Source organism: Lactuca serriola, chromosome 9, assembly GCF_051521515.1.
Source record: "Lactuca serriola cultivar US96UC23 chromosome 9, Lser_US96UC23_V15, whole genome shotgun sequence".
Taxonomy (NCBI): Eukaryota; Viridiplantae; Streptophyta; class Magnoliopsida; order Asterales; family Asteraceae; genus Lactuca; species Lactuca serriola.
In genome coordinates, this window is record NC_136416.1 from 153,042,209 (window position 1) to 153,114,297 (window position 72,089).

The 72,089-nt window shown below is 37.7% G+C and overlaps 1 protein-coding gene across 1 annotated transcript; it reads left to right on the top strand.

The window, feature by feature from the left end:
- The first annotated feature begins 33,460 nt into the window (after positions 1 to 33,460).
- Positions 33,461 to 34,891, top strand: LOC145074564 (uncharacterized). The gene is made up of 3 exons (XM_079020918.1): positions 33,461 to 33,615; positions 33,714 to 33,789; positions 33,873 to 34,891. Exons 1-3 carry the CDS (start codon positions 33,478 to 33,480, stop codon positions 34,793 to 34,795), a joined length of 1,137 nt encoding a protein of 378 aa, XP_078877044.1. The 5' UTR covers positions 33,461 to 33,477; the 3' UTR covers positions 34,796 to 34,891.
- The last annotated feature ends 37,198 nt before the right edge of the window (positions 34,892 to 72,089 follow it).

The following is a 72,089-nucleotide window of genomic DNA, read 5'->3' on the forward strand; positions in this document are numbered from 1 at the left end:
TCACAATATAAGGGGATTCGTTTTATATTCAGACCATAGCCACGAAGTTGGCTTTGAATCCAAATGACTTGTGAAGTGCATGAGGTTACAGCTATGTACTCTACTTCAGCAGTTAAGAGGGATACATAAGTTTGCTTTTTGACTACCAACTTACGAGCTTGCCATCCAAGAATTAGCATCCTCCCGTTGTACTCTTTCTATCTAGGCCGCACCCTCCAAGATCAGCATCCAAAAATTCTTGTATGAAATAAAACTTGAGTTTGATGGATACCATATGCCAAGTGAGTAAGTTCATTTTAAATACCTGAAAACGTTCTTGACGGCTACCATCTTGGGTTCGCGAGGATTTTCTTGGAACCTAGCACAATAACAAATAGAAAACATAATGTCTGGTCGACTAGCGGTTAAATACATCAATGAACCTATCATCTGACGATAAACGGTCATATCAGCAACTGGTTTTTCCAGATATGGTGTCAATTTCATTCCAAATGCCATTGGAACCATTGTTTTTGAGTCTCTCACCATTCCAAACTTAGCGAGCAGGGTCTTCGTGTATGCCTCCTGATTTATAAATATTCTTTCTCGACTCTGTCTTATGTTTAATCTAAGGAAAAAGTTAATTGGAGCCATTGAAATCATATCAAATTTCATTTCCATTAGCTTTTGGAATTTAGCTGTAAGCTGGGGTTAGTTGATCCGAAGATAATGTCATCAACGTAGATTTGGACAATCATTAAGTGGTCACCCTCTTTCTTGCGAAAGAAGGTTGGGTCAACCGAACCTTGTTTAAATTTGCACATTTTTAAGAAACGAGTAAGAGTTTTGTACCAGGCCCTTGGAGCTTGTTTTCAGACCGTAAACTGCTTTGTCTAGAATGTAACAGTAATTAGGATGCTTATCGTTTATGAAGCCAGTTGGTTGCTCCACATACACTGTCTCTTCAATTTTGCTATTCAAGAATACACATTTGACGTCCATCTGGTATACTTCAAAATTCTTATGTGTCGCATAAGCCAGAAAGATGCGAATAGATTATAGCCTAGCAATAGGTGTGAAGGTCTCTTTGTAGTTAATGCCTTCTTCTTGACAATACCCCTACGACAGATGCATCCTTCGGAGTAGGAATCAGTCTCCAGACTTTGTTTCGTTCGAATTCATTGAGCTCCTCCTGCATCTCTTGTACCCAATCTGAATTATCCAGAGCAATATGAACATTTTTGGGTTCGACTTTGGAGATGAACGAATTAAACAAGCAATATTCTACTTTGGAGAATAAACCAGTTCGTTTCGCCTTTTGCTGTGCTCTTGTAAGAACTCCTTAAGACGATTCGCCTATAACTTGCATTTTTGGATGATCTCTCTTCCATTTAGTCAAAGGAGGATAATTAGGATCACAAGATGGATCCAATTCAACATTTATATCCTCAAATTCTGACTATATATCAGAATCATCAATCTGTACATCTAAATCATCATTCATATTATCTTTCTCCCTCTCGAATGATGTGAATGTCTCTTCTTTAGTTGTCAGATTCTCCCCCTGGAGTGGACTTTCATGAGTCTCCTGTGGAGTAGAGTGCTCCCCCTGAAAAGGTGCATTGGAAGGTGATTCAGAACTCTCCCCCTATAATGTAGCGTTTGTGTTATGTAGGACATTCACACTTGGTTTCTCTTTGTGGATATCATTACTCATTAGCAGTGTCCTCAATTATCTTCTTTAATTCATCGACCTTGTTGCTAGCTGCTTTGGATTCAGAAGAGATAGCCTTCTCTGGCTAATCAAATAGCAACATGAATTTTTTGTAGAGATTGGATAGTGGAATCGTAGCTGGGCTTGGTTTAGGAAGGATCTCTTTTGATTGACTATCATTTGTTTGTGTCCTCTTTAAGTAGTTGTCGTCGAACGTGACATAATAGGTTTCTTCGATTCGTTGTGATCATTTGTTGAGAACCCTATATGCCTTAGAGGTTAGCGAATTTCCTAATAACATACCTTCGTCAGCTTTCACATCGAATTTGTTCCTTTGTTCTTTAGAATTAAATATGAAGCACCTGGAACCAAAAACGTGGAAAACTTTACGTTAGGTTTTCATTTGTTTATGATTTCATAGGGAGTAACTGTAAGTCCCTAATCTGCCTGTGTATCAATCAGATCCATTTGATGGTGCGGAAACCCAATCAAACGGATGATGTCAGATCAAATAGAAGATAACGAGAAGAAGAATAATATGAATCTTGTATGTATTGATATGATTGAAGATCCGGATACAAGAGATTCACACACACTAACACACACTCTTCTCTCTAGACAGTGCACTCTCTTCTATTCATCAATCTATACTCCTTAACCCTAACACCTATATATATACAAGGGGGACATGGGCCGGAGAACATGCGCCGTAAATGGGTTTACAGTCGTAAACCTATTTACGGCCGTAAACACTGACCATAAACACTTATATGGCCGTAAACACTAAGCTGTTTACGGTCCAAGATACAAAAATACAATTTTCCTAGAAAAGTAAAGTGTAAACCATATTTTTGACCCAACAATCTCACCCTTGGTTTATAACTTTCTTTTCTAAATGACCCAACACGCTCCCCCTAAAAAGTAGCTGGCTTTTCTTGTCAATCTTCATCGAGATCTTGGCTTCAACATTTATCTTCAATGAATGACTTCATCTTGAGCACTTGGGCAATTCTTCAAGATTTGGAATTAAACGCACATTGGGTGAGGATGCTTGATGTACTGCTTCTTGAAAGATGACGCTTTCAGCTTGAGAATCTTCAGAGAGAACTTCAGAGAGAAATAATTTTCTGGATCACTTCAGCAGGTTCATAGATAGCAACAGATTGATTGAGGAGGCTTCAATGCAATCCATCACATAATCTTCAATTTCAGCTTCACCTTGCTTCTGGGGTTGAAAGATTGAATGTTGAAAGAATAATCTTCATTTCTTGCTCCTTCGAATGAGAATTCTTCGATGCTTACGGATGAAGCCTTGGCTTAGAAATCTTCGACACAAACTCCATGAGTCTCATCTACACCTGAATTCACTTTTCAAGACAACAAAACTAAAAGAAAACTTAGCACACAAATTAAAACAGAAACAAAAATATTTTTGAATTTTTGATTTTCCTGATTTTTGTTTGAAGTTTTTTTATTTTTTTATTTTTTATTTTTATTTATTTTATTAATTCTCCCCCTAAATTTGTGCATATAGGAAAATTATGAACAAATTTAACAAAAAACATAAATATTTGGGATCAAAGTTGTGAGACAACCCTAATCCACTTGTTAGTACCCTTATTTTCATGTCTTTGTCTGATCGATCACCAGTATTGTGGTCCATTTAAGCATGAAACATTTGTGACAAAATTTGGACAATTTACTAATGACATGACACATGTATATATATAATTTTACTTATTATTATTAGCCCTAATTCTTAAATGAATTTTTCCTATGACTATTTAACTGACTACAACTAGGGATATTGTTGTCCACCTAAATTGAGCAGCGAGATCTACAGACAACCTGTATGTGTTCATTTTAATTGTACTAAAACGTGCTTCCCACTTTGTGATATGCTCCAGCCATCAAGGACTTCCAGAATACTCCTTACACCGGGTGAGCAGACAATTATTAAGAAAGAAAATAGATTTAGAATGTATATGCTGTACATCCAGGTCGAATCTCTTCTAATCACGCAAAGGATGAAACATATAACTAACTGAAGTTTTAGAGGGTTTGAGAAGAGAATGTTGCATATACTGTGTACCAGGTCAGATTATGAGTAACACAGAGGAGAAAGTATGTGGCTAACAGATAGAAAGAATTGCATAGAGAGAAGATGCAAAGAGATAGAATTGCATATGTTACAGTCCAGGTCGGATCTCTCAATCACGCAGAGGAGGCAACATAGGACTAACAAACAGAAAGCAAGAAAATAACCTACTACAGACCTAGTTCATCGGAATTCCCCAGTCACCCCATCAAAACTGGAATTAAGGACAGAATCCGCACATCAAGGAAAAGTTAATCCATAGTTCTAGATACGGGTTCTTTAAATGTGACCAGCAGATTCTCATGTATATCTCCCTACTCAACCTATCCGAGCGTCTTAATGTCAGGCTAAACGGATCTAACTAGATCAATGTTTGTCAAGTCCTTGAATTCCTTAAGTTCAACTTTCCCTAGTCAAGTCCATTTAAAATCTTTCGTGCCTACCAGCGCATCGAGCACAGAGCGTAGACAATTCAATTTTGGTATGTTACACATATTCAGATTGCCCGTTATCACTTGATAATATCATTTCCCAATAAAAACTACTAACGAAAAACTATTAAGAAAATGAAAATTTGTCTTTAAAACGAATCATAGCAAGATAAACTCAGGAGTATATAAAAGAAAACGTAAACCGTAATTCACCGATTGAATTTGCATCCCGAAGGTCTGAGAATAGCACACATAATCTCAGAACAGATCCGAAAATTCTTCATGTCATTAAGCACTAACCCCATTTGTGATCTCTTCCTTTCGTCCTTTCTTTCCTTTCCCGCAAAGGACACATACTCTCGAACAAAGTTTTGAGTGTTGTACAGTTGAGAGATGTCCCTTATCATATGCCAGGAGCAGCCACTACAAACGAACCAAAGTCTGATGATATGCCTCCATAGCTGCTCTGACACAGAGCGGGATCAGTTGGTCTTTGGAACCCAGTTAATTTTAAAATTGGGTCGACCTTTGTCATCAACACACAATACTCTCTCCCATGACATATCCTGCTTATCACACACATAAGATGTAAAAATATTAGAATCATTACTTGATTTGGGAGATTGAACCTTTGGTACCCATTTGTAGTCGGGTTTAACCCATTTCTTGTTGGATCGGATGGGTGCCTTGACACTTGCTTTTGATCTTGATGTCGGCCGTTGAGATGACTTTGACTTAATGGTCTCTGTTTCACTGGATCATCTCTTGGATTGGGCTTCTTGGCCAACATTCCCTTCTTTCCCTTGGGATTCGGATTCTTGGCCTTGTTGGTTTGATTCTTGGCCTTCTGCGCATTCCAGTCACCATTGTCTGAACGTGACCTTGAGGAGTTTCTGTTGGAGTTTCTACCTCTTGGCGTGTTCTGCCACCCTTGTGCATAGTAGGGAACATATGCGTGATTAGGACAATTTCTGGCAATGTGTCCAGGTGTTCCACAGTGAAAACAAGTCTTTTTCTTCATTGTGAAGTTGTTTCTTCTTGCCCCTAGTGGCGTATCCTTGCCTTGTCTCTTATTGTTCCCACATGCACACTTGCAACAAGCACTTTGTTGCGCTGGAATTGGAGGCATGCATTTCTCAATAGCAGGTTTGTTAGGAGTAACATAATTTGAAGCAACAAATTCTGAGTTCAAGGAGTCATTGGTTTGTTCAGTAGTGTTCTCCTTATTCTCATCTTCTGCTACTTTACCTGCACATGAGGTAGAAACATTAGTATTTTCAACCTGAATACCTCCCGACACAAATCCAGATGGTTCACTATAGTGAAGATGTGCCTCCTTGTCAAATTCTTCCTGTGTCATAGGGATGGATGTGTAGTTATGATTGAAAGGTGGAGGAACACTATCATACCCTAGACCGTTGTTTTGATTATCTTTGAATTTTAATTGTGTTTCAAATAAGGACTCAACTATCTGACTTGATGCAATATAATTTTTGAAACTAACATCTATTTTTCCACACTTAATTTTCAAAGTGTCAACTTCTTCAGTTACAGCAACAAGTTGTCTCTTAATATAGTCATAATTTTCACACTTGTTGCTATACTCTTCCTGAAGCTTCCTAAAGTCTTTGGTTTTTGCTTCTAATTCACCCTTCAGGGGTTTCTGTTTTTTCCTAAGTTGATATCCTTAGTATTTTAGGTCCTCGACTTCCCTTTTTAGCAAATCATTATGTTCATGAAGAATTTTAATCGTATCTTCACAAGATGGAGTACATAAAGCTTCATTGACTGGGATGTTTGCAGAACTCATTGCTTCTCCACATTTCAAAGCATCAAGCTCTTCAATTACATCAACAATACTAAGACGACTGAGTTCTTTTGTCTTCTTGATGACAACTACGTTCATATCCCACGATTTCGGAAGTGAATTTAGTAGCTTTTTGTTTATGTCAGATTTGGTCAAGAAGATTCCAACTATATTCAGCTCAGTAGTGAGTGTGGTAAATCGTTGTAGCTGAGCCTCCAGGGTTTCTCCAGGGATATAATTGAACATGTTGAAGTTTTGCCTTAATATCTCCTGACGACTCTCTTTCATGTCTTTATTTCCCTTGTTGACCTTAAAAGTCATTAAAAACACAACTAGAAGCTAGAATCAAACTTAAAAATCAAACCCTTTGACTACAAACCTTAAAAGTCAACCTTAAAAGTCAAATTTAACAAGTCAAACTCAAAAGTCAAACTTGAAAAGTCAAACTTAAAAGTCAAACCGAAAAGCTAAATTTGAGAATTTTAAAATTAAACAAAAAACTCAAAGTTTAAAGTCAAAGGTCAAACTTGAAAGTCAAAGTCAATTATTGAAGATAAAAGTCAAAAATTAAAAACTATACGAAAAAGTCAAAGATTAAAGTCAAAGGTCAAACTAAAAAAAATAAAAACTAAAAGTCAAAAATGAAAAACCTTTTTTTTGGATGAAAAAGGAATTTAAAACTAAAAAAATTGAATTTTGGGCTGAAAGTGACAAATTTGCGAAATTGGAACCGAGAAAGAGCCTTTTTGAATTAAATTTGGAAGGAAGAAACCAAGAGACTACCTAGACCAACTGGTAAGGCGCGAGTGTTATCTATCAGAGGACCCAGGTTTGGTCCCCGTCACCCTCAATATCTCTTCCAATTTTTTTAAATGCGTGTGCAGATAAGAACTTGATGCTGCTGAGCCGAATTCTCTAGCCGTCTAGCCGAGCCACACACGAACTGAGCTGTAAAAAGTCGGCAACCGGCAGTAAACTGTTTCCCGCCGTAAACTCTTCGCAGATTACGTGAAAACATCATTTTTCATCCCTTTTTGCTCCAAAACTTGATCAAAAACCTGTTTTTATGAAAAACGTGAAGAACAAACCCCCCTTAATTTTCAGAGATCTATTCAAAAATGCAAAAATCTTTTGAAAATAAGATCAAATAAGCTCCAGATCTGACAAAATTGACTGATACAATCCAAGCTTTGATACCATTTGTAAGTCCTTAATCTGCATGTGTATCAATCAGATCCGTTTGATGGTGTGGAAACCCAATCAAACAGATGATGTCAAATCAAATAGAAGAGAAGGAGAAGAAGAATAATATGAATCTTTTATGTATTGATATGATTGAAGATCCGGATACAAGAGATTCACACACACTAACACACACTCTTCTCTCTAGACCGTGCACTCTCTTCTATTCATCAATCTATACTCCTCACCCCTAACACCTATATATATACAAGGGGGACATGGGCCGGAGAACATGGGCCGTAAATGGGTTTATGGCCGTAAACCTGTTTACGGCTGTAAACACTGACCGTAAACACTTATATGGCCGTAAACACTAAGTTGTTTACAGTCCAAGACACAAAAATACATTTTTCCTAGAAAAGTAACGTATAAACCATATTTTTGACCCAACAGTGACAAAAAATTGTTTATTGAGAAAGGAATGGTTTTGGGTGAAGGAGGCAGTTCCTATTGCATCTGCCTAGAAGTAGAGTGGTAGATTCGCAAATGAGAGCATGATTCTCGCAGGCTCACACAATGATCGGTTTCGCCTTTCAACGAATATGTTCTGTTGTGAAGTGTAATGAGCCGAAAAGTTATGCGAAACTCCTTTCGCAGTCAGAAATTCTTCAAACGTCTGGTTTTTGAATTCCAACCCATTGTCACTGCGAATATTGCAAACAAGCTTTCGCAGTAGTAATTCAATCTGCTTTATGAATCCTTTGACCTTGGTTGTGGCTTCAGATTTCTGCTTAAGAAAATACACCCAAGTGAAACGAGAAAAATCATCTACAATAACGAGAATATACTTATTACAATAAACACTTTTGATTACTGAAGGACCACAGAGGTCGATGTGCAAAAGTTCGAGTGGCTCAATGACTTTCGTATTCACTATAGTTGGATAACTTTTCTTGCTTTGCTGGGGATTGTGTTGCTTCCCCATTTCGCATGCAGCACAAAGATGATCCTTTTATGACTTTAGGAGTGGTAGCCCTTGCACATGGTTACCAAGAACAAGCTTGTTGATATCTTTGAAGTTAAGGTGTGAAAGTATTCTATGCCATAGCCAACTATCATCTACAGGAGCTTTCGTTAGAAGACAAATGGTTAGCTTTCCTCGTATCAGTTTTAAGTTCAATGGATACATCTTGCCTTTGCATTTAGACTTTAGAAGGACGGCTTTGGTTTTCTTTTCTATGATCTCAAAACCTTCGTCGTCAAATGAGACCTTTAATCCTGTACCAACGACCAACTGTGAAACACGAATTGAGAATTCGCCATTTGTTATCGTCCCGTAACCTTTTATCTCTCCAAGTGAGTTATTCCCAAACTTCACTCTTCCACTGTTTTTCAATTCTCTATACTCTCGCAGTTCCTCCATTCTTCCCGTCATGTGACGTGAACATCCACTGTCGATATACCATTCGGTGTCAAACTGTTCGTCATAAATTACTTGCACAAATTAAGTAGATTTAGGAACCCAAATTTGTTTGATTCCGTCTGAGCCTTTTATAGCAAGAGTGAAAGTAATTGAAAGATTAACCATATAGGTTCGTTTTATGAGAGTGGTGTTATCTTTCTTTATAATTTTAAAAACCTTAATCCTCTTATCTTTTACGTTAGTATCTTTTGAAGATGATGGATTTTGATTTTTGTTTTGCCTTAAATCTTTTTCAATTTTCTTTGTATTAGTTTCAAACTTCTTGACTGGAGCTTGATGATCCGGAACCAGCTTTCCTTTTCCCTTAACATCCTTTGATGTCTTGACAGGATATGAAGCACTTTTGGTTTGTGAGTTGTCAGGTTTTGGATTCTCCACAAGGCTTTTTTGCTTTGAAAGAATAGGTTTTTGAGAAACTTTCTGTTTAATACCCTGTGGACTGCAAAACTGACTTTGTGAAAAGCTCTTTGGATTCGCTTTTGATGCTACTTTTGCACTTTGATTGAGAGGTTTCTCAATGCGAACGTAGTTGGGATTTTTGGATTGCCAGAACTGTTTTTTTTTCCTTGAGATTTTTGTTGTATCTTGCATTCGTTTGACGTTTCTGCGCTGTGAACTGTTCTGAAGATTTGTGAACGTTAGCTTTCCCTCTTGTCTTTCTTGCTGTAGTTTTGTTTTGTACTGAAGATGTGTCATTGGGAACATTCTTATTTCCACTGGAACTTTCTTTCTCGTAGCTGGAATTAAACTTGTTTAAAGGTTCTACTACGTATCTTCCTTTTACTCTCCACAAGGTCCTTTCTGAGAGACCTACTGTTTCTTCAGCATTACCAATAGGAGTTGACCAAAAGTACTCATCACATCCATCTACGTTGTCTTGGTCAACTAAGGACATTAATTCGACCGTTTGATCCTTATTTACCCCATTGATTTTGAAAACCTGGTTAGGGATAGTTTGGACTTTTGGAAAAACAATCGCAATTTGTTTTAAGGCATTTGGATTATTTTCAGAAAGACGTGCGAATTCAACACGATTTTCAGATATTGGGACTTTCGCAACATCAAGTTCGTTTGTAACGAACTCTGAACAATCAACCTCATCCTCTACATATATTTCACTCATATCACTATCATCATCAAATTCAGATGTGTTATCAACATTAAGTTTGTTATCTGAACTCAACTTTGTACTCAATGAGTCAAACTTCTGCACAATGTCAGATTTGATTTGCTTTTTGTCATTTTCGTCCAAAAGCTGTTTTAGCATGTTCTTGTGGTCTTTTGACATAATAAATGATTCAATTTTGTCCAGACCGATCCTGTAAGCTTTCGAAGTTTCGTCAGATGAGATGATGGATTCACACGTGTAACAGTCAACATCGATCTCATCCTCCTTTAATTCAAGGAATGTCAATGTCAGCTTATGGAGTTTTTGACCAATCTCATAATCAAGATGCAATTAAGGAATATTAAGATAAGTCCTTTTTGCAATCAAACAAAAAATATTACGTTGTTTCAAAAGCATTAAGTTGTCTCGTTGTAATTAAATTAACTCATCCCTATATTTAGCTAAATCAAACTCAATCTTCTCTATCCATATGTGTCTCTCCTCACTCTTTGACGAAACCTTGCTGATTTGATCGGTTAAGTTAGAATTTGTCAAGCGAGTTTGTTTCAAACTATTACTGGTACTAGAAAATGTGAATTTTAATTCATTTAGTTCAGTTTTGTATTTTGATACAGGTATATTGAGAGATTCAAGAATAGAGTTTACATTGTTAATCATCTGATCGCAGTCACTGATTTGCTCAAAAACTGGTTTTTCATCGAAACAACTATCACTTCCATGTCTATTATCAGTGGCGTATCCTCGCATTTGTGACACATCACTTTTCACCATGAAACATCTTCCTCCAGAATGCAAATCCTCTTCTTTCGCAAAGAAACTTCTCCCATGAGTAGGCCTACGAACCTCCTCATCTTTAGAATCAGTGGACCAGACTTCCAATCTACCAAATTCATCATCAGCTACCTTTTCATGCACAATTAAAGAAGCCATTGAATTATCAGAATTCTTTTTCTTCTTTATCTCCTCAATCTTTCAGAGATGGTAAGTCTTATCGTCATCTCCTTTCTTCTTTTCATTCAACCTTAGCAGCATGGATTCTTTGGCCAAGTCATTTTTGCCATGATAATAGTTACAATCATAGCGATAGTCACCGGTTAGCTTCTTTTCGTTCTTTTCCTCTTTATTTTGTGAGCTACTCGCATTCTCCTCTTTTACCTTCTTAGAGCTGTAACTTCCCTGCCAGTTTCGGTTCTTGTTAGATGGAAACTTCTTCTTTGCAAATTGCTTCATATTTGACACCATCAATGCAAACTCTTGATTTGTAAGCTCACAATCAGAAAGATCAGATTTTGAACCATCCTCTACTAGTTTCTTGCCCTTCACAATGAGAGCCAAAGATCCCATCCCAGATACAACTTTCGGTTGTTTTGTCACCTCATTCTTATGTGACTTCAGGATTCCAATAAGCTTTGCCAAAGTATAATTCTCGAACTGCTCATGTACCTTGAAAGTTAACAACATTGTCGTCCACTCATATCTAAGCCCATTCATGAACGTAAACTTTTGTTCAGTAACTTCACGTCCAATATCGTGTTTCATCATCCTACTTAGAAGATGATAGTAATGATTGAAAGTTTGACTCAAACTTTCTTCAGGATTTTGTGTAAATGAACAAAACTCTGAAAGTAAGAGTGTTTGTGTAGAGTGCTAAAGATCTGCATATCTAGAGTAAAGTTCCTTAAGCCTATCCCAGATGGCTTTTGCTGTATCACAAGAACTGACTTGGCGAAAAATATCAGGAGGCAAAGCAAATCGAATGATTCTTATTACCTTAACATTGCTAATCAGTTATCCGTTGTCTTCAAGAGTGATGGCCTCCCCTATCGGATATCCGTTGTCTTCTAGACGAAGAACGTAATCTTCAAAGTGAAGCGTCCAAACTTCATATTCATTGGGAAAAAGAATTGGGATCTTAGTTGTCGATCCAATGCTACTTTAAAGGTTAATGGATTTGATGTGAGAATCATCGTGCTGCATGATGATATATCTTTAGAGACCTGTTAAGAATTAGAGGTGTAAACTGATGTTGATGTAGGGTAATACTGAGATCACATAATAGCTTCAAGAAAACTGTGATGACGGCTAAACCAGATCCAATATTAACGAAAACCCTATTGACTTTATAAACATAAGAGATGCGTATAGATTTCACAGTCTCCCACTCTGATACCAATTATTGGGATCTTAATCCTTGAAAGATCGATTAGATTCAAAACATATAATAAATAAGAACAAGAACAAGAACATAACAATGATTCAAAATATGCTTAATGAATATAAGCCAAAGCCTCAGAAGAACTCGATTAAGAATTGCTACTATAGAGGCGTGTTTAGGATTACAAGAATAATGCCAAAGTTAACAAAACACGATACATGCATGCACCTTAAATACTCTAACCCTAATAAATGACGGGTGGACAAGCCCAAGCCCGTTTACATAAAAGAACTATTAACAAAGACACGATGACGTGATATAATATTCCTAACGATATAAAATAAGTAAAAGCATATAAATACAACGTGAATAACATCACGACCGATTACGGGAGGCCCCCACGACAAGATTTAGACGAGACATGATTCATCAACATGCTAATAGATTTTCAGCTAGTGCCCAACCTACAATTGTTAATTCTTAAGTGAGTGAGAGAGATATGTATAGATATATACGGGATTGACACTCCCACATATGGTTGCTAGTAACAATCTGACGGCAAGCAGGTTAAGCACCACAACCATTAAGTGCTTAATACATGGCATTTCAACGACCAATCTAAGATCTGAACTCATTAAGAAGTCCTAAGGCATAAAGTTGGCAAATTTATGCCCTTGCATGCCATAAGGGACCCCAAAACATCATTCTTCACATTAGCACTTCATATAAGACCTCAAGCTCATGCATGGAAACTAGACAATCCTCAAGATGGCACCTTTATGCATCTAGTAGGCTAAAAAAACTCAGATCTGTCCATCTTATTCTCTAGAGTTGCTCAACTCACAAGAAAAAGTCCAAGAACCAAAAAGGGACTCCATGGCATGACCTTAGCTTAAACTAACAAAAGAGATGACAAGGTTATGACTTTATACCTCCAGAAATTCACCAAGATGAACTTGATGCTAGATCTAGAAACTCAAACACCTAAATCTTTTTCACCACCCTCTCTTTCTTGAATGCTCTCTAAAATGGCCACCAACACACTTTCTAAGGACTAGAATCACACTCATAAGGAAATCTGAGGTTAAATGACGAAATGAGGCTATGGAGGCTGATTAGGGTTTGCTCCAAATGACTTAAGGACGTTTATATAGGTCTCATTCCCGAATATTAGGGTTTTTGTCCATCTGCCATTTATGCCCCGCATACCAACACTGCAATGGGCTTCTCAACATAATTCAGGCTCTCATCTACCTTAATATCATCCAATGAAATAACTGTAGACTCATCTGATACACATTTCCAGAGCTGAGACACTTGGAAGGTGTTATGGATCTGACTGAGCTCATTTGGTAGATCCAACCGATAAGCAACCCTACCAACTAGGGCAGAAATCCTGAATGGTCTAATGTATCGGGACCCCAACTTGTCCCTCTTCTGAAATTGAATAGCACCCTTCCAGAGTGACACCTTTAGCAGCACAAAATCGCCTACTTGGAACTCAAGATCTGATCGACGCTAGTCAGCATAGCTCTTCTGACGGCTCTGCGTAACAATCAACCTATCACACTCCTATTGAATCAATTGTAGTTCTACACATCCGACCATACAACATCTCGAACGGGGGTCGGTCAATACTAGCATGATAACTATTTTTGTATCAAACTATGCTAGTGGAAGGTAAGTATCCCAACTCCCTCTAAAGTCTAATACACATGCCCATAGCATATCCTCGAGCATCTGAATTGTCTGCTCACTCTGTCCATCAGTCTGGGGGTGGTAAGCAATACTTAAATGCAATTCAGTACCCAACTCCTCATGAAACTTCCTCCAGAATTTGGAGTTGAAACGAACATCACGGTCCGAGACCACAGACACCGACACCTCGTGCCTGACCACCACCTCCTGCACATAAATTTCTGCTAATTTCTCGGTGGTGATACTCTCGTAGATCATATTAAAATGCACACTCTTAGTTAACTTGTCCATAATAACCCAAATGGAATCCACACCCCGCTCCGTCTTTGGTAGCTTCGTGATAAAATCCATGGTGATCTCTTCCCATTTCCACATTGGGATAGGTAGCGGCTGCATCTTCCCGTGAGGCCTCTGATGTTCGACTTTGACCTTCCTGCAGGTCAAAAACCGCTCAAAAAATCATGAAACCTCCTGCTTCATGTAGGGCCACCAATAGCTCAATCTCAGATCTTGGTACATCTTTGTGGCCCCCGGGTGAATAGAAAATTTGGACTTGTGCGCCTCCTCCAAGATTCTTTGCCTCACACCCCCGAATATTGAAACCCAAACTCTGCCACACTAAGTCAATAACCCATGACTATCTCGATCAAACAACGAAATTTTCCCCCGAATCCACTCGATCTTCCATTCCTCCCTTTTTAAACCCTCCTCCTGTGCCTCCTTAATCATATCCAATAAAGGTGAAATCACTTTCATCCTCAAGAAAACATCTCGAATCGGGGCACTTTCTGTCTTACGGCTCAAACCATCGGCCACCACATTGGCCTTCCTGAGATGGTACAAAATCTCAAAGTCATACTATTTCACCACCTTTAACCACCTCATATGATGCATCTTAAAATTATGTTGATCAATCAAATACTTCAAACTCTTGTGATCAGTGAAGATGGTACATCATACTGTTGGATTAATGTCCAAGTCCATAACTATAATTGGTGAGAGTTGACCCGACCCGTCATGGTCCATTTGGGTTGCATGGCATCATGCATTTGGATAGACTATAATGAGAGATATAACACTTAAGGTTTGTTAATATATTATAAGTTCTAATATATTAATAAGATTATTTAATTAGTATTGATCAAGAATTAATCTAGGATTAATTAAGTGATCAAAAGGAGACTAATTAAATATATGGGTTGATTGTGTAAATCATTCATTCTTATATATGTGGGCTTGTGATCCAACGATCCTTATGTTGGACTAAGTCCATGGGGTGACCCATGGATACTCCATGGAGGTTAAAATCCATGGAGCATAAGGAATGGGTAAAGTTATGAGTTACATGGTGTAACCCTAATAGCCACTGTATAAACGAATCCCATGGCTCAAGAAATCGGACTACTATGGGTGATAGAAAGGGCTAGCCGATTTTATGAAGTGTTCCAATTTCTCTCAAGTCATTCCATGTGTATTTGGTATTGTGTGAACCATTTGAGGTGTCACACTTGGGGCACTAGGCACTCAAGCTTCATGAAGACTTTCTACATCAAAGATGTATGTAATTCTAACTTGATATATTCATATGAATGATATTATTATCCTAGTTAGGATGAAGACCTTGGAAAGTTCATATTTGTATGTATAATAGAGAAAACATAGATCCAAGGTATTTAGGGTTGCATGTACACTTAGGAGTGTTAGAATGCTCAAAACCCAACACATACCCCATATAGATAATGCCTCCAAATCTTGAGGGCAAATACCATTGCCCCTAGTTCCAAATCATGAGTGGGATAATTCGCTTCATGAGGCTTTATCTGCCTCAAGGCATAAGCAATCACGTGCCCCCTCTGCAGCAGCATAACTCCTAACTCTAAAATAGAAGTGTCGCAATGCGCTACAAAATCATCCAATCCCTCAGGTAGAGCTAGAATCGGGGCCTCACATAATTTCTGTCTCAATGTCTCACAAGCCGACTGCTGATCTGGACCCTACCAAAAGGTCACACTCTTCTTGGTCAAACGGGTCAAGGGTACGTCATTTTTGGAGAAATCCTGGATGAATCGTCGATAATACCCCACTAATCCCAAGAGACTCCTGATCTCGGATGCATTTTTTGGAACCTCCCAACGCATTACCATCTCAATCTTGGCGGGATCTACCAAAATACCCTCTTGGTTGATGATGTGCCCCAAAAACTACACCTCACGCAACCAAAGCTCGCATTTGGGTAATTTTTCATAAAGCCTCTCCCTCCTCAAGGTCTCCAACACATTTCTCAAATGCTGCTCGTGCTGCTCCTTGGTCTTAGAATAGACCAAAATATCATCGATGAAAACAATCAAATACTAATCCAACATCGTTCTGCAAACCCGGTTCATGAGGTCCATGAACGCTGATGGAGCATTGGTGAGCCCAAATGGCATCACCACAAACTTGTAATGACCATAACGAGTTTTGAATGCCATCTTCGGTATGTCTTCATCTCAGATCCTCATCTGATGATACCCTGACCAAAGATTAATTATGGAAAACCACGATACACCCTGAAGCTGATCGAACAAATCATCAATCCTCAGAAGCGGATAACGACTCTTCACCGTTAGCTTGTTTAGCTCCCGATAATCAATACACATCATGTGCGAACCATCCTTTTTTTTCATGAACATGATCGATACTCCCCAGGGGGAACTGTTCAGACGAATGAATCCTTGGTCTAGCAGCTCCTGAAGCTACGCAGACAACTAATGCATCTTGGGAGGAGCTATATGATACGGTGCCTTGGCTATCAGAGCCGCACTATGCACTAAATCAATACGAAACTCCACTTGCATCTCGGGAGGCACCCCATGCAACTCCTATGGGAATACATCAGGAAAATATCGCACAATCGGTACCATGCTCATATCTGGCATGGCCTCCACCCTCGTAACCAAAACATAAGCCAAAAATCTAGAACAACCGGGCTGAAGGAGTCCCCTAACCCTCGCAGCCAAACAGAGAGATGACACATGCCGGACTCTCTCTCCATGAATAACCATTTCTCCCCCACTTGGGGTTCAAACCCTCACCAACGACGCTTGCAATCTATCATGGGCCTATTGAGCCCCAACCAATCTATCCCGATGGTCACCTTCAATCCTCACAAAGGAATTGGAACCAAGTCGATAAAAAAACCTCTCCCGAAACATATTTAGAACACTTATCCGAAATACTCTCGTTGCACTCATGGTGAGGTCATCTACAATCTCCACCTCAATTGGGGAATCCAAAGTCCCCGGAGCATCCCGAAACTTGTTGCTAAGCACAAGAGATATAAACAATCGAGTAGCCCTCGAATCAAAAAGAATATATGCCGAAAAACCATTGACCAAAAAGGTCCCTACATAAAATCATAACAACATAAGCATAACAATAACATAAACAAGACATAAATAGATCACATACCAGTCACAACGTCAGGCGCTGCTCGGGCTGCTTCGGTAGTCAGCTGAAATGCACGGCTCTTCATCGCAGGAGCTTCTGCCTTGATCGGGCAGCCATCAGCAATCCTCATCGTTGCAGGAGCAGGTGCCGCCAATGTTCCTCCTTCTTGAACCAACCTCGGACAATCGACATTTTTATGACCGGTCTGGTTACATTGGAAACAAATCAAGCCATTATTGGGGCACTCCCGACTCATGTGACCCGGATAGACACACAGATAACATGTCGAGCCCAATGCTCGACAGGCTCCACTGTGCGACTTACCACACTTGGCACAACGGCCACGACCCTGATGGCCCCTGCTGGGAGGATTAGAGGTCTTAGGCCTCTTGACCTCACCCAGTGCTGCCTGAACCTGCTCCGAATTCCACTTTGTATGGAGCTCTAACTCAATTTCCCGCTCCCAGGCCTTCTCCACCATCTCATTCAGGGTCTTGTACCCCGAAAAGCTCACAAACTCGTGGATATCATCCCTCAGTATGGAATGATACCTCGTTTTCTTTATCTCCTCATCCGCAGCGTACTGCGAGACCAATAGTGCCCTCTCCCGTAACTTGACAATGATCTCTGCCATAGTCTCGACAGTCTGCTGCAAATTTTGGAACTCTCTCACCAAACGTTTCACCTCAATGGACGGTTCAAACTCTTAATCGAACCTCCTCACAAACTCCTCCCAAGACATCTCAGCCACACCCACAGATCCCACCTCGTGGGTCACCTCCTCCCACTAATCTCGTGCTCGATCCCTCAACATACAAGATGCAAATCCCACTTTTTCTGCCTTGGGGCAAAAGCTCGTGCACTGGGCATTCTCCATGCCTGTCACCTAATATCGACTAGTGATGGGATCCTTGACCCCGAAGAACTCAGGTTCTCCACACACCTTAAACTCCCTGACGAGAGAGCTTGGGCCCTAATCTGGCCTACAATAATCTCAACTCAAAAAGACCTGAGCCACTCCTCCATGATCTCCCTGATTCCCTCCTTGACGGTACAAAAAATCACCATGATAGCTTTAAGGATACCACAAGTAACCTCAGCTGCGATAAGATCATGAAACCTTTCATTAATGGGCTCTGCACCAGAGCCTGAACCTAATCCTGATCCCAAACCTGAACCTTGCATGATCATCACCATTGTTAAGTGAAAAATATCATAATTAACACAGATAAGGAATTTGAAAGATATTCCTCCTCACCGGACTCCTAAGAACCATCAGGTCTGTCATTGATCTAGGTACATGTCCTGTGCTTTTAGTAGTATGGGCCCGATACTATCTTCCACACCTACTTGTACCCTCCTCAAGGCCATACCCGATATCCCTAAATCATCCAATCACAAATCATGACTCATAAACACAACAATATCTCAGATCCTAGACTACTCTAGGATTCTCAACCCTCACCAAACCAGAAACTTAGATTAATCATAGCAGGTTGCCATATGCATGGAAGTTATACATGAAGAGAACCACATAGACTGTCAAATAAAGTTCCTAACCTAAACCACAACCAAACAAGGAACAAGAATAAGGTAGATTCCCTCATTCTAAGGCTACGCAATCCTAAGCATGTACAACTTTGAAAGCATACACTTAACAAATAATCCATGCAACAATAATTTCCATATATACTATAGCATGGCTAAAACATTGGGAACACTTACTTGAGCTCGGCTGATTACGCACATTGCATTCTCCCATTTTTCTGACAAAATTGTTTTTAGGAAATTTAACTTTGGTTTCTTTTTGAAAAACAATTTGTTACCATTTCCTTAGTTTGAGTTCTGACACACCCAGAAGTGTGCTCGAATCCCTCAAACCAAGGCTCTGATACCAACTTGTACCAACCCAAATTTTTACAAAAAATTTTTAACTTTTAATTTCATAAATATCAACCACAAACTATGCAAAAATCCCATTACATAGCGATATTATTTTAAAATTCAGAATACGAAAACTATACATGAAAACATTTGAGAATGCACGCCATGCCATCAAGCCGAGGTGTTGCCCTTATCAATAAATGTACCTAAATAATTCAATAAAACTATAAGCACAAGCTTAGTGAGTTTCCTGAAACACACGAATCATATAATCACATAATACCATGAACACATATAAGTTTGTTACAGACTCCTTCTATGGTCTTCATTTGGAATGCCATGGGCTACCCCCATGGTCTTGTGTCCCCAGGCCATGGGCTCCTCCCATGGTCTTATCATGTGCCATGAACTCCTCCCATTGTCTTCACATAAATTCACATATAGATCAAATAGCAACATTTACGTACTCCATTACTAATCATCTCATATTAATTAATGGGCCGACCTTGGTGCCTTCGACCCATGAGTGTAGTGAGAAGACTCACCTCAATATGTTGAACATGAAAGCTGCTCACCTAACAGACCGTACCCACACGCTGAACAATGATACAATTAACCCTAAATTAGGATTATACACAACTTAATTAAAGAGTCCAATCATGTAAGCCTAATTCCTTCCCTAGTGACCCAAAAGTCTGTTGGATTAGGTGTCTAAGTCCATAACTATTTCTGGAATGTACTTGACCCGGTTAGCATGGTCCATTTGGGTTGCATGGATTTGCAACATTTGGATAGACTAAATGAGAGAAATGACACTTAAGGATTATTAATATATTATAAGTTCTAAGATATTAATAATATTATTTAATTAGTATTGATCAAAGAATTACCTTGGAATTAATTAAGTAATCAAAAAGAGACTAATTAAATATATGGGGTTGATTGTGTAAATCATCTATTCTTGTATAGTGGGATAATGATCCATGGTTTGTATGGATTGGGTTAAAACCCATAAGGTGCTCCATGGATATTCCATGGAGGTTACAAACCCATGGATCATGGAATGTGGAAAGCCATGATAATTAGGGTTTACATGGTGTAACCTTACTTGTGCCACAACTATATAAATACCCCTAAACTAGAAAAATCGGCACTGGTACAAGAAAGAAAGAGGGCTAGCTGATTTTGAGGTGTTAGTGAACTTCTCTCAAGGTTATTCCAAGTGTCGTGGTGTTGTGTGAGACATTTGAGGCATCACACTTGAGGTGCTAGGCTCACAAGGTTCTCAAGGAATCTAAACAATAAAAGGTTTCTATGGTTGCATGTACACCTTAGGAGTGTTATAATGCTCAAATCCCTTCAGTGGTATTAGAGCCTAGGTTAGTTTTCTTGATACTTGATGCTACATGTTTTTTCAAAAGTTGAAATTCTGCATTTTTTGCATCTGACTGCTCACCACAATGTGGCAGTCTTTACCATGATGTGGTGATGCCCCTGTATGCAGAATTTCGGGGTTTTCCTTGGTATTGGATGAGGATCATTACCCTAAACTGTTTTTTGAAACTTAAAACTTGTTTTTGATGTGGTAATGATTATGCTAATCCAATTTCAAAGGTTATTATCATAATTTCAAGCTTTGTATGGTTTATTTATGATTCTTGAAATTGTTGATATGAAACTTCATACACTTATGAGTTTAGAAGATCATAGGAATTATTTGCAAATAGTTTGTTAGTTTTATTGTTGATCTTGATGCGTTTTAATGGAATTCATAATTTGTCCTCAAGTTATGGATTACCAAAAGTCACCCTTTTAAAGTCCATTAATAAACACATAGGTTACATAAAATGAAAAGTCTCTCATTTTAATAATCCATTAACTTATAAGTTATGAAAGATGAAAAGTTTTGAAAGTTACAAAACTTGCCCTCAAGTTTTGGAACATGTAAACTCACCTTAAAAACTTTAATTCCAACCCCTAGAATTTTAAAAGTTAAAATTCAACCCTTATACTTTATAATATTATATGTTTAATAACAACTATATACGTATAAGAACAAGTCGTTTTACCGTTAGTAGACCTCATTCACGAAGTTGGTCTATAAGGGGGTATAAGGTTATTGCCTATAAAATGGCAGCTTAATGGATGTCCACTCTCACCCATCGCTTCGTTGACCAGTGGAGGGTCGTTAGCCGAACGGGTAAGACAAGGACTTTAAATCCTCATTAAAAGTATGATGAATGAAAAGTAACTACATGTTTTATAAATTCCCAATCTTAGTTACTTTAGGAAAATGTGAATAAGGTGCTAACCCGGGAAATTACACTTTGCACTTTGATTAAGTCGTTAGTGGAGTGTGTGTGGTTAACCGGCACACTAACCTGGACTTAAAAAGGTAGGAAAAGGGTGGCTTAAGGTTTATCACAGGTCGTTGGAGCGTGTGTGATTGGCCGGTACATCGATTGAGTGATAAACATTAAGGGTACCAAGTAATTTTCATGGTTACTTCACACCTTGTTTTGTGATCCTTGGCATCCCAGTCACAAAACCTGAAGGGCACACTCGATATTGAAACATGCCATTGAAAAGTTCAATGAATCTCAAAGAATCTAGGAGTTTCAAAACCAATTAAAACCTTATAATTCATTTCGTTTTTCATGGTGGAAATTGGTGAATCGTCATTCACTTACCTTTAAATATTTTATAGATTTGATTACGACATCGCTCTTCTAAGTTATAAAATATTGTGTTGGGCCCTAGCCTTAATATTGCATTTGGGTGTCTTATTAAGGACTATCTTTATCTAATCTAAACTTGTTCGTCTTTCTTTTTAGATGTCTTCCAACAATGCTGCTTCTGGCTCAAACCCTACCAACTCCTTCTCTATTATGAACCTTTGTGGGAGATTCATCTTTAATGGATCTGACTTTATGGATTGGATCAGGAACATCAGGATGGTCACTCGGTATGAGGACAAGGAATATGTCCTCGGTAAGGAGCTTAAGGAACTTGAGTCGTCTGCTACTCCTGAGGAGATCGTTGAATACCAGGCACATAAGAGAGATGCTACCAAAGTGGCATGTATCATGTTGACGACAATGACAGTTGAGCTCTAAAAGTCCTATGAGTACTACTATCCTTTTGAGATGCACTAGGATTTGATGGACCGCTACCATTAGAGTGCTCGGCAAGAGCGATATTAAATCATCTCCTCTATGATTAGAATCCGGATGAAGGATGGTGAACCCATCACAGGCCACATGCAGAAAATGCAAAAGTATATGGACCGTTTGCTGAAGCTAAATGTGAACTTCCTTGAGGAGTTAGCAATTGACATCATTTTGCACTCCTTACCTTCATGTTATGATCAATTTCCTATGACATACCACATAAACAAGGAGGAAGTTACACTTAGCAAACTTCGAGGACTCTTGAAGACCGCACAAACTAGTCTTAAGATTAAATAGGTTGTTACCACTCCTACTCCTACCGCTACCCTGTCTTGGCAATCGGGAAAGGCAAAGGAAAGAAGAGGAAGAGCCCTTCGAAGGGTACCAAGGGAAAGTCCCTTGTTGGATCCTCTTCAAGTGGAACCAAGAAAGGTTTTGTCACTCCTTCTGCTAACCCTAAAGAGGCTGAATGCTTCTATTTCCATGAAAAGTCGCACTCGAAGCGAAACTGCCCAAAGTACCAACAAGATGTGAGGGATGGGAAAGTAAAATCCAACCATGCAGGTATATACACTATATTTTCTAATAATTCACCCCAATCTAATTCTTATGTCCTTGATATAGGTTGTGGTATTCACATATGCACTGATTTGAAGGGACTGAGAAGAAGTGAGAATGTGGAGCATGGGAAGATAAACTTGATCATGGGGAATAGGAAAGCTTCACCTGTCACCAAGATTGGAGTTTATTCTTTGTTTCTAAGTAGTGGATTAGTGTTAGATTTGAATAAATGTTGTTACTCGTCTGAAATGGCGAGAAATATTATTTCCTTTCATTCTTTGTACAAACAAGGTTTTACCTTTTCGTTTGATAATGAAAGTGGTGGTATTAATGCTTTCTTTAATAATGTTCTTTATTTTAAAGCATTAACTTGTGATGGTGTATATGAAGATGTGTGGGTTGTAGATAACCTAGGAAATAATGTGGTGTGTATTGATTCTTCCACTAGTTTGGATAAAGCATCATTATGACATTGTTGTCTTGGACATGTAAGCAAGAAACGCATAGGCCAACTCCAAGAGGATGGAGTCTTGGAGTCATTTGACTTAAAATCAGATGATAGTTGTGAATCTTGTTTGCTTGGGAAAATGACAAAGTCACCCTTCGCTGGTACTTGTGCTAGGGGCGATGGTTTGTTGGACCTCATACATTCTGATGTGTGTGGACCCTTCAGAACCGCCACAAGAGATGCTAACCGCTTCTATGTGACTTTTACTAATGATTTGAGTAGATATGGATATATCTACTTAATCAAGCATAAGTCAGAGACCTTTGAAAGATTCAAAGAGTTTAAACAGGAAGTGGAGAATCAGTTGGGAAGGAACATTAAGATGCTTCGATCCGATCGAGGTGGTGAGTATCTTAGTACAAAGTTCCTTGACTATCTTAATGAATGTGGGATTATCTCACAATTGAAACCTCCCAGGACACCACAGCTTACTGGTGTAGCTGAGAGGCACAATTGAAACTTGTTGGATATGATTTGTTCCATGATGAGTCGAGCTTCGCTACCAATCTCATTATGGGGGTATGCTTTAGAGACTTCCTCCCATATCCTTAATCTAGTCCCTACGAAGAAGGTTGCCAAAACACCTCATGAGATGTGGACCGTAAAAGAGCTCAATCTGCACCACATCAAGATTTGGGGGTTGCGAGGCTTTTGTGTGGCGTGAGTCTCATGATAAGCTCGAACCTCGAAGTAAGAGGTGTATTTTCACATAGATCCTTTGGTTACCTCGTCTACAGACCTAGTGATAATGTGGTCTTTGTAGCAAGGAGAGGAGTCTTTCGCGAGAGAGAGTTCATGAGCCAAGGAAACAGTGGGAGGCAAATTGACCTTGAAGAAATTCAAGAGTTAAGTGGTGAAGGAACCTCAAACCCTAGAAATCAACCTGAGGAGGAAACTCCTATTGATCCGAAAGAAGAGTCTGTACCTCTGAATCGTTCCACGAGAGTTAGGAATACACCTGAGCATTACTATGGTTTCCATATTACTGCGGAAGGTGATACACTTATCAGTGATAGGACATTGGTAAGTCTCGATGAACCTAATAGCTACACGGAAGCCATGGCAGCCCCTAAGGCTGCTAAATGGAAAGAGGCTATGGACACCGAGATACAATACATGTATGAAAATCAAGTTTGGAACTTGGTTGACAATGTACCAGGTCCTAAAACAGTTGGGTGCAAGTGGATCTTCAAGAAGAAGACCAACATGGATGGTAATGTACACACTTATAAGGCGTGACTAGTTGCAAAGGGCGTTTCTCAAACTCAGGGAGTTGATTATGATGAGAACTTTTCACTAGTAGTGAAGATCAAGTCTATTAGAGTTATGTTAGCCATTGCTGCATTTCATGATTATGAAATATGGCAAATGGATGTCAAAAACAAATTCCCTAAATGGAAAGTTGGTTGAGGATGTTTACATGAGTTAGCTAGAGGGGTTTGTCAGTATAGAGTACCCTAATAGAGTGTGTAAGCTTGAGAAATCCATCTATGGATTAAAGCAAGCACCTCGCATATGGAATCTTTGTTTCGATGAGAAAGTCAAATAGTTTGTCTTTTCGAGAAGTGAATATGAATCTTGTGTATATGTCAAGGCTAGTGGGAATATAGTTAGCTTTTTGGTACTATATGTGGATGACATACTACTCATAGGAAATGACATCCCAACTCTGCAGGAAGTGAATTCCTGGCTTAAGAAGTGTTTCGCTATGAAGGACCTTGGAAAAGCTGCCTATATCCTAGGGATAAGGATTTTGAGAGACAGGATCAAAAGAATAATTGGACTTAGTCAGAGTACCTACTTGGAGAAGGTGATGAATAGGTTCAGCATGCAAAATTCCAAGAAAGGAGAGTTGCCAATCCAGAGTAACGCCAGACTGAGTAAGACTCGGAGTCCGATTACAGAGGCTGAGATAGTAGAGATGAATGGAGTACTGTATGCTTCCGATGTAGGGTCGATCATGTATGCTATGACTTGTACTCGTCCTGATGTGGCCTTTGCATTGAGCATGGTCAGCAGATATCATGGGAACCCTGGTAAGGATCACTGGACTGTGGTAAAGAACATTCTCAAATACTTGCAGAGCACTAAGGACTGGGTCCTTACCCTCGGTGGGAGTGATGACTTGAGAGTAGTAGGGTACAGTGATGCTAGCTTTCAGACTGATAGGATAATTTCCGCTCTCAGTCAGGCTGGGCCTTTACCTTAAACGAAGGAGCAATTTCTTGGAAAAGTTCCATGCAAGAGACGGTGGCTGATTCAATTTGTGAATCAGAGTATATAGCGGCAAGCGAGGCAGCAAAGGAGGCTATATGTATAAAGAACTTCATTGGAGACCTTGGAGTTGTAGCAGCTATAAAGGAGCATATAGAGATTTTCTGTGATAGTGAAAGTGCAGTTGCGTTAGCCAAGGAACCAAAGGATCACGGGAGATCCAGACACATCGACAAAAAATACCATTTCACCAGACATCGAATAGAAGAAGAACTCCTTATGGCAAAGAGGGTATCATCAGATGAGAACCTGGCAGGTCCCCTCATGAAGGGACTGGGTAGGGTTAAGCATCTCCAGCATGCGAGGCGCATATGGCTGAAGGATGATATTAGTTTTAGTAGTTAGATAGCTTTGAAATGTGTAAAATGTAATTGACATTTGATGATGAATAAAAGTTGTGTCTATTTATGAGTAAAGTGTTGCTATCTTTTGTCAATCGTTTACTATCGTTTCAATTTTTCATGTTTTGACTTCTAGAATAATTATGTTATTGTATTTCATATTATTCAAATTCTCCACAGTCGGTCGTATGTTGGAAGTAGATATGAATTAAGACGGTCATGTAGTTGGTTGTAGATGTCTAAGATGTTGGACATTGCAAAGTGTCGCTACAACACTCATGAGTGCTCATAAGTTCTGAGTATTGGATTCAACCCACGCTCACTGGTATCACTTCATGGAATTTATCTCGAGTGATCGTGAGACGGTAATATCATATAAGTATTCAAACCTAGAGATATGAATTGTTGCCTATGAGTTGGTTATACATTGATTGTACAAAAATGCATTGGTAACTCGATATTATAAAACGTGCCTTTATGTATGATTCAACAAGTAGTAGAACAAGCATATGAGTCGAAGTTTATCGGTTCCTTCTTGGATTAGAAGAGATATCTGGGCCCCTCTATGATTTTGTGTTGACCCATATACCGGGCCCGGTCAGAACTAAGTTGATGTGTTCAATTAAGTTCTATGTTAAACAAATCGGAAATCGGGAACAAACTGCTGGACAATAAGTAAGACATTGTTCCATGTATTTGTTCGGCTGATATCTAGAACAAAGGATTATATGATCACTTATCTTAAATGGCGTATCATCATCATCTCAGTTCCGCAAGACCTTGAAAGAGCTACAATTACTGATCGGTTCCTCAAGTCATTCTTGCAGTTATAGTTATTAGACTTATCTAAATGGGACACTGTTGGATTAGGTTTCTAAGTTCATAACTATTTCTGGAATGTACTTGACCCGGTTAGCATGGTCCATTTGGGTTGCACGGTATTGCAACACTTGGATAGACTAAATGAGAGAAAGGAAACTTAAGGATTATTAATATATTATAAGTTCTAATATATTAATAATATTATTTAATCAGTATTGATCAAAGAATTAATTAAGTAATCAAAAAGAGACTAATTAAATATATGGGGTTGATTGTGTAAATCATCTATTCTTGTATAGTGGGCTAATGATCCATGGTTTGTATGGATTGGGTTAAAACCCATAAGGTGCTCCATGGATATTCCATGGAGGTTACAAACCCATGGATCATGGAATATGGAAATCCATGACAATTAGGTTTACATGGTGTAACACGACTTGTGCCATAACTATATAAAGACCCCTAGGCTAGCAAAATCAGCACTAGTACAAGAACGAAAGAGGGCTAGCCGATTTTGAGGTGTTAGTGAACTTCTCTCAAGGTTATTCCAAGTGTCGTGGTGTTGTGTGAGACATTTGAGGCATCACACTTGAGGTGCTAGGCTCACAAGGTTCTCAAGGAATCCAAACAACAAAAAGTATGTTTTTTCTTACTAGCTTTATGATTAAAAGTTCCCCATGCCATGCTAGTTAGGCTAAGAACCTTGGAAAAACAAATTTGCATGTATCATAGTAAAACATAGATCCAAGGTTTCTAGGTAGAATGCTCAAATCCCTTCAAAGTCTTCCCTTTGCTAATGGGCCCAAGATCCAAGATAAAAGTCATTAATAGGCCGTATGGCCCAATAAGGCCCAACTAAAACAACTATGGCCCAAAACATAATATCAGCCCAAAACTCTAAACGGGACTAGCCCCAACACTAAATAAGGCCCAATAAGATTACGAGCCTAAACAAAGCCCAAAACCCAACTGGGTGCATACACCTTATGTACCACTTCAGTACGCTCATCGTACTAGTCCCTTTAAGCAGTACATGCTGCTTACACAACACTACGCATGGCATACAGGCAAGTTAAGCACCACGACCATTAAGTGCTTAATATATTGCATTTCAACGTCCAATCTTAGATCTGAACTCATTAAGACGTCCTAAGGCATAAAGTTGGCAACTTTATGCCCTTGCATGCCATAAGGGACCCCAAAACTTCATTCTTCACATTAGCACTTCATATAAGACCTGAAGCTCATGCATGGAAACTAGAAAACCCTCAAGATGGCACTTTTATGCATCTTGTAGGTTCAAAAAGCTCAGATCTATCCATCTTGTTCTCTAGAGTTGCTCAACTCACAAGAGAAATTCCGAGAACCAAAAAGGGACTCCATGGCAAGAACTTAGTAGAAACTAAAAAAAAAGATGACAAGGTTATAACTTTATACATGTAGAAGTTCCCCAAGATGAACTTGATGCTAGATCTAGAAGCTCAAAGACACCAAAAGCTTGTTCACCACCCTCTCCATCTTGAATGCTCTCTAAAATGGCCACCAACACACCTTCTAAGCTCAATAATCACACTCACAAGGAAATCTAAGGTTAAGGGATGAAATGAGGCTATGGAGGCTGATTAGGGTTTGGTCCAAACGACTTAAGTACATTTAAAGGGTTTTGTCCATCTGCCACATACGCCCTGCATACCAACTTGTACACCTCGCGTACGTGGTGCACCTTCACGATCTTTCCACCTTGGTACGCTAAGCGTACCCATAAGTACGTTCATCGTACGAAAGGGACCAATATTGCAAAGAAAAATCATTTCAAGGGCATAAAGGGTAATTACCTGGATTGGAGTGTTACATTGGAAATCCAGTCTACGATAATCCAAAAGGACACTTGTGTATCTAGGCACTGAAACACAAACCAAATTGCCAGAGAATTTTGAGTATTTGTTTAGAAGACGAAGAGATGAGAAAAAGGTTCTATATATGGCTCAACAGAAGAGTCATACATTTACATGACAAACTAGGGTTAATCTTCTAAATTAGTTATGCAAATCTCAAAATTTAAGGCATAATCAATGTTTACCAAAACTAACAAGATATGTATGGCTCAAAAGCGGGACCACCACTAGGCCCGCAATCCATATGACTCTGCAAAGGGTTGCAACCCCCTTGACCCCCGTGTTTCTGTCGTATTAACTTATAATTCGATCTTATATATGCATGGACTCCATATTCTCCAAACATATAATATACAGTACAAACAATAAACCCCTTAGCCCACATGTTAGTTCCAATTGCACAAAATGTTGTATGACACTAAAATCCTCAACATGTCATATTATGGAGATTTCGTGAAACAAACAAAAATACATTACAATTCCTTAAGGTTCTTTTTGTATACTCCATGTTCCTTAAAATCCATCTTCCTTATGTTATACTAGGCGAATGCCCGCGCGTTGCGCAGAAACACTTATATAGTTGAAGTTTATACAAATATATGTTTTCTATTTAAATATAACAATAACATTGTTGTTAAATTTGATATAATAATTTTTTATAATAAATTGATATAATATATTGATTATTTTGAATTATATGATCATATATACATCTATTATAACTTCATGATCGCAATCGTTTGAATGACTTCTACCTGCGAGTTACACATGAATAAAATTAAATATAATATATGGTTTAATGTGGTTTATAGTTGTTGTTATTATTAATTAATTTTTTAAAAATTTATTTGCTTAATGTTTTAATTTTTATCATTATAATTATTTAAAACATCAAACATTATTTTTTGATTTTAAATGTAACAATATAATCATTTATATAGAGTTATTTTTAACAATTGTTATTGTAACTTATTTTAATCTACTTATTTGGAAACTTTTAAGGATTATAAATATACATTTAGAAAATATTTTAGTTAAATTGAGATTACAATTTAGTTTTTATTCATTTATCACTATAATTTATCACTTTTAACTATTTAAAAAATATTCTTTGGTTTTTTTAGTGGAACTGAAATTTATATTTAAGTTGACATTGTAATGCGTAGAAACACCTATATAGTTGAAGTCTATACAAATATATGTTTTCTTTTTAAATATAACAATAACGTTGTTGTTAAATTCGATATAATAATTTTTATTCTAAATTGATATAATATAATGATTATTTTGAATTATATGATCATATATACATCTATTATAACTTCATAATCTCAATCGTTTGAATGAATTCTACTCGCGAGTTACACATGAATAAAATTAAATATAATTTAAGGTTAAATAGTATTTATAGTTGCTGTTATTGTTAGCTTTTTTTAAAATTTATTTGCTTAATGTTTTAATTGCTATCATTATAATTATTTAAAACATCAAACATTATTTTTTGATTTTAAAGGTAACAATATAATCATTTATATAGAGTTATTTTTTACTATTGTTATTGTAAGTTATTTTAAATTACTTATTTGAAAACTTTTAACGATTATAAAAATATGAGTAGTAAATATTTTAGTTAAATTGAGATTACAATTGAGTTTTTGCATTTATTACTATAATTTATCGCTTTTAACTATTTACAAAATATTTTTTAGTTTTTTAAGTGGAACTGAAATTTATATTTAAATTGACATTATAATGTTATATTTAAGTTAACAATTTAAGTATTTTGTCCAAACTGTTCAAAAGTTGTAGCTTTAAACTGATAATGGTTTACATATAACAATATATTAAATCTAATAAATTAAGTATAATATGTTAAAAGTTAAAGACATAACTTTATAAGTAATAGTAAATATATTATTTTAAAATTGAAATTTAGTTCATTTATGATTACACTTTAGGTTTGATATTTATTTAACCTTATTAACCAACTTATAATCATTATTAGAAAGACACTACAATTTATCATTTTTATCTATTTACAAAATATTCTTTGGGTTGTTTAAGTTAAAACTAAAATTTATATTTAAATTGGCCCTGTAATGTTATATTTAAATTAATAATTTAAGTATTTTATACAAATTGTTCCAAAATTGTATCTTTAAAATGATAATGATTTACATCCAACAATATATTAAAACTAATAAATTAAGTATAATATGTTATAAGTTAAAAAACATAATTTTATTAGTAAAAGTAAATATATTATTTTAATATTGAAATTTAGTTTATATATGATTACATTTTAGGTTTGATATTTATTTAACCTAATTAACCAAATTATAATTATTATTAGAAAGAAATTGAAAAATCATGGGTGTTTCAAATGAATGTGGTGAAAGGAAATATAGATGAGAGTTTCAAATAAATATGGTGCAAGGAAAAATGTTTCCTTTATAAGTATATAATGATTTTAAATTGTGATGCATTTATGGAATGTGTAGTGTTTCCTACCAGGAAAAAATAAGTCTAGATTCCATTCATAAATTTGTCGGGTTGTTCAAATCAAGTTATCCCATCTGTAATAAACTGCAAACATTATAAGTCTTTGTAACTTATATGTATTTGTTTATAACAAAAAAGCAGAAGGAGAAATCTATGAAACTTCTCACAAAAGGATGACATTGGTACCCAAATTTATTTTGATCAAGCAGTCAATCCTTCTCTAGATGACTCTTGATGAGCTTCTTACAACAAATCCCAAGTTACATTTTGTAGCAACACCAAGCCTAGCACATCTTGTAGCAACACCTAGCACAAACGTCATACTTTCTTTTATTGTAATTACAACTTTGTACAAAAGCCTATAGCAACACCAAGCCATAGTTCTTTTTATTTTAATTACAACTTTGTACACAAATCTATAGCAAGACCAAGCCATAGTTTGCCTGTTACATATCCTACTGTCAAGATACATCATCATATAAAGACACTTTATTCAAACTCGCCGCAAGTTTTTTCGCTAGTTATAATCAAACAACTTATACATGTCCATACAATAATCTCAAAGCAAACCGGAAAAATGAACGTTGTTTGTTTGAAATAGAATAAACAAATTGAAAAAAAAATCTTTTGTTATGACCTTAAAATAAACCTTTCTATTAAAAAGATTTTATTGTGGATGTTTTAAAAATAGAAGATAATAAATGTGGAGTTGTTAAAAAACATATATAATTCGGGATAGAGGATAATTAAGTAAAATAACAATAATTTAAATGTATAATGGAAAGGCACATATAGAAAAGCTTGTGGAAAATATGTCATTAACTTGGTGAAAACACAAGCAAAATCAATCTTATCATGTAGATGGATGGTGTCACTTATAGCACAATGATATATTTCCGATCAATAATTTCTTTTATTCAATTATTATTATTATTATTATTATTATTATTATTGAAATTGTTTCTTAAATTTTTATCTATTTTAGTCCTTGGACTGTTGTTTTTTTGGCAGAACTGGTCCCTATACTTTGGCAATTTTGGTCCTCATTTTTTAGCAATTTTGACACTTTTGGTCCTTGTCATTGATATTTTTACATTTTTAGAAACCTTTTAATATTTAAAGTTTGACTACAAAACTTTAACAGTTTGACAACTTTGTTCCCTTTTCTATTTAGGAAACTTTTAATATTTAAAGTTTGACCACAAAACTTTAACGGTTTGACAACTTTGGTCCTTATTTTTTAGCCATTTTGAAACTTTTGGTCATTGTAATCGATATTTTTATATTTTTTAGGAACCTTTTAATATTTAAAGTTTGACCACAAAACTTTAACGGTTTGACAACTTTGATCATTTTTCTATTTAGGAACTTTTTAATATTTAATGTTTAACCACAAAACTTTAACGGTTTGACAACTTTGGTCCTCATTTTTTAGCTATTTTGACACTTTTGGTCCTTATAATCGATTTTTTTATATTTTTTAGGAACCTTTTTATATTTAAAGTTTGACCACAAAACTTTAACGGTTTGACAACTTTGATCTTTTTTCTATTTAGGAACCTTTCAATATTTAAAGTTTGACCACAAAAATTTAACGGTTCGACAACTTTGATCCCTTTTCTACAAACTTGCTAATTCCTACCGCTTTAATTCTTTAGCCATTTTCACACTTCTGATCCTTGCAGTCAAAACTTTTACATTTTTTCATAAAAACATGAAAAAAAACGGTCCGGGGCGAAGCCCGGACTTGTCATCTTTGCACTTTTTACATCTGTAATATTTATCAATTCGGAAACAACATTGAAAGCTTCTGGCCCTCACATAGCGGGGGTAACCTTTCTAGTTATTATTATTATTATTATTATTATTATTATTATTATTATTATTATTATTATTATTATTATTATTATTACGTAGAAAACAATCCTTATAAGTATATTAATAAATTTAAAAGAAAGACAAGAGACGAGGAATCGATCCACAAAAAACCAACACCCAACGACCAACTCTAAATTTACGTTCCAAAATTTCCTTGAGGTCATATTCAACTAATTTTGCTACAAGGTCTAAATTGCATTACAATTTACTAAGAATAAATATGAAAACACATATACCAAATTAAACAACACGTTCTATTTTCTATTTCTGAAAGGGAAGAATTCGTTTTTGGAACGGAACCATTATTAAAGCAAATGCAGCAACATTTGTGTTGACGAATATAAAATATTTATTTAGAAAATGACTGAAACAGAAAAAGGAAAAACAAAAGACAAAAAAAGCTGAAAAGTGACAGGTGTCATTACAATGACAGGAAGCAATAAGAACTGGCCACGTAAGCTAGTGCTTGTCCAGTCACCATAACTCTCCTACGGACCCCCACTAAAGTTTTTCACTACTTTTCCTTTTCCTTATTAAATGCTTTGCATCATCATTCCTCTCCCTTTCTTCCTCAAAGAGAATCTCTCTCTCCTTCTCTCTTTCTCTCTCTCTCTCCCACAAGCAAAAATGGCTTCTACTGAAGCAGAAGAACCATCACAATCCTTCAAAACCAAGGTAGCATATCGTCGTCATCATCATCATCATCATCATACGATTGTTATGATCAATTCATGTTTACTAACTTTCATTTTTGTATCTTTATTTGTCTGTAGACATCGGTTTTAAGAGTCTCCATACACTGTCAAGGCTGCAAACGCAAAGTCCAGAAGCTTCTTCAATCTGTTCCAGGTATCTTTCTCTTTTTTGTTTTTCTCTTTCGATCTCGTGATTGTATGAATTAGAAGCTGATGTTTTGAGTTTTGTGATTCCAGGAGTTCAGGAAATTCGTATTGAAGCGAAACTACAAAGGGTTGAGGTAACTGGGGATGTTTCGGCGGAGACTTTACTGAGGAAACTGGTAAAAGCAGGGAAGCATGCGGAGTTATGGCCGGAAAAGCCACCTGAGATTCGTGTGAAGGAAACTGAAAAACCAACCACCACCAGCCAAGGGAGTGTGAGTGAAGAGTCTCCTGTTTCTGTTAAAGAAATAAAGCCACCAACGACTAAAACGGAAAACCCTGTTGAAGATCCAAAGAAAGTTAGTAAAACCGCCGCTCCTGGGGGTGGAGAACCGGCGGTTAGCGGTGGAAAGGGTGATGAAAGTGTAGGTAAAAGTGAAGGTGGGAAAGAGTCAGCTGAGGTAAAAGCTGAAGAGAAGAAACCAGAGACCGGAGCAGCGAGTAACCAAGCTTCTCAACCGGCGAGTGAGAAGAAGGAAGAGCAAAACGAGAAAGACGGCGGAGGTGGTGGTGGTGGTGGTGAAGGGAAGAAGAAAAAGAAAAAGAAAGCGCAAAATAGTGATAAAAATGGATCATCAAGTGGCCAACCGCCATCAAATGGGAGATCAGTTAATGGTGGTGGTGGTGGCGGTGGTAGCCCACCGCCAACTAGACCTCCAACCAATCCAAGTCCTCCACGACATAATGGGTATCAATATCCGCCACCTCATTACTATACGCCGCCACCAGCTCCGGTGTACACTGTCAGCTACAACACGGCTCAACCTCCGGTGAACAGCTATACGGCGTCGTATTACACACCCCCACCACCGCAATCGTATGCCTACTCGCATTTCAGTTCACAGATGGCTCCACCGCCATATGTACCACCGGATTATGATTCGTATAGGCAGCAGCCATCGGATTCATTTGAGATGTTTAGTGATGAAAATCCAAACGGGTGTTTGGTTATGTAATTATCTTATACTGCTTGTATGAGGGATTAAAATTTTCCAATTACATACCCTTTTCTTAGACATTAAAGCTAAATTATATAGATGCTTTTTATAACATTTCTACATATAATGTTTCTTTTAACAATTTCACTTTTATGCACGATATAAGATAACTTACTATATTAGAACATGACTAAATTACAGAAATGGTCTCTTTGGTTGGCATCGTTTTAGAGTTTTAGTCATAGTTTTTGATTTTAATAAATTAGTCCCTATTAAGTGGTTCGATTACAATTTTGTCCTAATCTCTTAAAACCTTCAATGTTTTTTGTTAAGTACTTAAAAAATAAGTAAAATATGGGAAAATTCTACTATAGCTGAACGAAGTTTGGTCAATTTATATATTTAGTCTCCTTTTTTTTTTTGATAAATTTATATATTTAGTCACCTTTATTTTTAATTAAAATAAATAAAATATGGGAAAATTCTACTATAGCAGAACGAAGTTTGGTCAACTTATACATTTAGTCACCTTTTTTTTAAGTTAGTAATTACCTTCTAGTTAAGAGAACGAGGGAAAATGTTTTCGTTTGGTCAACTTATACATTTAGTCACCTTTTTTTTTATTTAAAGTTAGTAATTACCTTCTAGTCAAGAGAACGAGGGAAAATGTCTTCTGTTTACAGGTTACATGCTGACTTGTCTTGACCTATATGGACTTAAATAGACCATGTCACGGTACATGGTGCCTTACCTACATTCAATGGAACCCTCAAGCGAACCAAGTGCAATACGTTCTAACCCCAATTAGTCAACTACCCTCCCGAAACCCTCTTCATGATTGTTAAAACCCAAGTGATGTCTTCCTCATCTGCTCGATCCATCAACATCCTTCGTCTTGGACACCATGGTGATGATGAACAATGTCCCCACGTAAGTGTAAAAATGGTATCAGCTTCAAAAGAACCACCTGGACTAACGATACCCAACTTGTAGGTTTTGGAACGACAAAAATTCGATGGTAAGTATTCCTTCTTTGTAATCCCATCCAATTTGGTATCTTTAACTAAAAATTTCACATATTTATTTAAGTCATAACCCTAATTATATATTATATTTTTTTTATCAGTCAAGTGAAGGTTCAAGATGTAAAATTTTCAAGTGGAAAGATAAGGAAATAGAAAATGGGTATTACAAAGACTAGCTTCGTAAGATGAGGTATGCACTATCAAAAAGGGAAGATTATAATGAGATTGTGAAGACTCAGAAAAAAGTGGTTCAACTGGAGCAAGCTAGGGGTGAACTGCAAGAGTTGAGGGAAGTTAAGAAGGATGCTTTTGAGAAAGACGTGATGGAACTGAATAAGAAGAATGCAATCATGAATACTTACCTAGGATATGTTAACTGTTTGATCCTTGTGTTGTTTATTACAATCATTGGGATGTGGTTGGATTTTAATTGACTTTGGTGGTAGATATTGTATTTTTGATGGTTGAAGTTATATAATTCCAACCATTCTTTTGGATAGTATATAGTTGTTAGGGTAGGTATATGTATGGTTGTATGGATGTTGACATGATCACATTAGAAAGTATTTTGGTTGATGGATGTTTATATGATCAGGGTAGGTTTATGAATGATTGTTTGGGTAGATGCATTAGGGTACATGAATGCTTTGGTAGATGTAATTGTTCTTAGCCACTTTTGTATCTAACTTATATGAATGAATCAATGAATGGCAGTATTGATTCTATTTTGTAATGGTTGATAGCCTTGATTCCCTTCTTTTGCATTATTAATCACTTTGTATGAGCCCCTTATTGTACTTTCATCTAGTTCATAATGTGCATGTGGTAAAAGTAATATAAATTGTTGAGCATGTGGACCGCATTATGCCATTGAATTGTGTGTAAGAGTCCTTTGTTAGCAAATTGTCATAAGGACATAATTTGGGATAATATTATATTGGCATTATATGGTTCCCAATATTGGACAAGATACTTCATTTTATAACTTCAAATTCTCAATTTATGCTTGGCACCAAAATAGTACTTAGCATGCATGCAACACAACAACTTACTAAAAATAACAACCAATCTAATAATGACAACAATCAAGTTCACATTAATAACAAATTAGCATCCAATAACAACCAACTTAAATAATATCTTACGAGAGAAAATACATAGTTTCATACAAAATATATTACATACTGACATAGAAAGTGCATGTTCCCTTAATCTGAAACAAGAGCTTTAGATTTTGAATTTTTACGTGCATCTGTAACACCAACTCTCTTGGCTAGCTTAATCTTCACAAACCTTATAGATTTCTTCCTTCTAATGTTCTTCAAAATGGTTAGAGTTGATCTTGGTCTAACCTCATGTTGCATCTACACCTCACCAACATTGACATTGTCGTTTACTTGCCCAACCTTTACACCACCTCCTTCTATACCAACAACTCTATTTCTGGATACCTCAACCTCCATAGGAGTGAGTTCCATATTATCGTACTCTTGTCTATCATATTTACCTCTTTCATCACTACCCTCATTCACTTCATCATTACCTATATTCTCTTCATCACCACTCACATGCTCTTGTTCTTCCTGTCCATCATCTTGACATGATTCTCCTCCATAAACATAATCTTGATCAAACTTCATTGATATTGACATATATGACATATTATTAGCAAAGGAAAATAAAATGTATTATTAACCTGTCTTTTTTTTTATTGACATTAATTTTAGGGGCACTTCTAACAATACAAGCTCTCTTGTTGTGTCCTTCCGCCTTACAAATGATACAATTTTTTATTCTTTCCATCCTTAGATAGTCTATGGTTGTTATTATTTTGTGTTTGGTTACTCTTCTTTTATTTTTCCATTGACTTGTTTTTTGTTGCATATTTTTTCTTTTAGTTGCAGGCCTCCCAGACATAATTCTATGAATAAGAGGAAAAGGTGGTTTGTACAAACTTGTTGGCCACAAGTTATGTAACACCCGAAATCTAGAAGGTTAATTGTGGAATAATACCAAATTCAAGTTGAAATCGATGAGTTTGAGGGGAAAACTCAACGAGTTGAAAATGAAGAATCATAGGATTTAGTGGGTCTACTAGACGAGTTGAGGAGCCTCATCTCGGCGAGTAGGAGTTAGCTTGACCGCAAAGTTTAATGAGGCAACTCGACATGTTAAGGAGCCTCAACTCAACAAGTTAGCCTCTCAGAAGGAAACCCAAATTTTCCAGGTTTTGCACCCTATTTAAACGCCTCAAACTTTCTTAACTAGCCTCCTTAGCAGCCTCATTGTCCTCCTGAAACCCTAAATCGAGTTGTGAGCCTCTTGTTGGGAATCTTGCGGTTTTTAGTGGAGTTTGTGTGCTTTTGGTGCATCGTGAAGGTTTGGAAGAGCTTAAAGTTGTTTAGCTTGGTGGGAAGCTTTGGGATCCAGAATCTATCACACTTTTGGCAATCGTTTGAGGTAAAAAGTCTGGAAGTTGGTGATTAATAACTTAGATCTTCTCATTTGTTTTTTTTTTTTTTTTTTTTTGTGATTTTGGCCTCCTTTTTGAGTTTATGGATAAGATAGGTGGTGTAAAGGTTCATCATTTTAGATCTGAGTTTGTTTTGCTACCCTCGAGCTTAAAGGTGCACAATTTAGGAGGATCTATGTCACATCCCAAAACCAAGAACGGCGGAAACGTTCTGGGGCGGAGGACGTCATGTACAGTATCACAACAATGAAAAGTAGTAAACAAGCAACAACATCATCAATTGCATTAATAATATAATTTTAATACAAGTGTTCTGTCAAATTATAATAGACACTAAAGTATAAACAAAATGAAAGATGAGTCTTGAACGAGCTTCATCTTCTCTAAACCTTGCATCGGTACCTGTCTATAGTTGACCTGAGGATACAAGTTATTTTGAAAGAGAGTATCAACTTTAAAGCTGGTGAGATCATAAGTATTTTAGTGTCTTAATTTGTATGTAAGTATTTGTATGTATATGAACTGTAAGTATTTAAAATGTATATGAACTGTAAGTATTTAAAAATGTTTTGTATGATCCTAGGAAGCCCTATGTTTCCTACTAATCGTATCCTTCTACCAAGGCATCTAGTGTCTGTGTGTGTGGCTCTTGTAAGAGTGTGTATTTTCCCAAGTATGACTATCATTAACCAAAAATATAGTTTCTAAATTACCGTGCGTCGTGTGAATGTTCACGAAGTGAATGTAATGGGAAAATGAAATAGTACTATGGTGTAGTGTCGAACTACAACCATACCAATTACCTTAAGTCTAGGGTAATTCTTCTAAGTACTGTAGTATTTGTAATAAATAACTACTTCTATACTCCTATTGCCTTATTTGAGGGATAAGGTATAATGTGATGGCTAGATCCCAGGCTAGACACTCCCCTGTCAAAGGGATTTTGAGACCTTTACACGCCCATGCATATATGCATGCCGTGAACATCCACATTACTATAATCATGTATACCTGATATAACTATCACAATGCGTTGCGATTCATCGGTATAGTTAGATCCTGAACTTGTTCTGTGCTATAGCACCTAGTGATGTTTGCCCTATCATCGTATATGTAAACGTACTCATGTAAGTGTAATCATGTAAACATATCTATGTAATAGTATAGTAATGTACTGTAATGTTCTACATGTGCTAGCTGTAATGTGTGTTCTCTTTCTATCTAGCATGTATAGTAATGTACTGTGTCTACTAGCTGTAATGTATGTTCTCTCTATCTAGCAAGTATTGACTCATGAATGAACTGACTCATTGTATGATATCGCGTTCTAGTAATAGTTCTAGTATCTTCCTAAACTACCCATATGGTAGCTTACTAGTAATTTAACTGGTACGTATGAACATGGATGTATACCCTTGCTACCCAAGGGAATTGGATGAACTGGAAGGACCTTTATGACTATATATGCATATATGATATATAACTAATATTTAAACAACCTTCGGACGGATACCCGATGTCCCACCAGACCACATCTCAAGCGCGAAAAGGAAATAGGGTGGATAGCTTTCCTAAGTCTTTTAAACATTTCTTATATAACTATACATATGTAGGCATGCAATTGATAATATAAAAGCATAAAATAAGTCTTATAAAACCTTTGAACATAATTATTATCTAAGAAAAGATCGACTTGATGTCAATCTATAAAACGGGTTGGAAGCATGGGTTTGATAAAATAGATTAAGTATAAAGAAACATTTGTTTGAAACACAATTATAAATGAGTTTGAAATGAAACATACAGAGTAAAATGTACAATTTAATTAGTAGTTTTAAACATATAAAGTTTTTTTGAAAAACATTTGAAGGAAACTGTTTGGTAAAACGGCTAATGAGTAGCCAATCATTTGAATGCTGCTTATTAATCACATGTGATTGATATAATAAGTAGCATGATTCTACTTGTATCCCCCCATAAAGTATTTAAAAACATTTAAAAGGTTGATTAAGGGGTATGAACTCACCTGTTGCGAGTGGATCGGATGGAAGTGTCGGATAAGTGCTTGGTGTCAAGTGAAGACTTAGGCACGCACAAAGATCCTAATTACATATGAGGACATATGTATATAAACAATTAGTCTTTAAACAACTAATAAAAAAGTCAAGTCACTCTAGGACATGACAAACACCTTGTATAAGTGTTATCAGTGCTAAGGAGTGCATCTAAGAGTTGTAGGGAAAGGTTAGTGTGTTTGGGGTTCAAGGAACACTCCTAAAATGAGTTTACTCCCTAAAGACCAACACCCCATGAGTTTACGGTCGTAAACTCTTGAGTTTATGGTCGTAAACTCCTAACCTTTTGACCATTTGCTGTTTTGAAGTCTTCTAAGCTATTCTAAACATTCCTACTTCATGTTTAAGCCTTAGGAAGTGTTGTGTGGCATCAAAACACTCCTAAATGGAGGTTACGGTCTAAGGACTATTTCTCCATGAGTTAACTACCTTAAAATTATGAGTTTACTACCTTAAACTCATAATTTTGGTATTTTGGGGGGTTTTCAGGTCCTTAGCTCAATCATGGCACTAGTCTAGGTTAGATTTAGACATAAGGAACAACTATGGGACATTTATGGGTCTTTTACACACCTTTTGGGGTGTTTACGGTTTTGGGAGACCCTAAACCGTAAACACATAAAAATGTAAGATTTTGGTGCTTTTTGTGTGATAAACTCATCAAGGATGAATCTAGACAAGTCCCTAAGGCATGGTGAAGCATCTAGGCACCCTAACACACCACTTTGGCCCTATTCTTGGTGTTTACGGTTTTGGGACCTCCCAAAACCGTGAACACCTTTATCTTGGTGCTCTTGAGACTTTTCCTTGGTATAAACATGTATAGCTAGCTTTAAATGACTCTAGGATTGAAGTACTTACATTGTGCAAGCTTGAAATGAACTTATATTCCAAGAACACTAGTGTGTTCTTGGTGTTTTGGAAAAGCTAGTCAAAACACATAAATGGATGGATTAAAGGATGTACAATCACTAGATTAAGTGATATACTAACTTGAAAGGGCTAGAAACACTTACTAGATTGAAGAGATTTGAACAAAACTTGGATGATACTTGAGAGGATTTTTGGAGTTTACTCTTTTGGTAAATGGGGAGTAAACACAAAATGACTAGTTTTTGGGGAGTAAACTCATGCTTAAGGCATGTGTTTACGTTTTTGGATGATTTTTTGACCCAAACTTAAAAGTTTGGTCGTGAACTTCTAAGACACGAGGTGTTTGCAGTTTTTAAATTTCAAAACCCGAGACGACACTTTGTTTCACCCGTTCGTTTAAAGATTAATTATTAAAATAATCAAATGAACTTATTTTTCCCAAAAACAAGTAAAAGTGAACTTGACTTATAATATGAAGTGATTGACTGCTAGAGTTTGACCGAATGAAAATTTCGAGTTGTCACATCATCCCCCTATTAAAGGGAATTTCGTTTCGAAATTATAATTTAGGTAAGGAAGTAGGCATGAATGATCGAGTCATGAGGTGGAAACTTTCTAATCGATTGATTCTCGCGATCCTAAGTGAAATCGGTTCCTCGGTTGGTATCCCAACAAACCTTCACTATCTGGCGACAGCGTTGCTTCGTCCGCTTGACCTCTCGGTCGAGGGTCACTACGGTTCTAATACGAAGGTGAGGATCTCGTTAATCTCAATCTCGTCGGGTCGAACTAACAAGGGTCCTAACGGAAAGGTACGGTTTCAAGATCAAGATGCGAAGGGTAAAATGTACGTTACCGAGTTCGCGGAGTAGGTTTAGTCTGTGAGATATATGACTGATTCTGGTAAGAATCTCGAAGGTCCTGACTATCTTGGATTTAGCTTTCCACGCTTTACGAAACACATTAAGCCATTCCTAGAGTGAGCTTTCCTAAAGAACTTGGTCTCTCACTTGGAATCTCCAAGGTTTCTTTTTCTTGTTTAACTTCCCAGTCAAGGGCCACCCCCTGCTGGGTCAAAGTCGTAAAGGTTTCTGTGATTTAGGAGGAGTTCTGGATGATCTATGACAGTAGGTTTGTAAGACCTAGAATTTGGCGAATTCCTGTCGGTGTGTCTGGTGTCGACAAATTCTCAACGGTTTGATAAATTGACAGAGTACTCAAGAATTTCCACATCACTAATAATGTGTCTTAGGAAATTTTTACTCTTCAATTCCAAAACTCGTGTTCAGAGAACTTTGTGAAAAGTATCTCCAAGGGTAATGTTTCCGCGGGTTCCTTCTTACTACGAGGGCAGATAAGTAAGTCGTTACATGGATAATGACGAACTGACCCAAGTAAGAAAGACGGACTCTATTCATTAAACTCATGAATGCTTCGGGCGTATTGGTCCTATCCGAGAGGTATCACTATGGACTCGAAGTGTCCGCATCGAGTTCGGAAGGTAGTCTTCCGGACATCCTTCCCTCGCACTCAAACTGGCGATATTCGTATCTCAGGTCCATTTCTAAAAGTAATTCTTTTCTTGCGTTTGCTCAACTGCTTCATCTATGCGAGGTAGAGACAACGATTTCAAATGGAAAAACTCTGGATGGGGTCCTCGATAGCCGAGGTACATACGATGCAATCCGTCGACCTCTGGAAGATTAAGACCGGAGTTCTCCAGGGTGAGAAGCCTAGTCTTCTAATTCTATTTTTGTGTAGTTCGCTAAGTTGTCCGGGCTGTTCTTGTATCTCCGTAGGTGTTTAGACTATAGGGCGATCTGTTTACAGGAGTCATACTGGGTTCTAGGTTTGTTCACATGACGATGTGATTACTCGTAGGCTTGGGCAGTTCTCCATCCTGAAGTTCATATTAGAATTCATACTTGGTTCAACGATCACTATATCGTGTATACGAGTCGTATATAATTAAGATTGAAAAGGTAGTCGAATAACTGATTCTTCTTTAAGCTCGTATCCCATAGGGGAAAAAGAAGTTAAAGTGGAATCATCAATTCTAAACCTGTAGAACCTTGATTATATATCACTCTTATGTATACATTCCTCAGTGATAGATCAACCCCATCATCAGCATTGATTGTGCTGATAGCGCTATGGTGCGCAAGGACAGCAGTTACGGCAGCCATCACGACAGCTGTAACTGCGGTTCGGAAGGTAGTGGCGTCCATAGGAAAGGTAGAGGTTTCGTTGCTCGGATGATTGTTTCCGGATGACGACATGATTCTGTAACACGAAAGATAAGGATTTTGTGAGCGATTCTGGTTGACCCTAGATGTACTTCGATTGTTCAAGTAAAGAGTAAGAGTATGTTTTCGACAGCTTGACCTACATCCCTATGATGCAGTCCTAGTACGGATTGGAGGTATGTTCACGAAGGTTTGACCTACATCCCTATGATGCAGTCCTAGTAATGGGTAGAAGTAAGTTCATAGAATGGTCTTAAGACGTTTGTCGTTCAAGCCGAGGTATCGTTGGTTGGTGAATAACATGATCCAACCACTGAAAGAGACTTGGAAATGTCTCTGGAGTTAAATTACTATAGTCCAATGACTTGACTAAAGCACGTTTCAGATAGACTCTAATAAAAGTATGATAAGAGTACTTGAATAAAGAATGACATAGAAGTTAGCCGACTGTCAATATCTTTGATATTCATGATGTACAAGTTCGGGAGAATGACCTTGTAAAAAGGTCTTACATCATATTCAGAGAAGATAGTCCTTGACAGCATAAAGACCTAACCAAAAGTACTTACGGTACAAGATAATTTCATAGAAAATGCCACTTCGGGCATAGACAGAAAAAACGATTCCTTTTAACAAGGAAAATAAAGTAAAGCCTCTACTACTGGCGACGGTCATCCCTCTGGTGAACTCTCAGTTCAGCCAGTTGACGTTCCACATCAAGTAGGTGTCTTTCGTACACCCTCTGGCATATGCGGAGTTCTATGACTTCGGCTCGTGACTCAGCCATTGCTTGCAGTAGGGTTTCATGGTTTCTCTCAGATCTCTCACGAGAATCTTCTAGACGAATGATGCGGAGGGTATGCATTCTCGCATTGGCGACGACTTCGGTGATCTGATGTAGGGTTGTCCTGCCTTGAATCTCATTTCGGGCCACTCTACGGACCAAGATTGGCAATATTCTGTCTGCTGAGCCCCCATTGCTCAGGTCATAAAAGCTTCGGTCGCCATTAAATGGCATGGGCTGATCTTGTCCTTGGCTCCATGTTTCCAAGCATTCCACCCACTCAGGCGTCGGGCCATGAAAAGCCGGACGAGGGTTAGGAATTGGAATGGGAGCTGCCTGGGGTAGGTTCTCAACCTCGGGTTTGGAGTTAGCATCGTCCGAGAGGTCTTTATTAGGGTGATCATTCAAAGGGATAGGATGATCATTATCTGGTTCTTCTCCAAAACAACCAGCAATGACTTCGTTCGGGAGATACTGGTTGCCGTGGGGATGGAGTCCAACCATGTTATCTTCACAAGAATTGGGGTAAGAAAATAGTTATTAGACAAACTATCTAGATAATTATTTAGAAAATCTTCATTAATTACATTGCTATTTGTGAGGTGCATACCAGTTATCGAAACAGGATAGGCCTTCAAATAAGTGACCTTAACTCCAAATTCACACATAATAGGGGTAAAGTAAAATTTTCACAGATTCTAAGTCTATAACATCCTAATTACATATAGCCTTAGTGTATCCACTTAGCAAATATCAACTTTGTAATGAAGATCCCGTTTTAGTTCTCAAGTATAAAGTACTTATAGTAACACCAAATACCCCTATAGTATTTTAAGTTTAATGTTATGTTCTACTGTTCTCATTGTGGTAGGGTTGGTAAGATTTTAGACTTGTTGCAACCACACAATTAAACTTAGGCACATGCTAGTCAACCTTCGGATAATATAGTTGATTAGGCTATATCTTCCCAGTTTTAACTATATGTCTCTAAGTCCACCTGTGTTACCCAACAATTGTACTGTCCTAGTGACACTGATTTTAGTATGAATGCAGGCACGTATACTTATTTAAATATTTTATTATTTAAAGTATATACTCTCGGTCAGAGTATTTTTAATCCCATTGTATTTATAGTTAGTATATCTTTTATGGGTTGAACAATGCTCTGATACCAATCTGTCACACCCCAAAACCAAGAACGGTGGAAACATTCTGGGAGGAGGACGTCATGTACAGTATCACAACAATGAAAAGTAGTAAACAAGCAACAACATCATCCATTGCATTAATAATATAATTTTAATACAAGTGTTCTGTAAAATTATAATAGACAATAAAGTATAAAAAAAATGAAAGATGAGTCTTGAACGAGCTTCATCTTCTCTAAACCTTGCATCGGTACCTGTCTATGGTTGACATGAGGATACAAGTTATTTTGAAAGAGAGTATCAACTTTAAAGCTGGTGAGATCATAAGTATTTTAGTGTCTTAATTTGTATGTATATGAACTGTAAGTATTTAAAATGTATATGAACTGTAAGTATTTAAAAATGTTTTGTATGATCCTAGGAAGCCCTATATTTCCTACTAATCGTATCCTTCTACCAAGGAATCTAGTGTCTGTGTGTGTGGCTCTTGTAAGAGTGTGTATTTTCCCAAGTCTGACTATCATTAACCAAAAATATAGTTTCTACATTACCGTGCGTCGTGTGAATGTTCACGAAGTGAATGTAATGGGAAATGAAATAGTACTGTGGTGTTGTGTCGAACTACAACCGTACCAATTACCTTAAGCCTAGGGTAATTCTTCTAATTAATGTGGTATTTGTAATAAATAACTATTTCTGTACTCCTATTGCCTTATTTGAGGGATAAGGTATAATGTGATGGCTAGATCCCAGGCTAGACGCTGCCCTGTCAAAGGGATTTTGAGACCTTTACACGCCCATGCATATAGGCACGTCGTGAACATCCACATTACTATGATCATGTATACCCGATATAACTATCACAATGCGTTGCGATTCATCGGTATAGTTAGATCCTGAACTTGTTCAGTGCTATAGCACCTAGTGATGTCTGTCCTATCATCGTAGATGTAAACGTACTCATGTAAGTGTAATCATGTAAACATATCTATGTAATAGTATAGTAATGTACTGTAATGTTCTATGTGTGCTAGCTGTAATGTGTGTTCTCTGTCTATCTAGCATGTATAGTAGTGTACTGTAATGTTCTACGTGTGCTAGTTGTAATGTGTATTCTCTCTCTATCTAGCATGTACAGTAATGTACTGTGTGTACTAGCTATAATGTATGTTCTCTCTATCTAGCAAGTATTGACTCATTAATGAACTGACTCATTTTATGATATCGTGTTCTAATAATAGTTCTAGTATCTTCCTAAACTACCCATATGGTAGCTTACTAGTAATTTAACTGGAACGTATGAACATGGATGTATACCCTTGCTACCCAAGGGCATTGGATGAACTGGAAGGACCTTTATGACTATATATGCATATATGATATATAACTAATATTTAAACAACCTTCGGACGGATACCCGATGTCCCACCAGACCACATCTCAAGTGTGAAAAGGAAATAGGGTGGATAGCTTTCCTAAGTCTTTTAAACATTTCTTATATAACTATACATATATCGGCATGAAATTGATAATATAAAAGCATAAAATAAGTTTTGTAAAACCTTTGAACATAGTTATTATCTAAGAAAAGATCGACTTGATGTCAATCTATAAAACGGGTTGGAAGCATGGGTTTGATAAAACAGATTAAGTATAAAGAAACATTTGTTTTAAACACAATTGCAAATGAGATTGAAATGAAACATACAGAGTAAGATGTACAGTTTAATAAGTAGTTTTAAACATATAAAGTGTTTATGAAAATCATTTGAAGGAAACTGTTTGGTAAAATGACTAATGAGTAGCCAATCATTTGAATGCTGCTTATTAATCACATGTGATTGATATAATAAGTAGCATGATTCTACTTGTATCCCCCCATAAAGTATTTAAAAACATTTAAAAGGTTGATTAAAGGGTATGAACTCACCTGTTGCAAGTGGATCGGATGGAAGTGTCGGATAAGTGCTTGGTGTCAAGTGAATACTTAGACACGCACAAAGATCCTAATTACATATGAGGACATATATACATAAACAATTAGCTTTTAAACAACTAATAAACAAGTCAAGACACTCTAGGACATGGCAAACACCTTGTATAAGTGTTATAAGTGCTAAGGAGTGCATCTAAGTGTTGTAGGGAAAGGCTAGTGTGTTTGGGGTTCAAGGAACACTCCTAAAATGAGTTTACTCCCTAAAGACCAACACCCCATGAGTTTACGGTCGTAAACTCCTAACCTTTTGACCATTTGCTGTTTTGAAGTCTTCTAAGCTATTCTAAACATTCCTACTTCATGTTTAAGCCTTAGGAAGTGTTGTGTGGCATCAAAACACTCCTAAATGGAGTTTACGGTCTAAGGACCATTTCTCCATGAGTTTACTACCTTAAACTCATGAGTTTACTACCTTAAACTCATAAGTTTGGTATTTTGGGGGTTTTCAAGTCCTTAGCTCAATCATGGCACTAGTCTAGGTTGGATTTAGACATAAGGAACAACTATGGGACATTTATGGGACTTTTACACACCTTTTGGGGTGTTTACGGTTTTGGGAGATCCCCAAACTGTAAACACATAAAAATGTAAGATTTTGGTGCTTTTTGTGTGATAAACTCATCAAGGATGAATCTAGACAAGTCCATAAGGCATGGTGAAGTATCTAGGCACCCTAACACACCACTTTGGCCCTATTCTTGGTGTTTACGGTTTTGGGACCTCCCAAAACCATGAACACGTTTATCTTGGTGTTCTTGGGACTTTTCCTTGGTATAAACATGTATAGCTAGCTTTAAATGAATCTAGGATAGAAGTACTTACATTGTGGAAGCTTGAAATGAACTTATAGTCCAAGAACACTAGTGTGTGTTCTTGGTGTTTTGGAAAAACTAGTCAAAACACATAAATGGATGGATTAAAGGATGTACAATCACTAGATTTAGTGATATACTAACTTGAAAGGGCTAGAAACACTTACTAGATTGAAGAGATTTGAACAAAACTTGGATTATACTTGAGAGGATTTTTGGAGTTTACTCTTTTGGTAAATGGGGAGTAAACACAAAATGACTAGTTTTCGACCCAAACTTAAAAGTTTGGCCATGAACTTCTAAGACACGAGGTGTTTGCGGTTTTTAAATTTCAAAACCCGGGACGACACTTTCTTTCACCCGTTCGTTTAAAGATTAATTATTAAAATAATCAAATGAACTTATTTTTCCCAAAAAGAAGTAAAAGTGAACTTGACTTATAATATGAAGTGATTGACTGCTAGGGTTTGACCGAATGAAAATTTCGAGTTGTCACAATCTAAATGTCATGCATGCATTAAGTCGAATGTTAAGTTCATTTAAAGCTTAAAAGCTTCATCTAGGCATGCATGGTCGTAAAGTTAGCAACTTTACGTGGTTTTCCAGCTCAAGGAAGTTAGATCTATGTTTTGTGGCCATTCCTTTATGGATTAGGTGCTTAATGAATTCAGCTGCTTGACTATGAGCGAATTCAACGAGTTTATGGATAAACTCGACGAGTTAGCTCGGCTTTCCCCGATATTTTCAGATGAATAGAGGAACTAGACGAGTTGGTGGGTATACTCGGCAAGTTCACATGGGTTTTCTCAATCTGTGCAGATTGATGGAGAACCTCGACGATTTGAAGGACAACTCGGCGAGTTGGGTCAACCTGGAATGTTGACATTGACTTTTGACTTATGTCTTTGACTAGTTTGTCCTAAGGGGTGTTTGTGGTAAACTGATTTGGATTTAAAAAAATATGGGCTTAGGATAATACCAATATGGGGTCGGGCCTAATTTGGAAAATTGGGCCGGTAGTGGGCCTTTGAGGATCTTTTGGTTTTGGGCCTCAATTTTGGTGTATGTTGGGTCAGAGGTAAAACGGCCATTTTACTCCAATTATAGATATTGTTTTATAGCATGGAACCCAATTGCTAATTGGGGTATGTTGTTAGTATTAATAGCTCTAGAAGCCGGCAGGGCAGCAACTAGGGATTTCGTTTGGGGTACTTTTACATTCGAGGTGAGTTTTCCATACTATACTTATGGGTAGAAAGGCACCAAGGCCAGCCCTTTGGATTGTTATCTTGGTTATCGTATGCTTGTATGCTGTTATGATCTGTTAGATCGGTATCCTGGTAGATAGGATGTTTGTATGCTGCTATGACCTATTAAATAAGTATTCTGGTAGATCGGATATTGCTATGTTGTTATGATATGTTTGATCGGTATCCTGGTAGATAGGATGTTGCTATGTTGTTATGATTTGTTAAGATCAGTATCCTGGTAGATAGGATGTAGCTATGTTGTTATGATCTGTTAGATCGGTATCCTGGTAGATAGGATGATGCTATGCTTATTGATCTGTATGATCTATGCTTTCTTGTTGATTGATTATGTGTTTATGAGTTATGTATATGTGGACATGTGTGTGTGTGTGTGGTTGGGTTGAGGCGGTCTTGCTTTGTGCTGAAGGCCAATAGACCCAGGGCGGCCCGAATAGACTGAAGGCCCTACAAGGCGGTCCAGTCAGTCTAAAGGCCCGACGAGTGTGCCTGGATAGGCTGTAGGCCCTGTGAGGCGGTCTATTCATGCGGAAGGTGTGACATCCCCAAAATCACGGCCATAAAAGATCGGTTTAATTTATGCTTTTAAAATGATTTTAGAGTAATCCATTGATTAAAAGAGTTGCAGAATTTGTTCCCAAAACGAAATATGATAAAAATAAGATTTAGCAAAGCATTTCTTAAGGAAACGTATTTTTCATTATATTACAAAACTCGAGATGTCATGTTCTGATAAACAGACCAAAAGCATAAACATTACCATACAAACCTTACACCAGTTATTTACAACAATAGGTCTATAATCCAAAATATCCTGACAAATCATCTAACTTATGCTCTGGCACCACTACCTGTAATACAAAGAAAACTGAGTGGGTCAAGCTTGGGAGCCTAGTGAGCATATAGGGTTTTCAACCCACAATAAATAATTAATTTAATTTTCATCAACCAACAATAACCCAATTACCCATTCCTGTTATTCTCACTTTACGTCCCTAGAACAACTAACACAAGGGACTTAGTCTAAGAATATTTCATCGGGGCGACAACACATGCTTCAGGGGTTTCCCAACAATATATGTCAAATAAGGCAACCATGAGGGGGATGGAGTACAACGAATGGACACCCAAGTTCATTAACACCTACAAGTGGCGAGCCTGCTAGCGTTCCACAGGACTGTCTAGAAAAGTTTGTGGTCGTCATCTAAACTCCGCTAGATGACTAGAACAATAACAACATCGAGACCTCTCTTCATTTTAACACACATTAACTATCTACCCATGCTTTACCAACACTTTTGTAAATGAACAAATAATGTATAAACACATAACGCGTATTTTATATAAAATACTTTATATCAGTGTGTTAGAAGAAAAAGAATATACACTTACTTCAAATAAACAACACTATATATACACATAACACGTATTTCAAAGGAAATACTTCATATTTATGTGTTAGAAGAAAGTAACCACACACTCACTTGATCAGAAGATGATCAGACAACGCTACGGCTTGTAGAAATAGTATTCTCCGGTGAAACCGGGAGATCTTCCCAAAAACCGGGCTCCTCGCAGGCAGAGATTTGGCTTAGGAATTTTACTTCTCGGGATTTTCGGGTCTTCAGGATATTTCTTGCATGCAAAACTATGCAAAATTGAGAGAGAAAGGAAGAATGTAAGCAAAGAACTCGGCTGCCATCGACTTCTATTTATAGGGGCTGAAACCCCGATTTACGATGGGCGTAACCCAAAATTATGCTGGGCGTAGTTCGGATCAGGCCGGTGACTCCTCCACCTTCGGATAAGATCCGAATTTATAATTAAATAAATATATTTTAATTATTTAAAAACTTCCGAAATTCATATCTTCCTCATACGAGCTACGTTTTCGACGTTCTTTATATCCACGCGTATGTGAGACTATACTCTACAACTTTCATTTAAACTTCGGATCTGGCTAATTTTGACTTTATTTTTATTATTTCATTTTAGTAGGTCGGGACAAGAAAACTCCTTTATAAATTCATAACTTCTTCATCCGACGTCCATTTTCGTCTGTCTTTTTACCGTTGCACTACCATTGAAGAGATCTTCGATTCTTGTTTAGATTGTTTCGGCTAAAAACCGCTCGATCTTAAATCGAGTATTCGGGTTGCATACTGCTAAGTCGAAACTTTGGAAAATCATAACTTCATCATACTAAGTTAGATTTGGGCGTTCTTTTTATGCACGCTCTCGGTTTAACGAACTCTACGACGTTCGTTTAGATCACTAAGGCTGAATATCACTCTAACGTAAATTCACTTTTTACGTCATTCAGCGTCATGTCGGTTCTGTCGCGAAACTTTGACAGGTCATAACTTCTTCATTATAACTCTGATTTCAGCATTCTTTATATCTCCGGAATCCTTGCTTCAGCTACTACAACATTATCCTTAGATATCAGGTTTATCTCACACTTCAATTTTGATGCTTATTTTATCCTTTATTTAATTATATCTCTATAAACAATTATATAAGCACATAATTCACATAATACTCAAATAATTCATCTTTATTACTTCAAAAAGTGTTACAAAGGTTAACCTAGACTCTTACATCAACAATCATGCCTAGCCTGGAAACGCGGACGTTACAATTCTCTCCCCCTTAGGATGATTCCGTCCCCGGAATCACACATCAACAAACAAATGCGGATAGCGACTCAACATGTCACTCTCCATTTCCCAGGTGAGATTTGACCCATTCGTATGCTTCCAACGGACAAGCACTAATTCGACTATCTTGCTTTGCAATTTCTTAGTCTTTCAGTCAACGATTGCCTCAGGTTCTTCAATTAACCTCTTGTTTTCATCCAATTTTAATTCAGAAATTGGAATAATGTCAGGAACTTCTCCCGTGAACTTCCTCAAATAACACACATGGAAAGTGTTATGAATACCTTCCAGTTCTTCGGGTAATTCGAGCTTGTAAGCTTGGTTCCCAATTCTCTGAAGAACTTTAAACGGTCCAATAAACCTTAGACTTAACTTTCCCCTTTTACCAAATCTTAAAAGTCCCTTCCACGGCGAGACTTTAAGAAAAACCTAATCTCCAACTTCAAAAGTCATCGGTCTTCTTTTCTTGTCAGCGTAGCTCTTTTGACGACCCTGAGCTGCTAACATTCTTTCCCTGATCACTTTCAACTTCTCAGCAGTCTGATGGACCATCTCGGGCCCCATAAAATGCTTTTCTCCAGCCTCAAGCCAACAAGACGGCGTACGACACTTCTGTCTGTACAAAGCTTGATAAGGTGCCATCTTTATGCTCGAGTGGAAACTATTATTGTAGGAAAATTCTACCAAAGGTAAATGTTCATCCCTGTTACCTAGGAATTCTAGGGTACATGCTCTTAGTATATCTTCAAATGTTTGTATCGTTCTTTCACCGTGACCATCAGTTTGCAGATGGTAAGCTGTGCTTAAACACAACTTGGTACCCATTTCCTCTTGTAGACTTTTCCAAAACCTTAAGGTGAAATGGCTGTCACGACCCGATACAATCGTTAACAGAACACCGTGAAGCCTTACAATTTCCTTCACGTAAGAATTCGCAAGCTTGTCCATAGACCATTTCTCATTAGCTGCTATGAAATACACACTCTTAGTGTATCGATCAACGACCACCCAAATCATGTCGTGACCACTCTTTGTTCTGGGAAGTTTAGTGACAAAAGCCATGAAAATGTTTTCCCATTTACCCATAGGTACAGGTAAAGGTTCTAAACTCCCATATGGTTTCTAATGTTGTGCCTTAATGTGACAACCGTCAGTTTTCGGTCAAGTCAAAGTCAGCTAAAGTCAACAAGTCAAACCGGTCAACTCAATTTGCCATGAGTACTAGAGTTTACATTATGTAACTTCTAAACAACTCTCTATTCTAATGAGAGATCATAAATCGAAAAGTGTGTTTACCTAGATCTCCTTAACCTAAAACGGTGGTACGTGGAGAGCCAAACCGATAAAACAATGTTACATACTCATCGGGAGTATGCAAGATCCCTAATCAAGGCTTAACGGGGTTTAAGGACCTTGCAGTGCGTAGCCGGACACTCAAAAAGGTCACTAATGAAATCTCTCCCACATATCTCTAAGTATGTGAAATCTCTCCCACATATCTCTAAGTATGTGAAATCTCTCCCACATATCTCTAAGTATGTGAAATCTCTCCCACATATCTCTAAGTATGTGAAATCTCTCCCACATATCTCTAAGTATGTGAAATCTCTCCCACATATCTCTTTGTATGTGAAATCTCTCCAAGTATGTCAAATCTCTCCCAAATCTCTCTAAGTATGTGAAATCTCTCCCACATATCTCTTTGTATGTGAAATCTCTCCAATTATGTCAAATCTCTCCCAAATCTCTCTAAGTATGTGAAATCTCTCCCACATATCTCTTTGTATGTGAAATCTCTCCAAGTATGTCAAATCTCTCCCAAATCTCTCTAAGAATGTGAAATCTCTCTCAAATATCTCTTTGTATGAGAAATCTCTCCAAGTACGTCAAATCTCTCCCAAATCTCTCTGAGAACGACGAATCTCTCTCAAATCTCTCTCGAAATCTCTCCCAACTTTCTATAATCACTCGGGGCATCCCGACCCTCGAATTTGTTGAAAAATAGCCCAAAATCGGAAGTCTACGCGAAAAACGGACTTCAGGAAACGAACCCTCCGAACCGAAAGTACTATTCATCAACCGAACCGAGAGTACTGTTCATGAACCGAACCGAGATCACTGTTCATCCGAGGCGAATCGCGCATAGAAGGAAGGTCCGAACCAAGCCTCGCATAGAAGGAAGGTCCGAACCGAAGTTACTGTTCATTACTGTTCACAACAGTTCCTTCGGTTCTGGCTCCCCTTCGGACCGAACCTCCTAACGTCGCTTCTCGCCTTCGCTTCGGACTGTTTCTCATCGGACCGAGCCTCCGCTTCGCGTCCCGCCTCCAGACTCAGACTATCGCGTCCGAACCGTGCACCATCTGACCGAACTTCGGCCCAGAGACCGAGCCTCGGCCGAGATCCGAAGGGTCTCGCTGGGAAAGCTCGGATTTCACCCGTTTTTGCGTATTTTTGCGTTTTAAACCCATTTTTAATTATTTTAACATAGGATTTTCACCCAAAACTTTATTTTAAATTATAAGACCCCTAAATTAATGATTTAATCACATTTTAAGGATAAAATCTTATTTAAAAAGGAGTTGGTAAAGTACAAAAGAAGAGTGTTGACCTTACTTTAGTTTATGACGCAAGCAACCCCCACACCCACTCCATGACAACCCACACTCCTCCCCACCATACCTTGTACCTTTTACTCCCTTTCACAAGTAACCCCCACAATCTAAGGGCTGATCTTACAACCTCTCTCCTCATTCTCTTCAAACACTCTCAAATTACACCAAGATTGAACTCCAACTTTTTCTCTCCAACTTCTCTCTCTAACTCACGATCTCAAGGCTGATCATCAAGTGTTCTTCCACTCTTGGTAAGTGTAATCCACCCTCCCTGTGATTCTCACACTTCATTCTACTCGAATCATTGATAGCTCATACAAACTCCATAACTATCATGCTAGATTCTCGAAAATCTTCAAGACATTCCAAGTGTCCTTGAGTTAAGCACCTCCATTCTTCAACAATCATCTACTGAAAACACTTAAGGTGAGTTCATACCCCTACTTTTTCATGTTTTCTTAAGTTTTTAGGGGGGGAATACAAGTTAAAACACCAAGAACATAACTAAAATTTTCTAACAGCTTTCATCAGAAATGTTGGACTCCATTCACGGACTGTTTTGGACATCTTAAACATTTTAGTTTTCAAAACTGTTTTAGGTGCATGAAGTTCCACTTCTTAGCTTTAAAATGGCTACTTGCACATCCCCATACGATTTTTCTATAATTTATGGTGAATTTTACAAAACTGCCTATCATTTCAAACACCAATCCGGACCAGTCTGTGGTTATGGACTTTTTCACCTAAGTTACAGGTCATTAAAAATCATGATAAAAATTATGAGTACACTAGACACATTTTGGGAACTCCCAGAATTTACGGATTTAGTTTTCGACTTCGTATGATTTTTCTATGAATTTTCAAAAACAGTGTAGAAAGGCTGAAAATTTGTTAACAACTTGTAATTTTTACAACACTTTGTATTATGTTGAGCAAAGTGTATAAGGTCAAGTTCTAAGTATTGAATGTGATACGTTGTAAAATTTATCATCATAAACTGAAAATAAGTCATTCATGATAAGATTATTCATTCATTTAGAACATGTATATATATAAACTATAATAAGCATAGTTTAATGGATTTCATAATCCTAACGCTTTTTCATAAAAGAGTTCTTATATATTACAAACGTTTTGGATAAAACTATAATAGGTATAGTTTTCGATACATCACATAACACACACGTACGAAAAGGATACATTCATACAGAAAGGTTTTACACTCCCGCATACAACTTGTAAACTTGTTAACCTAGATTGTGAGACATTCTCTTTCCGTACGTCCGAGTGCGGAATATAAAATCCTGTACGTTATAATCAGAGTCTCCCGGAGGGAGAACGTGATAGTTGTATATAGATCTATATTGGGTTTGACACCCCACACCTTGCTGCTAGCTACAGTTGGACCTGCAGGTCTACGGGTGATAATTGTCATTTCAGTTTTTCGACGCCTGAGAAACGTCGTGGCAGGTTCATTTAGTCTTAAGTATGATTATAGCGGCTCACATAAGGATATAACAATACATAAAGTTTACAGGATTTTTATAAAACTTTAATGGGTTTTATGTCGATTTTAAAATCACTTTTATCTCAATAAGTACCGATATTACTGTCTACATTCGGTTTTTGGTATTTATGACTACACATCATTTGAAACCACATTCATAACTTTAAGTATAGACGATACTTGTTATTTTCTCGGTCCTGAGACTTAGGACTACATATACATTAAGTATTAACAAACATAAGAATTTGTGGGAACATCATTTAATTTACGTCAATTTAAGCACATTTTATTTTCCTTTAATAAAAAAGGTTACTTATACATTTTGGTCGTCGGTTATGAGACTACATTACATAAACTTAATAAAGAAAATATTGGATTTTCTGAATACATATCATATCATTTTTACAAGGGAAACGGTCTATTTCTCCAATAAAATCTCTTATGAACTCACCAACCTTTGTGTTGAAACTTTTCAAAACTACTTGTATTCTCAGGAATTCAGTGAAAACAGGAAACCAACAACGTTTTGAGGATGGGACGATAAATCGTCAAACAGTTCATTTTGTTTCATAATGTAATTGATTCGAATCATGTAAACATATACTTTGGTGTAACTTTTTCAGTTATATTTATGATGGTTGTATTTACTTTGAGCACTATTATACTCGTTGTTGTGATACTCTACATGAAGTCCTCCACCCTCGAACGTTTCTGCCATCCTTGGTTTGGGGGTGTGACAGATTGGTATCAGAGCATTGTTTATAGTGAACTCAGTATATTGAACCACATAAGATATACAAACTATAAATGCATTGGGACTAGAGTCTCTGATTTTATGTTTTCAAAACAACTATACTTTTAGAAATAAGTAGTTTCTTATTAAAAGTATACATACATGCATACATACTAGGGTCACGTCGTTCTAGAACAAAACAAAAGTAATGATTGTTGGATATCACAGGTAAGCTCGGGGATGTATGGTCAGTCTTGGGAATGGCATAGCCTGATCAACTATGCTCGTCCGAGGAGTGATTAGCACATGCCCAAGAATGGTTGTGATATGGCAACAAGTCTAAAAACTTACCAACACTACCACAATGAAATACCATAGGGGTATTTGGTGTTATTATAATTATTTATCTGAGAACTAAATAGATTTTTATCAATAGGTCAATAATTGCTTAGTGGATACATTAAAATTATATGTAGCCAGGACGTCATAGACTTAGAATCTGTGAATCTTTGCTTTACTTCCTGTTCTCGTTGGATTGGGGATTTAGAGTTAGGGTCGCTTATTCGAAGGTCTATCCTGTCCCAAATACATATGACTAGTATGCACTAAACAGTGTATTGAAGTACCTGATAAAGATCATCTTATAATTATCTAATTAGTACATCTACTTAGTTATTTCTTATATCCCCATTTCTCGCGAAGGTATAATGGCTGGATTTCATCCCCACGACGACCCGTACTACCCTAACCACAACAATACTGAATGGCTCGGAGAGGAGCCAGAGAATGATCACCCAATCCCTCTGGATGGTCACCAAGCTGAAGGCCTTGCTGACAGTTTCGACTCCGAACCTGAAATGGTGAACCTATCCTCGATGACTCGTGTTCCAAATCCCAATCCTCGACCGGCTTTTCAAGGCCCGATGCCTCCTTGGGTAGAGTGCTTGGAAATCAGGAGCGAAGAGCAAGACCAACCTATGTCATTCGATGGAGATCGAAACTTCTGCAACATAAACGAAGGAACCCCAGCAGATAGAATTTTTCCAATCCGGGTCTGTAGAGTTGCCTGAGACGAGATTCGGGACAGAACAACTCTCCATAGTATCGTAGAGGTTGATGCAAATGCAAGAATACATACAATCCGCACCAATCGCCTTGATCACACTCGTGAAAAGTCTGCGAAAGACTATGAAACCCTGCTGCAAGCACAGGCTGAATCACGAACCGATGTCATAAAACTCCGAGTACGCCAGAGGGTGTATGAAAGGCACATGCCTGTTATGGAGCGGCAACTAGCTGAACTGAGAGATCACAAGAAAAATGACCGCCGCCAGTAGTAAACGCCTTACTTCATTTCATGTTAAAAAGGAATCGTTATCCCTATCTATGCCCTATGTGGTATTTCCTAGGAAACTATCTTGTACTGTAGGTACCTTTAGTGAGGCCTTTAGGCGGCCAAGACACCCCTGCTTTGATATGATATAAGACCTTCTACAAGGTCAATTTTTTTCCCTAATTTGTTACATCTTAAACATCAATGACGTATCAATCAGCCGAATTCTGTGTCACCTTTTTGTTCAAACACTCCCATCATGCTGCCATAGGAGCCTGCCCAAAACCCACTCAAATCAAGTTGTAAGACTAGAGTAATCTAGCTCCGTAATCATTCCTGATCTTCTCTCCAAGGTTGGATCATGCCATTCACCAACCAATGGAACCCGGTTTCAAACAACCAACATCAAAGGATCACCACCTGAACTTACTTCTACTCTGTATTAGGACTGCATCATAGGGATGCAGGTCAAATCTTCGAGAACATGTTTTAATTGGTCATAATAAGGACCTAGCCTGGGTCAGCTATAAGGCACCACTTGGGTACAGAACTACAAAAAAAAAATTTCATGGGTTTTCCATATAAAGACTCCCGTTATGAATTATTTTCAGAATGCCCTTAACGACCAAATTACGTTACAAATCGATACAAGATACAACTTAGTTAGAAACTCACAACGTATAGCCATTCTAAAAACTCATTATCATCTCACCCTTAATCGTTTTGTTGAGAAGTTCCTTCATCATAGACTCACGGGTGCGATCATACCAGCACTAATGCGCCGGATTCCATCAAAACTCCCCAGCCAAGCGTGTTTGAACACACATGATTCTAAGATGGGTAAAGCTTGACGCCCGTATGAAACCTACCCCTACCCACTGCTGTAACCCTAATTTAAGAATGTTAGCGGAAACACTAGGAGTAGTACAGTAATGTGCAAAATTTTATATGCGTTAATATAAATTGTAAGGATGAACTTAAGATAATCATTTCCCCTAACGAAGATGTTTTTCATCGTGAAACAGAGCCATGTCGTCACCAAGGGGGAACCAACCAACTAGCAAGGTGCCAACTCTGCAGATAGACGCTGCTACTTTTCAGGCTGCAGTCACGGCAGCCGTGGCAGCCGTCATGACACAGTTCAATGCTAACAACGCCAGCAGAAATGGAAGCCGTGCTGACAATACAGATAACGGTAATATTTAGGAACACCAGTGGGTGTCCGCCAGCAAAAATGCCTCAGGTCTCAAACCTACGAACAAGAAGAGAAAGTTTTGGAACATGAAAGAGCGCCACCAATCACAAAAATCCATTAAAAGACAACAACCTATGGCCACCCCCACCATCACAATAGCAGTCACGACGCATGCCCCGATACTAGCCACAGGATCTAACACCCAAACATCGGCCAGACCATATGAGGGATCTCTCCCAAAGTGTGTCAAGTGCAGTTTCCATCACACAGGAGCTTGCCGAATCTTAAAATGTGATAACTGCAACAGGAAAGGACATACCACCCGTTTCTGTAAGGTCCCGACCCAGTATCTCCCTTCAATCACCAGCACCAGGGCGGACCCAGTATGCTACTCATGCGGTGAAATGGGACACTTCAAGAGAAAGTGTCCAACCAAGAAGAACGACGGAGGAGCCGGAGGAATGTAACAAACGAACCAGCAGGATCAGTAGGAAACCATATTAGGACTTTTGTAATGTTTCCCAACGACAAAAACGTTTAAGTACTATATGTTTGTAATGAAATTGTTATGCTTGCTAAAGTCACCATCTTTCTAAAAGTAGTTAAAATACTCTCTCGTTTAAATCGAACCAAATACATTCATATATGATCTAAAGATCATTACCTCTAAGATGTGATGACTTTGTACATACATCGGGGTTAATTTATAATCGAAATACTGAAGTTTTGAAACAAATAATTTCATCCCGACTCCTAATCCGTGTCTAATAGTAAGAGTTGAGTGGGGCCACCCACTCGACGATTCCCCAACATCAGATCACATACGACGTTCATATACCATTCGATCATAGGGAGACCTGTCAGGGGTCATGATGTCAAATATCATTACTAATTCTCGAAACACACCTGCCGCCAGTACTAGGCACTGTGGTATAAATCATCTACGATAACGATAACATCAAACAAAGTTTATCACCCTAAAAAGAAACACAAGATACTCTATCACTCTAGTGATCTCTTCTTGCGAATACAACTTAACTCGTTTAATTTAAAAAGATATTGCTGTCATCATCCAATTTTCATTGATATAGCCCTCATCTTCCCAATTTAACATCTACAAAAGGACCTTTCACCTAACCCCTCCAAACATCGAAACCTTCGCCTCTCATAAACATCCAGCTCGAACCTACGGATTATCTTTTGCTATGGAACCCCAAAACACGCATCAAAGGAGTGTTATACTTTCCGAAACCTTATCACAAGTGCTTACAGGAGACCCTTGGGAATGTCACGCATGTAGCAGACAAGGTCCAAGCACAGAAGCTTGGGAAAGACATGGTACGAGTTCTGCCATGAACTTCGGGCCAAGGTAGCCCAGGAGGGCGAGTAAATGTCCTACCATATAAGAAGGCCTAATCGTGTAAACCAAACCCACATGCTTCCTACCGAGCTACAAGAACTCTTAGGTCAAACCTGTCGAACTACTCAACAATAAAATTGAAGAACCAAGCTTTTCACCCTGGAAAGCTCTGTTCTTATTCTTCAAATAGAAAGGCAAATTGCTCATAGTTCCATTAACTTCAGAGGCCCTGACGATATCTCCAGTAGAAACCTTTACTATAAGCCTCACTTAAACGAATAGGCCGACCAACCACAAGGAACGAGGTACCCTTTAGGAATCAGACCTGAGATCTGAATACCACCAGTCGCGAGTATTGGATAAGGATGTCCGAGGACAACCCTCCAAATTCGATACGGACGTTGCAAGTCCGTAGTGATACCCCTCGGATAGGACCAACCCGTTCGCAGTATTCATAGGATGTGCCATTCTTACTAGGATCAGTTCATCGTTGTCGTTGTAAGTGACTTGCTTATCTACCCTCGTAGTAAGAAGGATTACTAAGTTATTTGTTATGATTTCCTCACTTATACATTCCCCAGTTATATATAACGAATACCTGGTAGATAATAGCATGTGAGAATTCTGACTTAGTTTCTTTTCCTCGTTGGGATGTGAAACTGAAGTAGAATCACACATTTTACTATCCGCCCAGTATTGGTTATATCATAATGTGTATGAGCTAAGATTTCGTGTACAATAACTCATCTCTTAGTCAGAATCAAAATAATGTAGAGCCGACCTTAGTCATTTACCAACTCCTTGCCTAAATTCGAATTTCGGGACGAAATTCCCTCTAACGGGGGGATGATGTGACAACCGTCAGTTTTCGGTCAAGTCAAAGTCAACTAAAGTCAACAAGTCAAACCGGTCAACTCAATTTGCCATGAGTACTAGAGTTTACGTTATGTAACTTCTAAACAACTCTCTATTCTAATGAGAGATCATAAATCGAAAAGTGTGTTCACCTAGATCTCCTTAACCTAAAACGGTGGTACGTGGAGAGCCAAACCGATAAAACAATGTTACATACTCATCGGGAGTATGCAAGATCCCTAATCAAGGCTTAACGGGGTTTAAGGACCTTGCAGTGCGTAGCCGGACACTCAAAAAGGTCACCAATGAAATCTCTCCCACATATCTCTAAGTATGTGAAATCTCTCCCACATATCTCTAAGTATGTGAAATCTCTCCCACATATCTCTAAGTATGTGAAATCTCTCCCACATATCTCTAAGTATGTGAAATCTCTCCCACATCTCTCTAAGTATGTGAAATCTCTCCCACATATCTCTTTGTATGTGAAATCTCTCCAAGTATGTCAAATCTCTCCCAAATCTCTCTAAGTATGTGAAATCTCTCCCACATATCTCTTTGTATGTGAAATCTCTCCAAGTATGTCAAATCTCTCCCAAATCTCTCTAAGTATGTGAAATCTCTCCCACATATCTCTTTGTATGTGAAATCTCTCCAAGTATGTCAAATCTCTCCCAAATCTCTCTAAGAATGTGAAATCTCTCTCAAATATCTCTTTGTATGAGAAATCTCTCCAAGTACGTCAAATCTCTCCCAAATCTCTCTGAGAACGAGGAATCTCTCTCAAATCTCTCTCGAAATCTCTCCCAACTTTCTATAATCACTCGGGGCATCCCGACCCTCGAATTTGGCGAAAAATAGCCCAAAATCGGAAGTCTACGCGAAAAACGGACTTAAGGAAACGAACCCTCCGAACCGAAAGTACTATTCATCAACCGAACCGAGAGTACTGTTCATCAACCGAACCGAGAGTACTGTTCATGAACCGAACCGAGATCACTGTTCATCCGAGCCGAATCGCGCATAGAAGGAAGGTCCGAACCGAGCCTCGCATACAAGGAAGGTCCGAACCGAAGTTACTGTTCATTACTGTTCACAACAGTTCCTTCGGTTCTGGCTCCCCTTCGGACCGAACCTCCTAACGTCGCTTCTCGCCTTCGCTTCGGACTGTTTCTCATCGGACCGAGCCTCCGCTTCGCGTCCCGCCTCCAGACTCAGCCTATCGCGTCCGAACCGTGCACCATCTGACCGAACTTCGGCCCAGAGACCGAGCCTCGGCCGAGATCCGAAGGGTCTCGCTGGGAAAGCTCGGATTTCACCCGTTTTTGCGTATTTTTGCGTTTTAAACCCATTTTTAATTATTTTAACATAGGATTTTCACCCAAAACTTTATTTTAAATTATAAGACCCCTAAATTAATGATTTAATCACATTTTAAGGATAAAATCTTATTTAAAAAGGAGTTGGTAAAGTACAAAAGAAGAGTGTTGACCTTACTTTAGTTTATGACGCAAGCAACCCCCACACCCACTCCATGACAACCCACACTCCTCCCCACCATACCTTGTACCTTTTACTCCCTTTCACAAGTAACCCCCACAATCTAAGGGCTGATCTTACAACCTCTCTCCTCATTCTCTTCAAACACTCTCAAATTACACCAAGATTGAACTCCAACTTTTTCTCTCCAACTTCTCTCTCTAACTCACGATCTCAAGGCTGATCATCAAGTGTTCTTCCACTCTTGGTAAGTGTAATCCACCCTCCCTGTGATTCTCACACTTCATTCTACTCGAATCATTGATAGCTCATACAAACTCCATAACTATCATGCTAGATTCTCGAAAATCTTCAAGACATTCCAAGTGTCCTTGAGTTAAGCACCTCCATTCTTCAACAATCATCTACTGAAAACACTTAAGGTGAGTTCATACCCCTACTTTTTCATGTTTTCTTAAGTTTTTAGGGGGGAATACAAGTTAAAACACCAAGAACATAACTAAAATTTTCTAACAGCTTTCATCAGAAATGTTGGACTCCATTCACGGACTGTTTTGGACATCTTAAACATTTTAGTTTTCAAAACTGTTTTAGGTGCATGAAGTTCCACTTCTTAGCTTTAAAATGGCTACTTGCACATCCCCATACGATTTTTCTACAATTTATGGTGAATTTTACAAAACTGCCTATCATTTCAAACACCAATCCGGACCAGTCTGTGGTTATGGACTTTTTCACCTAAGTTACAGGTCATTAAAAATCATGATAAAAATTATGAGTAAACTAGACACATTTTGGGAACTCCCAGAATTTATGGATTTAGTTTTCGACTTCGTATGATTTTTCTATGAATTTTCAAAAACAGTGTAGAAAGGCTGAAAATTTGTTAACAGCTTGTAATTTTTACAACACTTTGTATTATGTTGAGCAAAGTGTATAAGGTCAAGTTCTAAGTATTGAATGTGATACGTTGTAAAATTTATCATCATAAACTGAAAATAAGTCATTCATGATAAGATTATTCATTCATTTAGAACATGTATATATATAAACTATAATAAGCATAGTTTAATGGATTTCATAATCCTAACGCTTTTTCATAAAAGAGTTCTTATATATTACAAACGTTTTGGATAAAACTATAATAGGTATAGTTTTCGATACATCACATAACACACACGTACGAAAAGGGTACATTCATACAGAAAGGTTTTACACTCCCGCATACAACTTGTAAACTTGTTAACCTAGATTGTGAGACATTCTCTTTTCGTACGTCCGAGTGCGGAATATAAAATCCTGTACGTAATAATCAGAGTCTCCCGGAGGGAGAACGTGATAGTTGTATATAGATCTATATTGGGTTTGACACCCCACACCTTGCTGCTAGCTACAGTTGGACCTGCAGGTCTACGGGTGATAATTGTCATTTCAGTTTTTCGACGCCTGAGAAACGTCGTGGCAGGTTCATTTAGTCTTAAGTATGATTATAGCGGCTCACATAAGGATATAACAATACATAAAGTTTACGGGATTTTTATAAAACTTTAATGGGTTTTATGTCGATTTTAAAATCACTTTTATCTCAATAAGTACCGATATTACTGTCTACATTCGGTTTTTGGTATTTATGACTACACATCATTTGAAACCACATTCATAACTTTAAGTATAGACGATACTTGTTATTTTCTCGGTCCTGAGACTTAGGACTACATATACATTAAGTATTAACAAACATAAGAATTTGCGGGAACATCATTTAATTCAAGTGCGTTTACGTCAATTTAAGCACATTTTATTTTCCTTTAATAAAAAAGGTTACTTATACATTTTGGTCGTCGGTTATGAGACTACATTAGATAAACTTAATAAAGAAAATATTGGATTTTCTGAATACATATCATATCATTTTTACAAGGGAAACGGTCTATTTCTCCAATAAAATCTCTTATGAACTCACCAACCTTTGTGTTGACACTTTTCAAAACTAATTGTATTCTCAGGAATTCAGTGAAAACAGGAAACCAACAACGTTTTGAGGATGGGACGATAAATCGTCAAACAGTTCATTTTGTTTCATAATGTAATTGATTCGAATCATGTAAACATATACTTTGGTGTAACTTTTTCAGTTATATTTATGATGGTTGTATTTACTTTGAGCACTATTATACTCGTTGTTGTGATACTCTACATGAAGTCCTCCACCCTCGAACGTTTCCGCCATCCTTGGTTTGGGGGTGTGACACTTAACTCTCACACAGGTCACACACTCGGCCACATACTTTGCTATATCAAGCTTCATCGTCGGCCACCAGTAATAGGGTTTCAGGTCCCTATACATTTTAGTGATGCCAGGATGAATCGAGTACATGGTTTTGTGAGTTTCTTCCATCATAAGATATCTTATTCCTTCGGACTTAGGTACCCAAATCCAATCTTGGAACACCTTCAGTCCGTGAGTGTTTATACCGAACACTAACGTTTTAACCAAACGGTCCTCCTTTCAGTCATTCTTCTCTAAAGCTTCTTCTTGAGCTTTCTTTATACTCTCCACAATTGTTGAGACAACTTCTATTCTCAACGCTCTTGGCCTCTTTCTTTCAACATTGACTTTCCGACTGAGAGCATCAGCGACAACATGTGCTTTACCAGGGTGGTAAAGTATCTCATAGTCGTAGTCCGTGAGTAATTCTAGCCAGCATTGTTGCCTCATATTCAATTCTTTCTGATTAAAGAGATATTGAAGACTCTTATGATCAGTGAGAAGTTTCGTGCCATAGAGGTAATGCCTCCATATTTTTAGCGCAAATACTACCGTGGCCAGCTCCAAATCATGAGTGGGGTAGTTCTTTTCATGCACTTTCAACTGTCGATACACATATGCTATCACCTTTTCTCTTTAGGTTAAAACACAACTCAACCTAACACCTGGCTCATCGCTATAAACAACGTAGTCTTCGACTCCATCGGGTAGATAAAGAATCGGTGCTTCACATAGCTTCTTCTTTATCAACTCGAATGCTTCTTTATGCTTATCACTCCAAGCATAAGTAGCTCCTTTGTAGGCTAATGCAGTTAATGGAGTAGTGATCGAAGAAAAGCCTTGGATAAACCTTCAGTAATATCCGGCTAATCCCAAAAAGCTTCGGATCTTCGTGGGACTTTTCGGTTGTTCCCACTTCATCACAACTTCAATCTTTGCTGGATCAACCATTATCCCTTCCCGGTTGACCATGTGACCCAAGAATTGGACTTCTCGAATCTAAAAATCACATTTGGAGAACTTTGCATACAACTTCTCCTTCTTCAAAACTTGTAACACTTATCGCAAGTGTCTGCCATGCTCCTCTTGGCTTTTCGAGTAAATCAGAATGTCATCTATGAACACTATCATAGATTTATCAAGGAACGGATTACAAACCCTATTAATTAAATCCATGAATGCTGCTGGAGCATTGGTTAGTCCAAATGACATAACCAAGAACTCGTAGTGTCAATATCTAGTTCTGAAAGCAGTCTTCTCGATATCCTGACCTTAGATCAATCTTCGAGAAATAGCTCGAACCTTGTAATTGATCAAACAGGTCATCAATCCTTGGCAACGATTATCTATTCTTTATTGTTGCCTTATTTAGATCTCTGTAATCAATGCACATTCTCATGCTTCCATCTTTCTTCTTTACGAATAACACTAGAGCTCCCCAGGGTGATGAACTAGGTCTAATGAAATCTTTGTCCAATAACTCCTAAAGTTGCATCATCAGCTCCTTCATCTCCGTTGGTGCTAATCGATACGATGCTTTTGCTATTGGCGTCGTTCCTGGTAACAAGTCTATTCTGAACTCCACTTGTCTATTAGACGGTAATCCAGGAAGATCTTCGGGAAACACTTCCGGATAATCACACACCACTGGAATACTCTGCACCTCCTTCTTTTCCTTCTTAGCATCAATTAGTCACGAATGCTAGATACGATGTACATCCCTTGGCCAAACACTTTCTGGATTTCACTAGGGAAATGATTCCAGAATTTACTCGACGTTTGTCCCCATACACCATAAATGACTTTCTCTGGCGGGTTTACTTTCACTATGTTCTTTTTGCACTATACTTCGGCATCATTGGCGCTAAGCCATTCCATTCCAAGAACGATGTTGAAACCATTTAGTTCTATAGGCAATAATTCCTCATGGAACTTATTCCCATTCAAGTCAATGATGATGTTTTTCATGCGATGGCTAACAGGTATAAACTTGCCACTAGCAACTTCAACTAATAAAGCATTATCTAGTCTATCAACAGGAAAAGCTAGTTTTCTAACAAACTCATGCGAAATAAAGGAGTAGTTGGCTCCAGAATCAAACAAAATTTGAGCTGGCAATTTGTTTACGAGAAAGGTACCTGAAGCGACTTCAGATTCTTCTTTCGCAGCCTCAACTGTCATCTGAAAGGCTCTCGCCTTCGGATTTGGTGGAATGTTGGGTTTTGCTGCCACTTTCTTTTTTGGACAGTCTTTCAAAATGTGCCCCTCCTCGTTACATCCAAAGCACATCCTCTTGTTGGACGGACACTCGTTGGCATAGTGCCCAATTTTTCCACACTTGTAGCAAGTCACCTCCTCACTACATTTCCCAAAGTGCTTTTTCTTGCACTTATCACACCATTTTGCTTCGCCTCCTTTTCCTCCAAACTTCTTATAAGTATACTTCGAAAATTTACTTTTATTATTGGAACTTGAAGTTCCATCAAACGTTCTCTTTTCACCAACTTCAACCTTGTCGGCAGTCCTCCCTTCGATCATATTATCAACAGACTTGGCAGCCCAAATAGCTGCCTCTAGAGTAGGTGCCTGACGCACTGGCACCGCGTACTCCCATGGAAGTGACTTAGCGTACTTTTCGATTTCGGTCAGCTCATCCGGGACAAGATGCAAGGAAAACTCCATCTTGTCTGTGAAGTTATTGGTGTATTCATCAACTGACATGCTACCTTTTGCCAATGTCAGAAAGTTGTTCTCCAACTCTAGCAGATTTTGAGCCGAGCAGAACTTGCACTTGAACTGCACCAAGAACTCTGCCCATGTCAGTTGCAGTGGCTCTTTAGGGCTTAGGGTTTCCCTAGGGTGTTCCACCGACGAACAAATCCAACCCTGAACTGATGCACTGCGAAAGTGGTCTGCAACTTGCCTCTGCAACCACACGTCATGAAGGCTAACTCCATTTCCGATATCCAATCCATGACTCCGATCGGATCCTCCTTTCCATTGAAGGTCGATGGTTTGCAAGTCAGAAAAATCCTTATACTTTGATCCCATTCCATCATTCCTTCCATCTTGGTTGTTTTTCCTAACTATCGGTGGGTTGGCTTGATCAACAGTTCCATTGAAGTTTTCTCCCTCCGAGTCTCCTCCATTCTCTTCGGGATCTTCCACTTGAATTGATAGTTCTTCACGATTCTGCCTAAGCAGACGTCTCGTTTCTTCCATCTGATGATCCAACATCGTTTGAATCATCATTTGTGCACCGGCCATTGTCATTGGCTTAGGTGCTACTGCTACAACAGGTATTTGCGCAATCACTGGTGGTTGATTCCTATTTTCATCTGCGTTTCCAACGCCACTTCTGGTTCTTACAAATTTTGATCTACACACCGAATAAGGTGAATTTAGATCCTCATTCATTATAGATATTACAATCCTCCATATCACTCTGAAACGTTTACATGCTAGTTCTAATATCATAGCCAAACACTTAGATTCCTACACACATAAGCTCTCCAGATCCGGTTGACAATAGACTATAGATCCGAACAATTAATATCATATATGGAAAACATATGACATTTAGCACATAAAAGCATTTTAGGCAATTTTCCTAAAATAAATTAGTGCTCGTGTCTAAAATATAACAGACACACATCTCACAATTTCAGTTAGCATTCTAAGTTTAAGTCTAGAAATCTTACAAACTCCTAGTTTGCTTAAACTAATGCTCTGATACCAACTGTGACATACCCAAAATCACGGCCAGAAAAGACCGGTTTAATTTATGATTTTAAAATGATTTCAGAGTAATCCTTTGATTAAAAGAGTTGTGGAATTTGTTCCCAAAACAAAATATGATAAAAATAAGATTTACCAAAGCATTTCTTAAAGAAATGTATTTTTCATTATATTACAAAACTCGGGATGTCATGTTCTGATAAACTGACCAAAAGCATAAACATTACAATACACACCTTACAACATTTATTTACAAAAATAGGTCTATAATCCAAAATATCCTGACAAATCATCCAACTTATGCTTTGGCGCCACTACCTGTAATACAAAGAAAATTGAGTGGGTCAGGCTTGGGAGCCTGGTGAGCATATAGGGTTTTCAACCCATAATAAATAACTAATTTAATTTTCATCAACCAACAATAACCCAATTACCCATTCCCGTTATTCTCACTTTACGTCCCTAGAACAACTAACACAAGGGACCTAGTCTAAGAATATTTCATCGGGGCGACAACACACACTTCGGGGGTTTCCCAACAATATATGTCAAATAAGGTAACCATGAGGGGGATGGAATACAAAAAATGAACACTTAAGTTCATTAACACCTATAGGTGGCGAGCCTGCTAGTGTTCCAAAGGACTATCTAGAAAAGCCTGTGGTCGTCATCTAAACTCCGCTAGATGACTAGGACAATAACAACATCGAGGCCTCTCTTCATTTTAACACACAGTAACTATCTACCCATGCTTTACCCAACACTTTTGTAGATAAAATACATATACAATTTAAAATTTGTATAAAATGTTTGTTCAACGCCCATTTCAAATGAACAAATAATGTATAAACACATAACGCGTATTTTATATAAAATACTTTATATCAGTGTGTTAGAAGAAAAAGAATATACACTTACTTCAAATAAACAACACTATATATACACATAACACGTATTTCAAAGCAAATACTTCATATTTATGTGTTAGAAGAAAGTAACCACACACTCACTTGATCAGAAGATGATCAGACAATGCTACAGCCTGTAGAAATAGTATTCTTCGGTGAAACCGGGAGATCTTCCCAAAAACCGGGCTCCTCGCAGGCAGAGATTTGGCTTAGGAATTTTACTTCTCGGGATTTTCGGGTCTTCAGGATATTTCTTGCATGCAAAACTATGCAAAATTGAGAGAGAAAGGAAGAATGTGAGCAAAGAACTCGGCTGCCATCGACTTCTATTTATAGGGGCTGAAACCCCGATTTACGATGGGCGTAACCCAAAATTACGCTGGGCGTAGTTCGGATCAGGCCGGTGACTCCTCTACCTTCGGATAAGATCCGAATTTATAATTAAATAAATATATTTTAATTATTTAAAAACTTCTGAAATTCATATCTTCCTCATACGAGCTCCGTTTTCGACGTTCTTTATATCTACACGTAGGTGAGACTATACTCTACAACTTTCATTTTAACTTCGGATCAGGCTAATTTTGACTTTATTTTTATTATTTCATTTTAGTAGGCCGGGACAAGAAAACTCCTTTATAAATTCATAACTTCTTCATCCGACGTGCGTTTTCGTCTGTCTTTTTACCGTTGCACTACCATTGACGAGATCTTCGATTCTCATTTAGATTGTTTCGACTAAAAACCGCTCGACCTCAAATCGATATTTGGGCTGCGTACTGCTAAGTCGAAACATCGGGAAATCATAACTTCCTTATACGAAGTCAGATTTGGGCGTTCTTTTTATGCACGCTCTCGGTTAATGAACTCTACGACTTTTGTTTAGATCACTAAGGCTAAATATCTCTTTAACGTAAATTCACTTTTTACGTCAATCAGCGTCGTGCCGGTTCTGTCGCGAAACTTCGACATGTCATAACTTCTTCGTTATTACTCGGATTTTGGCGTTCTTTATATCTTCAGAATCCTTGCTTCAACCACTACAACATTATCCTTAGATATCGTGTTTATCTCACACTTCAATTTTGATGCTTATTTTATCCTTTATTTAATTATATCTTTATAAACAACTAAAGAAGCACATAATTCACATAATTCACATAATACTCAAATAATTAATCTTTATTACTTCAAAAAGAGTTACAAAGGTTAACCTAGACTATTACATCAACAATAATGCCTAGCCTGGAAACGTGAGCGTTACAGAAGGCTCGGGAGCGGTCCAGATAGGCTATAGGCTCTAGAGGTGATCCAGTCATGTCGAAGGTTCGAGAGCGGTCTAGATAGGTTGTAGGCCCTGCTAGGCGGTCCAGTCAGGCTGAAGGCTTTGTATGTGTGCTGTTATTTGTATATGTTATCTGTTTGGGTGTTGGTACTTTGGGGGAACTCACTAAGCTTCGTATTTATAGTTTTTGTTTATGGTTTCAGGTACTTCAGTGGATCGTGGAAAGGTGAAGGCGCGACCGTACGCATCCTTGCGTTTTGAGCTGATGATTTCTAGGGAAACTCTGATAATGTGAACGTTTGGAAACTATGTTGAAAGAGATTCTTAATTTTAAATAATATTTTTAGAAAAAAGGTTTTTGTAAACACTTCTATTTAAAAAGGGTTGTTTTGGAAAGTTTAAATTTTATGAAAAATTTGGGATGTTACAAGTTGATATCAGAGCCTTGGTTTGAGTGAATTGGAGGAACACTTGTGTGAATCCAGTCTCAAACTAAGGAAAAAAATTTTCAAAATGACTTTTAAATTGTTTTCAAAAATACTTAAAGAGGATGTGTTGTGTACGATCAGCCGGAGCCAATAAGCTGACCCAAAAATACCATACTGTTATTTGATGTTGTGATATGTTAGAGTAGTATGCTAGTGATAGGCTAAG

Bases quoted from the DNA above. Each gene is read 5' to 3' on its own strand.
- LOC145074564 (XM_079020918.1), top strand. From the start codon at position 33,478: ATGCTTTGCATCATCATTCCTCTCCCTTTCTTCCTCAAAGAGAATCTC. The intron at 33,616-33,713 runs GTAGCATATCGT...ATTTGTCTGTAG, and splicing joins CACAATCCTTCAAAACCAAG to ACATCGGTTTTAAGAGTCTC. The intron at 33,790-33,872 runs GTATCTTTCTCT...TTGTGATTCCAG, and splicing joins GCTTCTTCAATCTGTTCCAG to GAGTTCAGGAAATTCGTATT.